Source organism: Dama dama, chromosome 9, assembly GCF_033118175.1.
Source record: "Dama dama isolate Ldn47 chromosome 9, ASM3311817v1, whole genome shotgun sequence".
NCBI lineage: Eukaryota > Metazoa > Chordata > Mammalia > Artiodactyla > Cervidae > Dama > Dama dama.
This window is the reverse complement of record NC_083689.1, coordinates 46,551,302-46,611,402: the sequence shown is the minus strand read 5'-3', so window position 1 is coordinate 46,611,402 and position 60,101 is coordinate 46,551,302. Positions and strand designations below refer to the sequence as shown.

The 60,101-nt window shown below is 56.3% G+C and overlaps 4 protein-coding genes, 1 long non-coding RNA gene and 2 other non-coding genes across 13 annotated transcripts; 3 read left to right on the top strand and 4 right to left on the bottom strand.

The window, feature by feature from the left end:
• Positions 1-2,576: 2,576 nt before the first annotated feature.
• Positions 2,577-21,651, bottom strand: DAZAP1 (DAZ associated protein 1). Of its 4 annotated transcripts, XM_061151236.1 has the most exons (13): positions 21,497-21,651; positions 15,145-15,185; positions 14,498-14,664; positions 14,153-14,218; positions 12,723-12,833; positions 11,885-11,933; positions 8,872-8,954; positions 6,576-6,729; positions 5,731-5,760; positions 5,484-5,624; positions 4,706-4,882; positions 4,030-4,118; positions 3,353-3,490 (listed from the first exon to the last, which is right to left on the bottom strand). In XM_061151236.1, the coding sequence occupies exons 1-12, from the start codon at positions 21,523-21,525 to the stop codon at positions 4,030-4,032; spliced, it is 1,137 nt and encodes a 378-aa protein (XP_061007219.1). In that variant the 5' UTR covers positions 21,526-21,651; the 3' UTR covers positions 3,353-3,490. The 4 variants fall into 4 exon arrangements, with proteins under 4 accessions (XP_061007217.1, XP_061007218.1, XP_061007220.1 ...); XM_061151234.1 differs by lacking the exon at positions 4,030-4,118 and having other exon boundaries at positions 2,577-3,490; XM_061151235.1 differs by lacking the exon at positions 4,030-4,118 and having other exon boundaries at positions 2,577-3,490; positions 12,723-12,830.
• Positions 21,652-21,973: 322 nt separating this feature from the next.
• Positions 21,974-25,321, top strand: LOC133061388 (uncharacterized). The gene is made up of 3 exons (XR_009693979.1): positions 21,974-22,222; positions 23,590-23,684; positions 24,746-25,321. It is a non-coding gene; the product is annotated as an uncharacterized LOC133061388 (long non-coding RNA).
• A 3,287-nt stretch (positions 25,322-28,608) lies between these two features.
• On the top strand, positions 28,609-31,664 carry GAMT (guanidinoacetate N-methyltransferase). The gene is made up of 6 exons (XM_061151232.1): positions 28,609-28,857; positions 29,855-30,000; positions 30,119-30,182; positions 30,463-30,530; positions 30,734-30,844; positions 31,318-31,664. The coding sequence occupies exons 1-6, from the start codon at positions 28,677-28,679 to the stop codon at positions 31,456-31,458; spliced, it is 711 nt and encodes a 236-aa protein (XP_061007215.1). The 5' UTR covers positions 28,609-28,676; the 3' UTR covers positions 31,459-31,664.
• Positions 31,665-32,081: 417 nt separating this feature from the next.
• Positions 32,082-38,338, bottom strand: NDUFS7 (NADH:ubiquinone oxidoreductase core subunit S7). 3 transcript variants are annotated; one of them, XM_061151230.1, is made up of 9 exons: positions 38,232-38,338; positions 37,978-38,077; positions 36,282-36,315; positions 35,314-35,382; positions 34,837-34,954; positions 33,424-33,603; positions 33,292-33,338; positions 32,744-32,832; positions 32,082-32,245 (listed from the first exon to the last, which is right to left on the bottom strand). In XM_061151230.1, the coding sequence occupies exons 2-9, from the start codon at positions 37,991-37,993 to the stop codon at positions 32,148-32,150; spliced, it is 651 nt and encodes a 216-aa protein (XP_061007213.1). In that variant the 5' UTR covers positions 37,994-38,077; positions 38,232-38,338; the 3' UTR covers positions 32,082-32,147. The 3 variants fall into 3 exon arrangements, with proteins under 3 accessions (XP_061007213.1, XP_061007212.1, XP_061007214.1); XM_061151229.1 differs by lacking the exons at positions 37,978-38,077; positions 38,232-38,338 and adding an exon at positions 37,788-37,966; XM_061151231.1 differs by lacking the exons at positions 37,978-38,077; positions 38,232-38,338 and adding an exon at positions 36,443-36,566.
• On the bottom strand, positions 38,257-38,330 carry TRNAN-GUU (transfer RNA asparagine (anticodon GUU)). Its single transcript has one exon. It is a non-coding gene; the product is annotated as a tRNA-Asn (tRNA).
• Positions 38,339-38,462: 124 nt separating the features above from the next.
• On the top strand, positions 38,463-38,535 carry TRNAF-GAA (transfer RNA phenylalanine (anticodon GAA)). Its single transcript has one exon. It is a non-coding gene; the product is annotated as a tRNA-Phe (tRNA).
• Positions 38,536-41,414: 2,879 nt separating this feature from the next.
• Positions 41,415-59,028, bottom strand: PWWP3A (PWWP domain containing 3A, DNA repair factor). 2 transcript variants are annotated; one of them, XM_061151227.1, is made up of 14 exons: positions 58,962-59,028; positions 57,782-57,910; positions 57,128-57,213; positions 55,994-56,064; positions 53,731-54,423; positions 52,746-52,847; positions 50,976-51,046; positions 49,590-49,666; positions 49,061-49,121; positions 47,695-47,770; positions 47,358-47,408; positions 46,463-46,899; positions 45,317-45,405; positions 41,415-42,783 (listed from the first exon to the last, which is right to left on the bottom strand). In XM_061151227.1, exons 2-14 carry the CDS (start codon positions 57,836-57,838, stop codon positions 42,729-42,731), a joined length of 1,926 nt encoding a protein of 641 aa, XP_061007210.1. In that variant the 5' UTR covers positions 57,839-57,910; positions 58,962-59,028; the 3' UTR covers positions 41,415-42,728. The 2 variants fall into 2 exon arrangements, with proteins under 2 accessions (XP_061007210.1, XP_061007211.1); XM_061151228.1 differs by lacking the exon at positions 58,962-59,028 and adding an exon at positions 58,833-58,961.
• Positions 59,029-60,101: the final 1,073 nt, after the last annotated feature.

Genomic DNA, 60,101 nt, shown 5'->3' with positions numbered 1-60,101 from the left:
CATAAAGAAGGCTGAGCGCCAGAGAATTAATGCTTTCGAATTGTGGTGCTGGAGAACACTCTTGCTGCTGCTGCTGCTAAGTCGCTTCAGTCGTCTCCGACTCTGTGTGACGCCATAAACGGCAGCCCACCAGGCTCCCCCGTCCCTGGGATTCTCCAGGCAAGAACACTAGAGTGGGTTTCCATTTCCTCCTCCAATGCAAGAAAGTGAAAAGTGAAAATGAAGTCGCTCAGTCGTGTCCGACTCTTAGCGACCCCATGGACTACAGGCTACCAAGGCTCCTCGGTCCATGCGATTTTCCAGGCAAGAGTACTGGAGTGGGGTGCCATTGCCTTTTCCAAGAACACTCTTGAGAATCCCTTGAACAGCAAGATCAAACCAGTCAATCCTAAAGAAATCAACTCTGAATATGCATTGGAAGGACTGATGCTGAAGCTGAAACTCCAGTACTTTGGCTATCTGATGCGAAGAGCCCACTCATTGGAAAAGCATCAGGATCCTGGGAAAGATTGCGGGCAGGAGAAGCAGGCAACAGAGGAGGAGATGATTGGATAGTACCACCGACTTGATGGACATGGATTTGAACAAACTTGGAAGATAGTGAAGGACAGGGAAGCCAGGCGTGCTGCAGTCTATGGGGTTGCAGAGTGGGACACTATTGAGTGACTGAACAACAGTTGCCCTCCACTGCCGGAACCCCCAGGCTGGAGCTGACTGCCTAGTGTATGGGAGCCCCTTCTTCAACTGGGGCACGTGTGACTCGTCACTGCCCATTTTGAAAACTCATATTGGTGCTGCATAACCTCTATAATAAAACCCATATTTAAAAGTGTTTACGGAGTGCCTGTTTGCAGGAGGCGCTGTCTGGGGTTCTGGCTGGCTCCACAGGGAGCACGGATGAGGCAGACCTGTAAGAGACAAGGTCATACAGATATCTGAGCCAAGAGGGTGGGACACTGGCTTTGCACAGATGGTTAGAAATGGCATCCCTGATTAGAACCTGCAAGCCTTTAACAGACAGAATTATATAAAGTGTTAGGTTTGCAACACATAGAGGGGTGATATATCTAACAATACCGAGAACAGGACAAGAGACGAACTATATAGGGGTTCAGTTCAGTTCAGTCACTCAGTCGTGTCCGACTCTTTGTGACCCCATGAACCACAACATGCCAGGCATACTTTGTCAATATTCAGTGGAACAGTGTCCATCCGAAGGTGATTCTGGTACGTTAAGATGTGTGTTATCAGCAATTCCACTCCTGGGTGCACAGGAGTGCACCTGAGGAACTGAAAGCAGGGACTCAAACAGATTTGCACATGCCTGTTCACAGCAGCATGATTGACAAGAGGTGGAAACAACTGGTGCCCATCCATGGATGATGGATAAACAATGTGGTTCGTCCACACAGCCTTGAAAAGGAAGGACATTTTGACACCTGCTACAATGTGGATGGACCTGGAAGACATCAGTGTGAGAACCCAAACACAGGACAAATACTGCATAACTTCACTCAGAAGAGGTCCCTAGAGGACTCAGACCCATAGACAGAAAGTAGATCGTGGGGGGCTGGGGCTGGAGGAGGGTGAGATTTCAGTTTGGGAAGATGAGAAAGTTCTAGAGATTATGGTGGGGATGGCTGCACAACAGTGTGACTGTGTGCTTAATGCCACTGAGCTGTGTGTACTTAGAAATGGTTAAAAATGACCAATCTTAAATTTTGTCATGATCAGCAACCAAACAGGTGCATATGGTACTCTAAAAATCTTAAAACTACAATGAAAAAAAATCATTGAAAGAATTAAAAATCATTGAAAGCATTTTAAAAAATCATTGAAAGAATTACACTAGAAAATATTCATTTAATGCAAGCAAGCAGTAGTCTGAGGACTAAAAGAGATGTGACATGTAGAAGGGACAGGAAGAGGGGCATTTTGGGTCTAGGGGAGAAGGTGCCTTTCTCCCCGGCTCTCTGAGCTGGTCTGTTGGTTAGGGCAGGGCTTTCTGGCTATTTGAGTTCATTGCATTATCTCCAGTCCAGCACACTGGAGCCATCTAGGACATTTTCAAATAACTTTTTCCCTAAAATCTTGCTTGTGATTTTTACAGTGAAGTGACAGCCCCATCCTTTCACATGGCAGGGGGAACTCTGCAGGTGGGAGCTCATCCCACTCCACTTCCCTGCCCCCAGGTTCCTGGCCCACCACCACAACCTTCAGCTCCACAAGCTGCACCCCACAGGCCCCAAACTGGGAGTCCCACCACCCCTGCCCACAGCCAATGCCTGGAAAGGTGAGCAGCCTGCCTGAAGCCACAGTCCAGGTGTCACTTCTGCAGGGGTGCAAGGGACCTGGCAAGCCCCACCCAGATCTGTCTAAACTCCTCTTCCTCGGCACCCAGCAAGTGGCTCAGTGGACCCCAGCGCCCAAGGCCCCTCACAGGGTGTCTGCAGCTCTGAGCAGGCCCCCAACCCCAGGCTCCAGACCTCAAGACCCCCATACCTGCTGAGGAGGACCCGGCTCCCCGCATGGGAAGGGGCTACTCCCAGCAGAGGGAAAGACAGACACAACGTGGGTTTCTAGTCCAAACGCACTTTCTTTATTCAAACTGGTCAGCGCGGATGCCCTGAAGCCCCGAGCACGGGAGATGGGCCAGCCTGGCCCCCTGGTTCTGGATGGCGGGCGGACACAGGCGGGAGTGGCCCCACAACGCACCTGCAGATACGGCCAGGCACGCCAGTCGACAAAAGCAGAGAAGAAAACAAAAAACAAAACACACTCAGTAGATTTCTTCTTTATGCTCCCAGAGTTTCTGGACCAAGTCCCAACCCTCAAAGCCAGGAGTGAGGGACTAAAAACGCCCCTCACCTCCACCAGTGCCGACGGAAACCCTGTTTTAAATTAAAAAATAAGCGAGTATACATCGTAGAAAATTTCTCTTAAAAATCTCACAATTTGTAAATGTATATTTTTTTCTTTAACATAAAAGTTTACAATATACGGTAAAATAAAGGCTCAGGAAAATAATTTCCAAAAAAAAAAAAGGAAGAAAAAGAAACCTGAAGTTTTGAATTAAAGCTGAAGAATTTTTTTTAAACCCTGTTGTTGAACCAGTGACTTTTTTTTTTATTGTGCTGATGGGTTAGAGAAAGAAATATATTTAAAAACCTCAGTCCAGGTACCCACAGCCACCGCCAAAAGCCTCCCCCCCTCCCCCCACGGTCGAGTCGGTATTTCCACCAAGTTTGTGATTGTCACGAGTTCACAAGTTTGAATCCTGGTCTCAGCCGCCTGCCGTTCGCAAGGAGGGGCCGCGGCTAGCGTCGGTAGGGATGGAATCCTTGTACGTTGTGGTTCTGACCGCGTCCAAAGCCACTTCCGCCAGCGGGGGGACCCCCTGAGCCAGGCACCGAGGGGCCCCCGTAGGAGGGGGGCTGCTGGCTGGGGTCTGAGAAGCCCTGTCCGAAGCTGGCCAAGTCCTGTCCGTAACCTGCGGGGAAGAGCCCGGTGAGCTGGGGTGGGACCCGGGCAGCCATCTTCACAGAAAGGAGAGTAACTCCGAGACCCCTTCCCCCACTTCCTGCCCTGTCTCGGGGCTGGGGGCCTGCGGCGCACCCTCGCGATTGGCGAGGCCTTCGAGCTTGGAAACACAGACACCTGGCCAGACCTGGGGGACCACGGGCTCCTACAAAGTTTGTTCTCCAGTGGAATTCAGGGTGGACGTGGCAGATTCCAGGATTTGAAGAAACGTTACAGATCAGGCTGAGCTGCAGAGCTTGGACCCCAACAGTGCTGCCCCTCCTTTGAGCAGGGCCAACCCGCCCCACAAGGCCCCCTGGGTCGGTGGTGCCGACCGTGGGGGCAGAGCTCCAGGGCCAGTGGGGTGGTGACCAGTTGAGATCCTCACCCTGGCAAGGGCCCGTCCCCGAGGGCACCGCCGAGTCCACCCCCGCCCAGAACGGCAGAGGAGGTGCCGTCCGTGGCCCGGGCGCAGGCAGTGGGGACCATGGAGGAGGAGGCACCACCTACCTAGGCCACATCACTGCTCAGCCTGACCAAAAGAGTGTAAACAAAGTGTGGGCCGAAGCCTGGCGGCTCTGGAGAAGAGGTGCCCAGGCCTGGCGAGAGATGAGACCAGGGTGACTGCCCCGGGCGGCCTTGGCAGAGGAGCAGGGGGTGGGGGGGCACATGCTTGCTCAGTCGTTCGTACACCCCCCCCAGGGGTCAGCAACACTGCACCCACCACCGCGGTGATCTGCTCTGGGTGAGGCGAGAACCCACATGACCACAGCCGGGCAAGGCCCCGAAGGCACAAGAGCCCGAGATGTGGGGGTGCTGGGGGGGCATCTGTTCAGCACAAGAGAGCCCCATGCCACCCCACCCCCATTCGAGTTGCTCTCACGGGCCGCAGACCCTGGTCTCCAACACCTACTTGGTGAGCACCCCTTGGTGAAGCTGGATGCCCACTGACGCCGCATGGCCCCCAAGCCCACCCTGCGCATGGCAGATCCAGACACCCACGGCGCAGGCCCGCTGGGGCCCCCACCCCCACAGGCCCCGACACAGGTGCCGAGCCACAAATGCTCCTCCACACCAGCACCCTGGCCAAGAGCCCACCTCAGGCCTGCTCAAGTTTGGGCCCTGCAAGCAATCCCACAGCCCTGTGGTACCCACCCCCCAGGTGGATGGGGAGCAAGGCACTCACCATACTGGCTGTACGGGAAGTCAGGCTGGGCGGTCGGTGGTTTGCTCATGTCCGGGGCGGCCTGAGATGGAGGTGGCGGGAAGGCCAGAGGTGCGGCCCCGGGAGTGGCCGGTGGTGGGGGAACCCCCGGAGGGGCAAACTGATCTGGTGGGGGAGGTGGAGGTCCGTAGCCGAAACCTGTGGACAGACAGGAGACAGACACAGACGCGGTGCTCACACTCTTCAGCCGCCAGAACCACATGCATCCACTGCAGCTGCCCAGCCTGCAGCCCAGGGAATGACCCTACTCGGCAGACAGCGACCAGCCAGTGGCCTGGCAGAGTGAGTGGGGCCGCATTCCAAGCCCAGGGTCCCAGGAGGATGGGAAGTGTGGGTGTCCATGAACAAAGACCTGCTCTTTCCTATTAGAAATGAAAGTGACCTAGGGCTGGACGGGAGTGGGAGCCTGACTTGGTTGTCGGGTGGCTCCCATGCCATGGCAGGGCTACAAAACTGCAGTGTCTTGGGTCCCTGGTCACAGATGGCCACTCAGCCCAGGGTCGGAGCGGGACGGAAGGGGGAGGACTGCTCCTGCCAGCTGAACGACATGCCCCAGCAACCCCACCTGCCGGCCCAATGGGGTCAATGGGGACACTCCTCTTTTGGTGGACACAGGTTGCTGGGGACAAAGAATCCAGCCGAGTGGACAAGGTGAGTCCAGCCCTCACCTGAGGTGTGGGGAGCAGGCTCTCTGTGCTGATATGCCCCAGGCCCACCCCCACGGGCCCGAGGCACTTACTGAACTGTGGGGGCGCGCCGTAGCCCTGGGGGAAGCCCTGGGGAGGCGGGAAGCCTCCAGGAGGGGTAGACACAATGTAGGAGGTAAAGGGTGGGGGCGGTGGGGGGGCTCCTCTTCCTGCGGGGGGCGGTCCATAGCCACCTGGAACACAGCATACAGGTGAGGCAGAGAAGCCCTCTTTCCCGCCTGCCCTGCCCCACCCTGCTCAAATCCTGCTCTTCTAGGTTTTCTTCCAACAGGGACTTACCGATCGCCTGTCCTGCCGGCACCCACATTCCTGCAGGGAGACAGGGGGGGTGGGGTGTGCCACATCAGCACCAGGTATGGATTGGGAGACCCTGCCCCCCCAAGGGACCCAATTTCCTGACACATCTCAGGTGCAGGGGGAAGACGTCAGAGCAGCTCCAGGGACACCCAATGGGGAAGCTGTCAGCCAGGAGAGTGGGGACTCGGGGTGTCCTCCGGCCAAGTGCTGGTTCTTTCCCTGCGATGGGCGTGAGAGCATCCGGTCTCACTAGCTGGTTTCCTATAGCTGTGGCTCATTTTGCAATAAACAACACTTTTAAAGCCAGCTCTGAAGAGACCAGGGTGAAGCTTGGAGCCAGGCAGAAACAGCTCTACAGCTCAGGATACTGGTGTTCTTCCTTGGACGCCGGCCCTTCTCTAGGTTTCTAAAGGGCATGGAGGCTCCTGGCCATCCTAAGTGGTCTGTAAAAGGTCCACCCATGCTACATGGCAAGCCCAAAGCCAGGGGAGCTGGAACAGACCCAAAGGGCCCATAACGCAGGGCTCATGTTTCCTCCCTGCTTCTCTGAGGATACAAGTGGAGCTCTGAAGACAGTCTGTCCCACCCACGTCCACTCCAGCCTCAGTGCTTGCCCTGGGGGCAAAGCTGGCTGCTGGGCATGACCCCTGACCTCCCCTGAAGGTACTGCCCCAGCAGCCCTGGCGCCTGGGGGTGGCAGAGGGGACAGACCCACTCGGCCCCGGGCGAGGATGCTCCCCCATTCTGGCTCCCGTATCCCACATGGCCCACCCAGGTGCCAGAGCTGCAGGAAGCTCCTGGGGCTGGCAGGCAGGCAGCACCCTTACCTTGTGGGCCATATCCCTGCTGCCACGTAGGCGGGGGCTGGCCTGCCCAGCCATTGGCGGCATTGGGCACGACCCGGCTGCCCCACTGGCTGGCACCTGGCTGTCCCGGCGCTTGGCTCTTGCTGTCCCGAGGTTCGGCCCGTTTAACTTCCACCTGGACAAACCAAGCTCTGATTTAGGGAGACGTCAGGGGTCTCAAGCCCCCTTCCCTTCAGACACACCCTCAGGTAACTTACGACTACACTTAGCATCTTATTATGACTTAAAACTAAATACTTAACTATAAACCTTATTTAGACTAGTAACTTTTTTCTTAAAAATTTTTAATTTTTTTGGCTAAAAAAATGTTTCTCAGGTACAACAGATCCAACTATAAAACATGTAAGGCCCCACCCACTGCAGACAGGGCTGAGGACCAAGAGTCTGCAGGGTTCTGTGTATGACAAGGGGTCTTTGGGTCAAGGTAAGGGACAGTGTAGGCCCAGGGACACAGAGGCCAGGCTCCTCCCCACAAGCACAGCCCTCCTCCTGGCCGCTCCGGCGGGAAGGCCCTCTCCAGAGCCCCCACCTGCCTGCGCTTCCAGCTCATACCTGAGAAACACAGTTGGTTTACTTAGGTTTTGTATTTAAAATGTCTAATGGAAGATAAAAGACTTACCTTCCCCAGGCTAACGCTTAAAGAATCTCAATTAACTCAAAATAATGTCAGAGGGGATGGATGTGATAAGAGAATCTTACATTACATCTAACAAAAAAGTAAACAAACATGCAATAAAATGGACATTTGAATCAGTAAGCAATCTTCATACTGTGTTAGGTCAGCAGCCCAGGAGCCTTCCCTTTTGGAGGTGCCAGGAGCCACTGCATGCGGAAGGCGGGCGGAGGACCAGGTGCCCGCCCTGTAAGGCTGCATGCCCCCCTTACACAGCCTTTTCAGTCTGCGCCCACAGACAGCAGACCCCCAACTCCAGGGCTCCATCAGCACTCAAGAATCCCCAGGTGCTCTTGTTTGTAGGATAAATTTTAATGAGAAAGAGACAATGAATTCACTGGAGTCGTCCTTGGGGTCTCGGAGTCTGACAAACATTGTGTATTCAGAACCCCGTCAGCTTGGCCTAACCCTTTCTCTAAGAGGACAAGGAGAGCACAGAGGCACAAAGACCCCGCCTTCCGATGCCCCAAGGACACTCCACAGAGGGGAACAAAACCCCTGCTAGCTCGGGGCGGTGTGACAGCAGGACATTTCAAAGAACTCAAATTAATGAGTCTTCACACTTTCCTTAAGGGAATATGGTTCCTGCTTACAAAGCAAAGCAGCCCTTGTGATTAAAAAAAAAAAAAATCTGCTCTTCCTGGCCTGTACTCAGGTTTTAATTACAAGTGGGCCCCTGCCCTTTGAGACAGGGCTGAGGCTGGACTCTGCCCCTGGGAGCAGACCCCGCCCTGAGGAGGTCCTCACTGCTCCCCAGCTGTAACCATCACAGGACCTTGAGCAGGGTACACAGGCACCTCGGAACCTGCGTTCATGACAGCACGCACCCCGGAGATCTACATGCCAACCCTAAACTAGCCATTGATAAGCGCCTAGAACAGCCTGTGTCTTCTGCAAAGCAGGCTCAGGTGGAGCTGACCCAGCTGCCCATCTGTGATGCGAGGGACAGAGGGGCCACCCTGGGCCATGTTCCCTCTGTGTCTCAGCTGATGGGGTAGCCGGGGCTCTGGCAGAGGGGACTGGGCTTGCCTCAGGGACGAGGAGCCGGGGGCCTGGGGGATGGGGAGAGGAGGGGTCAGGCCACTTTCTGAGTTTCCCTCCGAGGCAGCAACACAGTATGAAGATGAAACAACCAGAGGTCACTTGACTGCATGGAGTTAAGAACTACCAGGAGCATGTGGTCGGACCGAGTTCACAGTAAGTGACCCAATTTGGAAACCAATCCTTCAGGATGTTTACGTTGCCTTCAGTTTTACACGGAACCAGTTCTCAAAGGTTCGCGGCCCGGCACGTTCCGGGCCGGCATGGGACAGTCAGGGAGGGGACACACATCTGAAGGAGAGGTCACTGAAACCAAGCCTGAGGCAACCCGCGACTTCACTGGACGCAGCCCGCCCACCCCCCCTCCGGCCATCCCAAGGGGCTCTAGAGCCAGGGGCTCCTGAACCAGGTCCGACCCACAGAAGGGTCCCAAGACCACTCGCCCGGCCCTTCTCCTGCCAAGGGATCTCCTCTCCAGTGAAATCCCTAGGTTGCCTAAGACTTGGTTTGGTCTTAAGGTAAAATAAAACTACAACTACACACTTTTTTGCCCATGATGTCGTGAAAATGCATGTTGACAGCCTGGTCCACTGATTGTTCGTCCTCGAAAGTAATAAATCCAAAACCTAGCCAACGACGAAGAGTGAATCAAGGTAGCAGGGTGTTGTGACACAAAACAGGATGATGAACAGTATTAGGGACGGGCCGAGGGATCGACCAAGGGTTTCAGCGAAGCTGGTGTGTGAGGCTGCGGGGCAAGAGCTGATCTCAGCCCAGACGCTGGGGCCAGTTATAAATCAAAGACGACCTTGGGACCCCTGGGCGCATCTTAGCCACCATCTGGACAGTGGGGTGGTGAGGGCCCAGCGGGCAGGCAGCCCCAAATGTGTTATGGGTGCACTTGTGCTTTTCTGAAACCCAGGGTCCTCCCCCTCGGCTGGCAATCGCTCGGCAGCTAGTGCTGACAGCAGCCGTACACTGCTCTAGCGTTAACGGAGGCACGTCTCTACCACAGTGAGAGCCTCGCCAAGCTTGCCCAACACTGTTGGGTAAGCCCGAGGAGTCCTGCCCAAGTACCATACGTATGCACACAGTGTCTATATCTGTACATATCTACGGACTAAATACACAGAGATACAGGCCACAAGGGGTTCCAGCAGCTCAAACACTGCTGTCAGCAGCAAGAGCAAGAGGCACCATGTCATCAAAAGGACAATTTTAACGGGAAAGACAATTTAGTGCTTCCCAAACACAAGAGAGTGCAGTATAAACGAAGTTTGCTGGTCTGGTGGGCGGGCCGCCTGGCTAGCCTGCGTTTCCAGCCCTCGGGCTGCTGTTCGTCCCCGGGGGCCCGTCTGCGCTGAGCACTAAGACCACTCATGGCAGCAACTGCCAGAAAACCCCGCAGAACAAAGGACAGGCCAGGGAAGGGCCGAGCAGGGTCAGAAGAGGGGCGCAGGGGAGGGACGAGGATGCAGGGGAGGAGCGGGGCTCAGAGCTTCCAGGGATGTGGACACAGGATGGGGCAGCCCTGGGATCCTGGCCTCTCAAGCTGAACAAAGAGGGATGTGGGTCCACGGTCGCAGGGACCGTGGGGAAAGACTCCTGGCAGAACCGAGGTGGGAAGAGGACAAAGACGGGGAAAAATAGCAGCTTAGCTCAGAAGTGTGGGCGCCAGCCTTGTGGGGTGGGCCAGCTTTCTAGCACATACGTGTGTCCAAGCATAACACACGCACACAGCCTGAGCCCGCACACCACATGAGAAGAAACAAGAGACAGACCAGAGAAGACAGGCCAGGCAATGGGGATGTGGGGGGTGGAGGGGCAGCGTGAGGGAGCAGAGGCAGAGCCGGGTACATGGGGATCGAGCCCTGGGAGGGGCACGGATGCTCAGATGGACTGTGCGACAGGGAGGGAAGGGGAACAGGGGCTGCACGGAAGGCTCAGGAAGAGAAACTGGGGACAAGCTATCTGGGGCACCTGCTGACCAACTGCTGCTCCTGGTGTGGTGCCCACCCTCCGCCCACCTAGCGCTGGGGGACCCACGGGGACTCGCCAAGGCCCACGGCTAAGGATGGCAGGACCCACACAGAACGCGGATACGCGGGTCAAGCCTGGAGTGCCCTCCTGCCAACCCCTCCTGCCCAGACCCCGCCCAGGCAGCCCGGCGCACCCCGGGGCCCAGGCCAAGGATGGCAGGCAGCCCTGCAGGGGATCTAAGAGCAGCCTCAGGACCCCATGTCCCAAGATGCCCCCGAATCGGAGGCAAGTGGTGGAGCACAACATGGGTGATGAGCGGCATGTGAGAAAGTGAACGTTTTCTCCAAGTGCAGGAGGGTCTGAAGCCACAGGGCTCGCGGTCCTTAGAGTGCAAGAGGCGGTGAGTCGTGGGGAGGGACCCCGGGGCGGGCCCTCTAGGGATGCGTCTGTCTGTCAAGAGGCGACATCACCGCTGAGGAAGCGGAACAGAAACACACTGAAACTTCGTTTACACCCCACTGGAGCAAAGCCCGCTCCCTCCTCTGACTGCGGGACTGGCCTGTACCTGTGTGATATAATTTAGCACCTGGAGAAGAGAAATCTAAAGAGATATCGTTAATCACAAATAATTCACAGAGAGAAAAGGAGAAACAACTTACTTAACATTACTGTACTTTTCTATGAAAACACTTAAGTGCATCACTAAGCAAGTACGTCTATGTAAAGTTAAGACTAAGACTTAACAGCTTAATCAACATGAGGTGAAAGTACGTTACTTAACCATGGAGGGAGAGGAGGGTGAGGTTCAAATGGCAAACTATTCTCCAGCATGGCGGGCGCATGCTGCGGGCGCGCGGCTGGTGCAGTGCCTCCAGGGGCTGGGCAGGGGCCGCGGACTGGACGCACTGGCTCACGAGGCCGGTCCAAAAGCGGTTCAGGAACCAAAACACAGAGGCGGGGACAAATAGCAGCAGCCAAAAAAAAAAAAAGGGAAAAGAAAAAAAAACCAAAGGGCTCACAAATTGGGTGCCCAGTGTCCCAGCCTTGCAAACCAATGTGGCCGTGCAGGTGTGGGCGGCTGGGGCAGCTTCACGCCCTCCTGCCTGTCCCATAGACTTCAGGAAAAAGAACAGGAAAACAAGAAAAAAGCATGGGACGCACCAAAGAAACTCCACGTTCAAGCTGAGCTGGGGGAGACCTAGCCTGACAACATGAAATGAAACCCCCGACTTCACTGAGTGAACTTCAAATAGGAGATGATCATAATTGAGGAAGTTCACCATTTAACAAAACTACTCATCTTTCAGGACACGCTTAAAAACAGAAACCATGCTGAAATTCATGTCAAGTTGGAAAAACTTCGAAAGAATGAGCTTAAAAAACAAAACAAAAATGAAAGGACCCCAAGACTGTACCGCCTGACCTTTGGAAGCAGACAGGCCGGGGCTGCGTGGGAAGGACTACGCTAGTCTCGAGTCGCCCTGTGCTGAGGCCAGGCTCGCTACAACCACCACCTAAGTGTGAAATAGTTTGCCATCTGAGGGGGAAGGATAAGGACAAACTCGATCTCTTTTACCTCGAGGCCTCTGCTTTTCCGCATCGTAGATCATGACCACTTCTGTGACCTGTAACAGAGACAGGCGTCTGAGGGCCCTGGTCGGCAGGCAGCATGTCTGCCCACAGCCAGGAGGTCCCAAGACAAAAGGCCCGCTTCCTGGGGTGTGAGACCCTCGGGGCCGCGAGCAGGCCGAGGGGTGCTCATAGGTGGGGCAGGACCAGTGGTGGGTCACCAGGGGCCCAGGGCTCCATGTGCCAGGACCTCCCACTCAGGGTCAGTGCCCCTGGCCTGGCTGGGCCCGCATGTTCCCCACACTCCCGCATCATGCACTGCAGCATGAGTTCCTTGCCAGGCCCTGTGCACACAAAGGCACCCCCCCAGACAAGCACACTGCAGCCAGAGAACACGTGCTGAGTGGAAGCTGGAGGTGACCTCGTGCCTCTGCTTAGGACAAAGGATAGCCTCCCTTCCTGACACCTGCAGGCCCCCAAGGTTCTGCCTGCCTCCTGTCTGCCTTATTAGAATTCAGTTCCTATATAAGCCCCCGTGAAGTTCTGAAAGATTTTAGTCTCTTCTGGAAAACAATCCCCTCACACCCTGTCCTGGGGCGGGTGTGTGTGTGAGCAGGGAATGGGACCCAACCATGTCCAGCACTTCTCCAGACGCGGTCAAGTGCTCGCAACTGCGGGGTTACAACCAGCCGAGGGCCTCCTAGGAGGGGAGCCGGCCCCGTCTGCAGCAAGCACTCCCACTCCTGACTGGCCATGTGGGGTGCTCTGAGCCGTCTTGCCTCCCCAGGACACAGGGCTCTGCCACTCCCGCCCCGATCGTGGCTGTGGGCAGGGCGAAGACTCACCACTCCAAATTTCTTGAAGTATTCCCTGAGCTCTGTCTCACCACAATTGTGAGGAATTCCTCCGACAAATATCTTATTTGATTTACTGTTATCGCTTCTGGGTCCTTTCTGCTATTTCAACAAAGAGAAAATGGTTAGTCCACGTGGGGAACCCCCCAAACACACCCTGCTATACAGAGCACAGTCCCTGAAAGCAGACCAGACACCAGAGGGGGACCAAAGAGTCCAGGAAAGCCTCACAGGCCAACAGGGCCCAGGGGCCCAAGTGCCCCAAAGAGAGTGTCTCTAGCTTGGAGAATGAGCAGCGGGGCCTGCACCAACCCCACTGGTGACCAAAGGTTGGTGGGAAGTTCCTAAACTGAGGACAGTCGCCACCTTCTTCACCTTCAGGGCCAGATCCCGCCCTCTGAGAACAACCCCTGAAGCTGCCTCCCCCAGGCACCACAGCTGAGAACTCAGCAACTACGTTGCTGGGGGGCCGTGGGCAGGGGTGCTGGTGGTGGGGACACGAGCAGAGGTGGGCAGGCGCGCACACACGCGCGCGCATGCATGCACGCGCACACACCGACCTCCACAGCCACAGGCTCTGCATCTGGGATTCGACCAACCACGGATCAAAAACACTTGGAGAAAAAGAAGTCCAAAGTTTCAAAAGCAAACCTTGAATTTGCCACACGCCAGCCAGCAATTTACACTGTATCAGGCAACCCGAGTCAACTAGAGTCGATTTAAGGTGCACAGAGGATGTGCGCCGTCATAACCATTTTATAGAACTTGAGCGCCTACAGATTTTGGTCCCCTTGGGCGTCCTGGCCTCAGTGCCCACACAGCACACAGAGGCACGGCTGTGCAGAATACTGAAGGACCTGGGCAGTGTTTCTACCCAGGTGTTCGCTGCACCACTGTTTCTGTGTTTGATGTTTCCTAGCAGACTCAAAAACACACACACCTGGTCTGAGGCCCTGTCTACCATCACAGCTGGGAATCCTGCCAGAAATGAAGGTTCCCATGAAGGTCCTAGCCCTCAACAGCACCAGTCCACCATATCTGGTAGGGCTCTCCTTGAGAACGGAACACTCTGGTGACAGCTGGCCAGGCCCTGGGGGGCACAGGAGGCTCACAGGGTCCCCGAGGTGCGTTTTAAAATAGACAGGCCTCAGCCCTGGAGGGGAGCAGTCAGCAGAGTGCTGAGTGGGGGCAGTGGGAGCAGTCGGTGTGGATGAACACAAGGTTCCTGACAACAAACAGCCAAGAGCCATGGATTCTTAGGTAGACTAATAAGATACTTCTTGGCTACAAGATGAAAAGCTCCCAGCACTGAATTAATCCAAGTGCTCAGGCTCAGCGCCACACGGGAAGGCCTGCTGTCGCTCAGTCTGACTGAGCAAGGGCCCCAGGGAAGCATGCAGGAGGGGGCCCCGGCCCCTTACCCAGCCTTCCTTCGGCCGCGTCCTCTCCGGCTGCATCCCCCGAGGCGTGCATGGCTTTGGGTCAATCTGTCGAAAGTTTCAAAGGACCAGCTATTAACAGGAGGCTCGTTTCCCAACAAGAGGGGGTGTCGGCAGTAAAGTCAGGGGTACAGGCCCATCAGGTCGCCCGGGCCACATCCTGGCCCAGCATCCAGTCTAAGCGCAGAGCTGTAACTTTTTTTTTTGGAGCTGCAACTCTTGTAACCCAACCCCAGGGGAAAGCCATCCTTGGCACCCACGCAGTGCTGGGGCACAGGGGCACCAAGCAGGAAGGCGGCAGGTGCCTCCTCAGGGCCGGGCACTCACGTTTCGGCCATCGAGGGTGTGTGGTCTGCTGGCCAGCACCGTGCCCACGCAGTTTGGATCTTTGAATTTGACAAAGCCAAAGCCTCGAGACTGGTTGGTCGTCTTGTCTTTCATGATCACGCAGTCCACGACCTCTCCATACTGGGAAAAGTAGCTGCGCAGCGTCTCTGCTCAGAGGTCAGGACACACACAGCCAGGCGTCAGGCAGGTCACAGGCTACTAGCCTGGCAGCCTGACCTGGAGAGTGTGCAGCCAGTAACCTTTACACTGGTTGACTTGCTGACGTGGGGGCGGTGGATAGGGAAAGGGGGAAGGACAGGTGCCAAGGAAGGGAATATGCACCACATCTCCCCGGGAAGGAGAATGAGCTGCCAAAGGAGGGACACCTGCAAGGCCTAAGGCCGAACACAGCGACCACCACAAACACCTAACTCTGCTGGCTCCACCTTCAGCCTCTGCCTTCAAAGCCAGTCTCCACCCTCCCTGACCAGAAGAATCAGCACAAGATCAAGTTCCAAAGCGCTGCCCCAGTCTACTCCCAATCAAGTGCCCCCCCGCAACCCAGAGAGTAAGTCAGTCAAGAATTGAAAAGCTAATTCTCACAACTTGAAGACAAGGTCACAAGCCCACAGCCCATCTGCACTTACCTTGGGTGGTGCTCCAGTCAAGACCGCCCACGAAGAGCTTCCTGCAATTCAACAAGAAAACATTCAGGGTCAGGAGGGTTCTGTGCAGGATGTTCTTAGCAGCCCAGTGGTTAGGACTCCGCACTCTTATTGCCAAGGCCTGGGTTCAATCCCTGGTCAGGGCACCAAGACCCCACAAGGTGCATGGCACAGCCAACGGCCACAGAGGGATCTGCCTGCGGGGCTGCCCATATCGGGCTCACCCTAGGGTGGTCACCTGGGGGCATGGCCATGGTATGGCATGAAAAATGCCACCGGAATTTGCCCAAACGGCCGGAGTATGAGTCACAACATCCAGAGCTGCACACAAATTTTGACCTCAACCATAGTAAGAGACTGCCACCTCCAACCCTGCCAGTGCGGGAGTGGGATCACGCAGCCCCTTCCCAACTGCTCTGCAAACACCGAACACTTCAAGGTCCACATCTGAGACCCCATATGGCAAACTCAAGGGGCAGCAGAGGTGGGGCTTTAGGAGAAAGCGGGGGTACCCAGTACATGGGCATGAGTAAGAAGCACCACCAATCGCTGGGGAGGCCCCTGGAGCTCGGACTCAGCCGAGTGGCTTAGGCTGTACTTTCAAGCCAGAGCCCTACTATGTGAGAGGAAAATACTGGTGGCCTCCCTGAAGCCACCGTTCCCAGAGCCTCCCTGCCTGGTGTCTACACACCTCAGGTTGGGTCCAGAACCCGGGAGCCCACCAGTGCGTGCCACGCTTAGGCTGGCTGAAAGGAGAGATGCCCTGGGCTGTGGGCTCCAACTGGGGCAGGTGTGACCAGTAGGCAAGGCAGGGCACTCTCCATCCTGCCTGTTGCCCCAGAAAAAGGAGTGAAACTGGCACTCTCAGAGTGGCACCTAGGCGCTATCTGGTCCACAGCCAATCCCCCCTTGGATCACAGCCTGGAGACAAAACAGCCCCTTGAGGCTGGCTGCACTGAGCCCCCAGAACCAGCAGCTGGGGCATAGGGACAGACCCACCAGGGCAGTGGCTTCAGCTGTACTCAGGGGTCCCTCCCACTGCAGCTTTCTCCCTGGGGGAGAGAGGCTCAGGGTAGAAGAAACAATTTTCCCACCCCACTCGGGGTGGTAGCCCCTCACGCCCATATACATTCAGGGCACATTCCTGGATTGAGGCCAGGGGGCTCACACCCAGCCTCCTGACCATTCTGTCCGTCTCCTACACACCCCTGGGAGGTCAGGCAGGCTCCTCCTGCTCCCTAAGACCCTGGGGAGCATAAGTCCCATCTGTGCCCCCCTACCCCAGCGCCTGACACCAAGGCGGGCAAATGACAGAAGGACTTGAGCTGGCCCAGGCCTGTGTGGGCCACCTCTCTGCTCAGGCCTTTGGCATAGGCACAAATGGGCCTGCTGTGGAAAAGCAGCTTGGAGAGTAAAAAAAATCTTGAGCATCCTCAGAACACTCAGGACAAACCCCAACTGAGAGGAATACCTGCCTGCTTAGCCTGCATCTGACCAAGATGGGAAGGCCTCAGTGGTGTCCCTCCGAGCCACCCAACCCCCCGCTGCTGCAGAGGGTGGAACTGGTCTGACCAGTCCAGGCTCCAGCCCGTGTTTAAATTTCAAAATCAGACATTAGTGGAAAAGGACGAGAAAGGCCATCCTCTGTGCAGCTGACAACACTGGAACTCGCACTGCGAGTTGGTCAGGGAGCCAACATGGACATTGGGGCTTTCTGATGCTATCACCTCACTGGGTTTGGAAAACAGGACACAGTGGAGTGTCCGCAGAGGCACGCTGGCCCACCAGAGGAGGGCGGGAGACTGCACTTCTGTTCCTGTCACTGCTCTGCGGGCCCCAAGTTACAGAAACTAGGAGGTGAAAACTGAGGAAGTGCCAGGGCTTGGTTGGCACAGGGCACAACGTTGGGGACGAACTGCAGAGCCCAGGCCCAGCACTGTGTTGGGGCTTCATCTATTTTCTCTCCTGTTGCTCCCCGTCTGCAGACAGGAGGTCCTAGGAGATCTCACTGGTCCGTGGTGGCGGGGGCGGTCTCAGGGGCACTGAGCAGGATGAGCCGGACACACCTGCGTGGGAACCAGCCTGTGCCCACCCTCCAGCCCAGACTTGCTTGGCACCAGGTGACCTGAGGCCTTGGTGGGCGTTTACACGCAATTCAGCAGGTGAAAGGATCAGCTAACCCTGTGTGGCTCCCCCTCCAACGTTGCCCTACTCTGAAGAGTGTCATTCATCCCTCAGCTGCAGTTGAAGCTGGGGGCCCCCACAGACCCTGCACCCCACTCCTCCACCCCTGGGACTGGAGACAGGTAGTCTGTGATAAGTGCAGGCTCCTGGGCCTGTACCCCAATGGCAGAGGGGTGACCGGGTGGCAGGCTCTGGGCAGCATGCCCCGTCTTCTGCCTGCTGACCTGAAACCTGGTCCTGGATGGCTCCTGAGGGCAACCATGTGCCACTTATGCCAGAAAGTCAGCCTTCAGGGGCTTCCTCAACCGGGTTGCCTATAGCAGGCGCCATCCGGTGGACGGCAGGCACCACCAGAAGGAGGGCAGGGGGCTGAGGCCAGGTCCATCACGTGAACTGGCAGGCCCTCTCTTCCTCTACAGCCTGTGTTCACGCCTTCCTGCAGCCAGGGGGCCATCCCACTTTGGGCCCTCTGTGACAGACTGGATGCCCGAAAACAAGGGGTGATGCGGGGATCTCGCCCCACAGTCTGGGCTTTCCTTTACCTGCAGGTGAGATCACCTCTCATGGACTATGGGGACTGCACACACGAGACCCTAGCCTGGCCTTCACTGGGTGCCCTGAGACAGGACCAGTGTGTTCTCCCCGGCCAGAGCGCTGCCCCCAGCTGACAGTGACCTCTCACCAAAACCTGGTCACAGCACCACCCCCCAAGAGGAAGCACTGCAGGAGCATCAGGGGTGCAAGGTGCAGCAGGCCAGCTCACCAGGAGTGCAGGCTCTCCACTCTAGCTCAGCTATGCCAGGAGTGACCTTGGCCAGGTTCCCTGACCCTCCTAAGCCTCAGTCTGCTCTACCAAGGAGGCTCTGCCCCAATGTCTGGAACCAGACAGGGATCAAGTGGAACAGCCCCCAATCCTCACAACCAACCGTGCAGGTGGTCCAAGCAGCTCTGGACCCATGTCCTAGCCCCCAGGAGCAGGCGGCCTGGACACATTGGGAACCACGTCTCAAAAAGCACTCTCTTTCAAACAGGAGACCTCAACAGGACAGTCCTGCCCGCCAGGGGCATCAGGCCAGGGATGTTGTTCCACCCCGCAGTGCCCAGGACAGGTCCAGAACGCGAGACACCTCCTTCCCACCACAAGACGACCCCCCACCAATGGGTGCTCACTCCCTTAGGCCTTGGCAAGCCGGCCTGGCATGCTCCAGGTCCACACTCTGTGACCCAGCCAGAGCTCCACACCAACCTCTCCACAGAGAGCTGGCCCACGGAACCGTCGGCTCGCCTTTGGAGCCCTTGGAGCTAAGTCACCTGAGCCCTACATGGCCTGCACCCCCACCCACCTCCCGCCTTTGACTACCCGCCCCCCAACTTGCCCAGGTCTCTCTCCCAGAGACCCACACCCAGTGCTGCTCCCCCCACAGGTCCCCATAAAACCCTCTCCTCAGACACATCGGGGTCCTTCCTCACCAGCCCACAGGCTGCCAGCAGAACTGCATCCACCAGATGAAAGCCCCACTCACTCCTCTTTGTCTCCACAACCTGTCAGCTCCGGGAACCTCAGTCAGAAGACCCTCCTTCAAGTTGACTCTCCAAGGCCATAGCAGAGACCAGGCTACTGCACCGACGGCTCCCTGTGAGGCCACATGTAACAGTGGCCACTCCCCCTGGCCCTTTGCCCTGAGACCTGCCCTGGTTCTACTCTGGCCACCAGGCCATTGTGACAACCAGGATGCTGGAAGCCCAGCCCATCACGTCCAGATGCAGGGAAGGTCTGCCTTCAGAGACTCCAGTGCAGAAGCGCAGTTCTCCAGTGGGGTGGCACCCACGCATCACACACTTCCTGAGGATGTGGGTCCCCATCCAAGAGGGGAGCCGCCCCATGGCCTGTCAACCTTCCCCCCAAGAGCCACTCGGGAGGGGCTGACTGGACACCACAGTGAAGGCAGTCAGAGAGGACGGAGGGTGCCACCAGTGACCAATCAGACCGTTATATCCCCGCAACATAGGCGATTGCTTCCTCTGAGCACCATGTGGCAACCACCCTGAGTGGGCAACTGTGGTCCCCCCCACACACAAGAGGGCCCATGGTCAGGGAGCCAGCGAGGTCACAAGTACTGCACTGCAACAGCCAACAGAACAAGGAAGTTAAGGTGGACCTGCACTCCCCATAGTTGCCAGAAACAAGGCTCCCAAAGGAAACAAACTGAGCGATGCTGTGGGGCAAAGCGATGACCAGTTCCTGGGACACCCGAGATCTACAGCTTTAGAAGTCAGGTGGCCTGGTTGGATTCGCTGGGGTGCCGGGGCAGGGAAGACAGCCAGGCAGGTCCCTGATCCCATCCTGGTTCTGCTACCAACTCTGCGGCCTCTCCAGGTTGCCTGTGGGTCTGGGGTGGGTCTACAGTACAGAGGGTGGGACCTTCCAGAACCAGTGGGGATCCTGGCTCTGCCCTCACCCAGGGGCTGGTATAAGCTGTAGAGGGAAACTGCCAGGGAGCCCAGCCTTACTATCTCCTCAAGAACAAGAGGCAGGTCTCCTAGATCTGGAGGCTCCCTCCCCTCCAGGTCTAAGGAAGTCAGGAAAAAATCCGTTTGGCTGAGGGAGACTGCTGGCCCCCCTCAAGTCCGGCCCTTTGGGCTACAACTTTCATTCTGCCCACAGGCTAGTTTCCCATCGGAAGTGCTGCAACTTTTCATTTACCCTACACACAACTCAGACTGCCAGGGCCTGCACCTCTCTCCCAAACAGACCAGGCTAGAAGCTAAGTGCCTTCTTTCTGGTGCTCTAAGAGCCGTGGGGACTCTGGATCCGGGACCCCACAAACACATTTTCTGTCTTCTGGTGTAACCTGCTGCCAAAGCCTGGCCAGCCACCCAACGGCAAACAATGACTTACTCACCAAATCAAGCGTTTTGTAAACACCGCATCTGTTCAAAGCGAAAGGCACTCAGAAATGTACACAAGGCCACGGAAACCCAGCCCAGGCTGTTTTGCCATCTTCGCAAAAAGGATTTAACTGTAAAATTATGCTGATGCTGTAGGAGCCAGCCTCTGCAAAGAAAACTAGACCAAACCCCTCGACTAGGGCAGAAATGGATTTTCTGGTTCCTCTGGGAGCGCTTCCCTGCTCTCCCGCTCCTTTAGCATTAGGCAAGGCTATAATTAAAAGGGAAAACTTAGCTATAACAAACCTCCTCTCACTAATAGCTGCACCAAGGAGAAGAAAGACCTCAGAAGCACCACCGCCAGTCCACCGCCCAAGTTTCCAGGTCTCTATCTCAAACACACCCATGGGGCTTAGATGGGGGCTGAGCAGGAAGGGGCCCGAGCAACATGAAAACAACAGTTGCAGACACCCGATCAGGTGGCGCGGAGGCGCCGAGATGGTGGACGCTTCAGGGTGCTCGGCAAGCAGACCGGGGACCGGCCCCCATGACCTTGGCCCTCGGGCCCTCGGTTTGCAAACCTTCACTTGGTAGTGGAGTGGATGGTGGAGGGGCCGCCGCTGTGAGTCCTGGGTGGGGAAAGCTGGGCGGCGGCAGCACTGGAACCCCCCGCGACCGGGCCGCCACGTGCGCTGAGCCGCCAAGTTCGCTCACGGGCTGGGGCGCCCTGGACCCCCCAGGTTCCTGTTCGAGGTCCCCGAGGAAAAACACGAGCGCGGGGAAGCTTCTGCCCCCCGCCAGTGGGAAGTACAAGCGCGGGGGCAGACAGGATGCCCCGGACCCCCTAGGTTTCCGACCGAGGGGCCCCGACGGTAAACTCTGGCTAGGCGGCGGGGTCTCCCTCAAGCATTAAACAGTGGGGACCCCCAAGAACCCCCAGGTCAGGTTCGGGGTTCCTGGTCAGGAAGCAGCAGGGCGCCTGGACCTCCAAGACTCCTCGGATTCTCCGGTTGAACCTCGGGGTCTCCGACCACGAGGCGGCGGGGAGACCCGACCCATAGGACTCCCTGGACCCCGGTTCCTGCTCGAGGTCCCAGGCCACGAGGCAGCGGGGCTCCCGGAACCCCAGGGACCCCCGGCCCGTCGCGCCCCCGGACCCCCGGCCGCCGGCTCGGCGCGGCCCCGCGGCGTGACCTTGACGGGCCGGGCCGGTCTGGGCGGGGGCCGGCCGAGGCGGCGGCGCGGGCCGGCGCGTCCTCACCCGATCTCGTCGGCGCCCGAGTTGTTCATGGCGGCGGCGGCGGCGCTCGGAGTCCGGGCCCCCTGGCTCGCTCCCGCCTCCGGAAGGTCACTGGCCCCGGCGCCCTCCCCACAGCCGCGGCCCGGATCTGCGCAACGGCGGCGGCCGCGCTGCCTCCTCCCCTCAGCGCCAACGGTCACCGCGCGCCCCCGCGCCCGCGCCGCCGCCCTGCGCACGCCCGAGCGCGCTCCCGCACGGGGCCTCCGGGGGCGGGGCCAGGGGTGCGCCCGTGTGCGTGCGTGCGTGCGTGCGGCGGGACCCGCGCCGCCGCCGTTCGGCCGCCGCGCTTCGGCCTTCTTCCTCAGCGGCTGCGAGCGTCGCCGCGGGGCATGATGGGAAGTGGAGTCCCGCGCGCCGGCTCCGACCCCGCCCCGCGGAGGGGGCGCGCGGGCCAAGCTGCGTGCGTGCGCGTGCTGAGAGCGTGTGTGCATGCGCGGCGGCTCGGGGCGCGTGCGCGACCGGGAGCTCCGGGCTAGGCACTGCGGGACGCAGGCGCGGCTGCGGCTTCCTTGTTCGGTCTCGAGTGGGGGCCGGCGGACGCGGGTGGAGTTAGCTCCGGGTGTTGGCCACGCTCTCACGTCGCCAGACCGCAGGAGACGGGGGCCCTACGTTCAGCTCCCTCACCTCAGCTGCTCCAGCTGCCCCAGAAGATACCGACGGTCAGAGAGGCTGAATCACCGGCCCAAGGTCACTCACTCAGGGGAAAAACTAGAATCAAACCCAACAGTTGGCTGTAGATCCAATGATTATGAAAACACATTGAGCCCCTGCCATGTGCCAAGGATGGTCCTGCCAAGGGGTGGGTTTCATCCAGGGTGATTCAGCCTCCTCTGGGGACACTGAGCCATGTCTGGAGATCCAGTTTTGGTTATCACCACTGGCTGTGGGTGCTACTGGCACCTAGTGGGTGGAGGCTTGGGGTGCTGCTAAATACCCTACAATGGGCAGGAGAGTCCCCCAACAAAGAATAATCTGCCCACCGCGTCAACAAGGGAGGTGGAGCAACCCATAAACCATGATATGATAAAAACTGACCTGTATGCTGTTGTCAGATGGTGGTTCCTGCTGCCTAGTGACTTTTCACTCACTTTTTCAGCCTCTTGGTAGCCTAACAATATAACTGATTCACCATAAAATCAAATGAACTGTGAGGAATGAAGGAACCAGGTGTCAGGCCAAGAGTATAACATAAAACATTTATAATACACCTCACTTAGGTCACTTTACAATTTGCTAAGCACGTTGGCATCATCGATTCCACGGGAGGAGGGTAACTTATCAGTCCCCATTTGCAGGTGAGAAACAGAGGCCCAGCGGAGGGGGAAAGCAGTGAGCTCAGGTAGCATCAGGGAGGTGTTCTGTCCTTCCCCTGGGACTTTGCAAAGCTTTTCAGGTCAGAAGAAACCTGTAACACTTGGCAGGAGTGGGAGGAGCATGGCCCAAGTGGGAAAACAGATAGACATGCCCTAATGCACACACCCCACTATTAGAAGATCAGAAAATGGGAAACAACCCGTGTGTCCATCCGGGCTTCCTTGGTGACTCAGCTGGTAAAGAATCCGCCTGCAATGTGGGAGACCTGGGTTCAATCCCTGGGTTGGGAAGATCCCCTGGCAAAGGGAAAGGCTACCCACTCCAGTATTCTGGTCTGAAGAATTCCATGGACTGTATAGTCCATGGGGTTGCAAAGAGTCGGGCACGAATGAGCAACTTTCACTTCACTTCACCTGTCCGTCCATTGTTGACTGGATAAATAAACCACAAGGGCGTGAATGAAATGCACAGGATGTGGTCAAATGAAGGAAGGCAGACATAAATCGCTTAAAATAATGTACTTTTAGGGACTTCCCTGGCAGCCCAATTGTTAAGACAACACCCCTCCATTGCAGGGGGCAGGGGTTCAATCCCTAGTTGGGGAACTAAGATCCTCCATGCAGCAAAATAAATATATAAAAAAAAATAAAAACACAGACATTTACTCAAGATAAAACAAGCAGCCATGTACCTGTCACTGAAACCAACACATTTTAGCATTTTTGTAACTTTTGCTTCAGATCTTTTTGAAGAGATGAACTTGACGGCTTGCTTTTCCCTCCTCCCGGTTCACTTCCTTCTTCCCACCCAAGGGCGAACAGTGAATCAAAAACAGGTATGTGCACACTTTCCTGAATGTAACTCCTAACATGGGTTGGTTTAGGCATACCCAATACACAGAATATAGGTTTTGCCCTTTTCTCAATTGCAGTAAAATATACCAGCTGCCATTGTAACCATGTATCAGTACAGAGCTCAGTGGCATTAAGCACATTCACACTGTCATGCAGCCCCTCCCCCAATCATCTCCCGACTTTCTCATCTTCCCAAACTGAAACTCTGTCCCCATGAAACACTGACTTCCCATCCCCTCCCCCAGTCCCTGGCCCCACTATCTACTTCCTGTCTCTGGATCTGACACTTCTAGGGACCTCCTGTGAGTGAAATCAAACAGTGTGTATCCTTCTGTGTCTAGCTTCTCTCACTGAGCATCATGTCTTCAAGGTCCATCCATGTGGCAGCGAGTGGCAGCACTTCATCCCTTTTCATGGCTGAGTGATAGTCCCCCGTGTGTGGAAGGACCACATACTGTTTATTCATCACCCACTGACAGACACTTGGGTAATTTCTACCCTTTGGTTATTGTGCATAACACTGTTATGAACATGGATGTACAAATGCCGTTTTGTGTGTCCTAAGTCACTCAGTTGTGTCTGACTCTGTGCAAGACCCCATGGACTATAGCGCACCAGCCTCCTCTGTTCATGAGATTCTCCAGGCAAGAATGCTGGAGTGGGTTGCCATGTCCTCCTCCAGGGAATCTACCCAACTCAGGGATCAAACCCACGTCTCTTATGTCTCCTGCATTGGCAAGTGGGTTCTTTAGCACTAGTGCCACCTGGGAAGTCCACTGGACCCTTTTAATTTAAAAACTATATGTAACATTGTGTACAGAGAAAACATATGGCATTGACATTGCCTGGTAGAGGAGAGACCTGGACAGGGGGCAGGGATCATGGGGATTTTGTTTTGTCATAGCTGCCAGGTGACATGCACTTATTATTTATTTCTGGTCCATCTCTCAATATGCTTTGAGCTCTGGGTGGGGCCAGGGCAGGACCCCCGGGGTGAGGAACTTGATATGTGCTGAATAACTGGGTGACTTTCATTTTCCAGGAAGGAGCTGCGGGCTGCTCTGGAAGGGGGCTTGGAAGCTTTCTGTTCAGGACCACACAGTAAATGTTTTCGGCTCTGAAGGTCCGTGGCAATGACTCTGTGCTGTTATAATCGGAAAGCACCAGAGTTTATATGGAAACGAATAGCTGTGACTATCAACTTTATTTACAGCCACACCAATGTGACTGTCATATAATTTCCATGTGTCTCAAAATACTTTGATTTTCATTCAACCATTTAAAGATGTAAAAAAAAAATTCTTAGCTCACGTACATCCTTGCCTGCTTAGTCACTCAGTTGTATTCGACTCTTTATGATCCCATGGACTGTACCCCACCAGGCTCCTCTGTCCATGGGATTTCCCAGGCAAGACTACTGGAGTGGGTTGCCATTCCCTTCTCTAGAGGATCTTCCCCATCAGGGATCAAACCTGCATCTCCTGTGTCTCCTGCATTGGCAGGCAGATTCTTTATCTACTGACGCTATAACAAAACCACAGAAAGGGGATGTGACCCGCAGGCCAGAGTTTGCCAACTGTATAACATTGGACTGTTTTGTTCAACTGTGTCACCTTTCTAATCAGAAAATAAATATTTTCCTTCTTTTAAAACATCTTTGAAGACTGCAGTCTGGAGTCAGGTACACACCTGTTCCCATCCTCTCTGCCACTGATTCACTGTGTGTCCTTGAGAAAGTCACCTTCTTTCTCTGAGTCCAAGTCTGTGAAATGCAGATACTAGGGCACGCACGCTAGGCTCTCTTGAGAAAAGTGAACACAAGGAACCACCATGTGTCGTTTATTTGAAGACATCAGCGGGGCAAGAGTAGTCACTCCACTGAGAGAAGAGGACACCAGCCACTGAGGCTGGAACAGAGACCCCTGGGCTGAGTTGCCAGCCAGGTTGTGCTATGCTCTCAGCCACTCTTGGGGATGGAGTCCCGGCTGTTTGCCGGCAACTACTGGGAAGTGGCAGCCTGACCAGACCCGGGAGGTTCCATGTCTCCTGACAGCAAAGCTGCAGGTGACAGTGCTGACTCCCTCCTCTGCCCATGGCTTCCTCGTAGCGTCTGAGTGGGCAGCAGCTTCTGAGAGTGACCCCTACCTCATAGGCTCCTGGGGTCCCTACCCTTGTGCACCTGGCTTCTAACCAATAGGACATGACCAGGGCATGAGGATGTCCTATGACCAGACTGTAAACGGTTCTGACTTCCGTCTTGCTGGAAGCCAAGGTGAAAATTCAGGAAGACCCACGTGGCCAGGAACTGAATGCAGCCAACTTCCGGTGAGCAACCCTGGAAGTGGACCCGTCCCCAGCTGGGGTTTCAGATGAGTCCCCCAGCCCTGGGCAGCATCTCAGTTGCAGCCATGCCACAGGCTGTGAAGCAGAGGACCTGCTAAGCTGCACCTGAATCTGACCCACAGAAAGATGCTAAACTGGGTTGTTTTAAGCGGCTACATTTGGGGCAGTCTGTTATATAGCAATAGCAATGAGGGCTTCTCTGGAGGCTCAGCAGTAAAGAACACACCTGCCAATGCCGGAGACGTGGGTTCGATCCCTGGGTCTGGACGATCCCTTGGGGGATGGAAATGGAAACCCACTCCAGTGTTCTTGCCTGGAGAATTTCATGGATAGAGGAGCCTGGCGGGCTACAGTCCATGGGGTCACAGAGAGTCAGACATGACTTTGTGACTGAACAACAACAATAGCTAATGAATACAGCCTGCCTTCCCCTGTCTCTGGCTGGGCATTCTGGGGCATTGCTTGAATTGGGTGACATTAGTGAGTGCCTCCTGTGTACATGGGTGGCTCAAGGATACTGGGGTGCATGCCTGCAAAGCCCCCACCACAGTGCCCAGCACAGCCGTAACTAGACAACATGAACTCACGTGAGACAAAAAGCAGTGTGAGCCAAGCCCTGGTGCCTGGTGCCTGGGACATCTATTCACTGTGCCTCTTCCTGAGAGTCTCTTCCATCCAGACCATATGAGAACCAATGTACCCCCAAGATTTAATCAAGCACTTTCTGTGTACCAGGTGGGTCAGACAGACAATAACACCTTAAAGAAATACCTTCAGTGAGTAAAATACCAAAGAGAGGTACCAGAGATAAAACAGCTTCAAATGGGCTGTACTCAGCCTGGAAGGAGGGTGCCTCCCAGAGGAGGTGTGGCTGCAGCCATGAAGCAGAAAGAGAAGACAACCAGGCCAGGAGAGTAGAGAAGCTGTTCAGGCAGGGGAGAGGGTGTGTGCAAAGGACTGGGGGCAGGAAGGACACAGGAGCGCTGCAGGGGGTGGGCAGGGCCTGTGGGGAGGAGTCTGGAGCCAGGTCAGGGCTGTTAGCAGCCATCCAGAGGCGGACACAGAAGGGCGTGGCTTGTTGTTGTTCATTCGCTGTCAAGTCCAACTCTCTGTGACCCCGTGGATTGCATCACACCAGGCTCCCTGTCCAACACTATTTCCCACAGTTTGCTCAGATTCATGTCCATTGAGTCGATGATGTTATCTAACAGTCTCATTCTCTGTCACTCTCTTCTCCTCTTGCCTTCAATCTTTCCCAGCATCAGGATTTTTTCCAATGAGTCAGCTCTTTGGTGGCCAAAGTATTGGAGCTTCAACATTAGCCCTTTCAATGAATATTCAGGATTGATTTCCTTTAGGATTGGCTGGTTTGATCTTCTTGCAATTCAAAGGGCCCTCAAGAGACTTCTCCAGCACTACAGTTCAAAAGCATCAGTTCTTCCGCCCTCAGCCTTCTTTATGGTTCAGCTCTCACAACTGTACGTGACTACTGGGAAAACCATAGCTTTGGCTGTATGGATCTTTGTTCAGACCTCAGCCTCTTTGGGCCTCAGTTTTCCCACATGTTCACTGGGATGTGCAAAAGGTTTGGCAGGGATGGAGTGTTCCAGATTCACACCCAGGGGCCCCTGGTGTGCAGACAGACAGGAAAAGGAAGAGCCTGGAGGACATCCCAGCTCCACTTGGGGCCGGGTCCCAGCATGGCAGGCAGAGGACACAGATGACTCCCAGGCTGCCCTGGGGCGAGACAGCAGGGGTGGGCTGTCCTGCCTACTGTCCTGGGGAGGAGGATCTGGCAACTGCTGACTGCTGGGGTGGGTGTTTCAGTCCCAGCGCTAGAGGCCTCTGTGCCCTGAGCTGCTCATTAGGCCTCTGGGGTCTCAGGTGGCATGGGGGGGGGGGATGATCTGAGCTCAGGAGGGGTGGTCAGGGTTTGTTCTGGGTCCCTGCACCCGTGCACTCACAGCCGTGAGGTTGCCAGCTTTGCCTGTGGAGCATTAGTTTCTCCACCTGTAAAATGAGGAGGGATAAGGGAACTCCCTGGTAGTCCAGGGGTTGGGACTTGGTGGCACTTTCACTGTGCATCCAAGTTTCAATCCTTGGTCAGGGAAATAAGATCCCATAAGCCATGTGGCACGCCCAAAACTAAAAATTAAATAAATAAGATAAAAATGACGAGGATAAAAGAAGCCACTGCAACACTTCTGAAGGACGAGTAATTGTGAACACTTTAAAGCACTTCCAACCCTGCCTGGAAAATCCTTAGACCTTCACACTCCAGCAAGGAGGGGGATGTTGATGCAGTCGGTGGTGACAGATGAGGAAACTGAGGCAGGAAAGCGACAGGGTGAGGACCCCAAGGGCTCCAGTGCCTGGTCTACCCGCCAGGCGCTGGAGACTTAGCGTGGAGGGACCGTCGAGGGGATCCGGGACCCACCGAGGGCCGCCTTTTCCACCACAGCCGCTAGAGGCCGCTCGTGCCGCCGCGCAATGAGCTCGCGCCATGTGCCCTGGGCCGTTCATCCCGCCCACCACCCGCCCCGCCCCGCCCCGCCCCCTGCCCAGAAGGCCCTGCAGGGACGCGGCCCTGCCCCTCCGGAGCTTGCAGGGTGTGCGGTCTATCCCGCAGCATGAGCGCCCCCGCCGCGACCCCTATCTTCGCGCCCGGCGAGAACTGCAGCCCTGCCTGGCGGGCTGCGCCCGCGGCCTACGATGCGTCGGACACGCACCTGCAGATCCTGGGCAAGCCGGTGATGGAGCGCTGGGAGACCCCCTACATGCACGCGCTGGCGGCTGCCGCCGCCTCCAGAGGTAGCCCGGTCCGGCGAGCGGGGCCGACCGAGGCCAGCCCGCTCTCCGGCGACGCGGCGGAGTCTCTGTGCTCCTTCTTTCCTCGCCTGGAATGTAGGGCCGCTCGCTAGGGCAGCGGGGTTGTCCTGGGGGCGCTGCGGGCGCCTTGAGTACCAGGAAAGCCCTCCCCAGGAGCACTGACGCCCCGACTCGGGGATGGGGGTGAATCGGGGGATGGGTCCTCAGATGCGGAACTCAGCCTCCGGTCCCCCCCACCCCCACCCCGCGCGAGGTCGAGGACGGGGAATGGCAGCCTGGCGAGGTGCTGCCCAAGCCCACGTGGGGACTTGGAGTCTGCCTAGGAGTCGCGGGAGGCCCGCCTCAGCTAAGAATAGCTACGGGAAAGCTGAGGCCGGGAGACAGCTGTCGAAGGTGGCCCTGCACCAGGTGTCAGAGCCCATGGGGTGCTCAGGGATCCCCACGACCCCAGAGGCTGTGCATGCCACCTCTGGGCCTCTGTGTCCCCATCTACCAAATGGGCACAGCCAGTGTCCCTGCTTAGTTAGGGTGTTTCTCTGCCTCCGTCTTTGACCCAAAGGGGATCAATCCCCGCCCTCCTGTTCCAGGCCTGGGCCTTGAATCCTGGTTCTTCCTTGTCCTTTGTTGACTTCACTGTTGCGGGGCTGGGGGACTGACCAAATTGGCAGATAAGCACCCTCAGTGTAAACAGCCTGGGCCAGGGCTCAAAGTCCAGGGTCTGTGCTGCCTCCTGGCCTGGCCAGCCCAGTGGCCATTGTCCGGGGCCTCCCTGGCAGGCCACCCTCCCTGGCTGCTGGCCCAGGCCCACGCTGTTCCCTCTCAGAGCTGCTGTGTTCTGTCCCACCTCTGCTCTGCTGTGCCGCCCGGTCCTTGTGGCAAATGTTTCTCCCCGTCAAAGCCCTGCCCCCGTGCCCCCTCCTCCAGGTGGCCTCATCAGCCCCACCCAGCGGGTTAACACCTGGGCTCTCTGTCTGCCTAGGGGGCCGGGTGCTAGAAGTGGGCTTCGGCATGGCCATCGCAGCCACAAAGGTGCAGGAGGCTCCCATCGAGGAGCACTGGATCATTGAGTGCAACGAGGGCGTCTTCCAGCGGCTCCAGGATTGGGCCCTGCAGCAGCCACATAAGGTGCCTGTCTCTGCCCTTGGTCCCTGTCTTCAGGGTGAAGGCCTTGCCCCTTCCCTCCTAACAGATGGGAGTTCTGGGCCCCCTCTGACCTAGCCTTCTTTTTCTCCTCTGCCCCAAGGTGGTTCCCTTGAAAGGCCTGTGGGAGGAGGTGGCACCCACCCTGCCAGACAGTCACTTTGATGGTGAGGGGCTCTGGGAGCTGGGGGGAGGGGGGGGCTCTGCTGGGTCTGCCAGCCCCTCTGCCTGCTTATGAAGCCTCGACGTTTCACTGGGGTGCAGAGCCAAGAGGCAGGCACGGACGGATGCACGTCCAGGAGCCTGGCACGCAGGTGTGCATATACCTCCAGAAGGACGGAAGAGACATAATGCGTACAAGTGGCTGTGGCACTTCGGGCTGCCTACTGGCAGCCCTGCCCGGTGAGGCTACCCCCCCAACCATGTGACTTCCATCCTCCCACACAGGGATCCTGTACGATACGTACCCGCTGTCGGAGGAGACCTGGCACACTCACCAGTTCAACTTCATTCGGGTAGGGCCACTGATGGTGGAATGTGGGCTACCAGCCCCAGGATGGAGGGCCAGCCCCGTGGGGGGCACCTGCTGTCCATGCAGGGGTCACCTCTCCTTCCACTATTCCCCTGACCTGCCAGGAGGTGGGAGGTCCGCTGGGAACACCTCTGCCCACCCTCACATCCCTTCCTGACCACTGTTCACCCTCACCCCAACTCCCAGGACCATGCCTTCCGCCTGCTGAAGCCAGGGGGTGTCCTCACCTACTGTAACCTCACCTCCTGGGGGGAGCTGATGAAGACCAAGTATTCGGACATCACCACCATGTTTGAGGTGCCCCACCCCCATCCCGGGCAGTGACTCTGGGTGGGGAAGCAGCTGTGATCTGGGGAGAGTCCCTGGCTTCCGCCGGCCCTAGGGGCTGATCTCGGTGGACTCAGCGCCCACTTGTACATCAGGAGAGGTCAGTCTCTCCAGACTGACATCTGGTGGCTCCCCCAGGCCCTGGGGATACAGGGATGCAGCCCAGAGTCCCCGCACCCCTCCCTCTGCCCTCCTGCACCCAGGCTTCTCTTTATTCGTCTGGCCACCTTTGTCTTGGGCCTTTGCCCACTTGGTTTCCTCTATCTGCGAAGACGAACTAGGCGATACACCCTAACAGCCTGGAAGTGGTGTTTGAACACCGGGAGACACCCACACCCAGGCCTCCGACCCCGCCTAGGCCCCAGGGTACCTGGCAGAGGGGCGGTCAGCAGAGGTCACCACTGCCCCCCACTCCCCGTGACCTGGCGCCTCCCTCTGGCCAGGAGACCCAGGTGCCGGCCCTGCTGGAGGCGGGCTTCCGGCGGGATAACATCCGCACGCAGGTCTTGGAGCTGGTCCCGCCAGCCGACTGCCGCTACTACTCCTTCCCGCGGATGATCACGCCCCTGGTCACCAAGCACTGAGCCCAAGGGCCTGCTGCCCACGCCGCCTGGGGGACCTGGGTTTCGGGAACCCCTACCCCTACTCAGTGCCTTTGTGACCGGAATTGAGGGCTCCAGCCCTCAGCCCTGGTCCAGACCCACGCCAGCTTCCCTGTCCCTCTCTGCCAGAGGACCTGGGGATGAAATAAACGCTAATGCTGGTCTGGCCCATCAGCAGTGGGACACAAGTGTGTGTTTGCTTTTACTTTTCCTGCCTCTCTAAAGAATGGTAAAAGGAAAGAAATCTGCTACAAGGGCTTTTAGGAGCCGGTGGCCATTCCCCACTAGTTTCCCGATCTCCCGTCCCGCCCTTGGCAGACATTGACAATCAATCACCGATGGCCCGTCCCGCCCTCCCGCTGGTGGGCACCTGAGGTCCTCAGAAGAGGCGGAACTAGGTCAGGGCCACACAGGGTGGCAGCCCCAAGATCCAGACCCTCTGGTCCCACCCAGTCAGGCTGCACCCCAACTCTCCCATCATCCTGTTTCCTCTGACTCGAGGCCCTCCCGGGGCCTCAGCTTCCCCCTACACGAGAACAAGGCCCCGCCCTCCCCGCAGGCCCCCCCCAGCCCCGCCCACAGAGCACGCTGGGCGGGAGCGCAGGGAAGGTTGATCGGGTTTATTGACCGCCTCTTGGGGGGACGATGCACAGGGCGGCCGGGCGCCAGCACTACCTGCGGTACCAGATCCGCAACCTCTTTTCCCGTTTGATCTTCTTCTGCAGCTGCAGAATGCCGTAGAGCAGGGCCTCGGCCGTAGGCGGGCAGCCTAGAGGGGAGCGGTGCGAGTGGTGCCTCAAACTCCTGACCCCTTCAACCAACACCAGTTGGGATGGGCCTGGGGGTGGGCAGGTGGGCGGGGCCACCCTCGGGGTCCAGGCCCCCCAGACGGAATGAACCCAGGACTGACTTCCAGGCCAAGACACGGGTGGGGGAAGGCCCGGAGGGCCCCGCCCAGGTGATCTGCCCTGTCCACGGCCCTCACCCCCAGGTTACCTGGCTCGGGACCCAGGAGACAAGTGTGGGCGGCCTGCTGACACCCAGGCCACACTGCCCCGCCCCCCAGGGCCCTTTCAAAGAGGTGGGGGCAGACTGGAGCGAGCTGAATCCGGGTAAAGTCAAAGACCTACAGCTGGGAAGACCTTCCACGGACGACGGGGAAAAGGCTGGGGTGCCACTCTTCTGGGACCCTAGGTCTGCTCATGCTTCACAGGGTGAGCCCTCTCAATGGGGGAGACGGGGTTCTGTGCGCCCCGTGGGGTCTCACCTGGGACATAGATGTCCACTGGAACGATGCGGTCGCAGCCCCGCACCACTGAGTAGGAATAGTGGTAGTAGCCACCTCCGTTGGCGCAGCTGGGGGAGGGGAGCGGGGCTGTGAGGGCCTTTCCCACCAACCTGGCCACCTCTCTCCCCCCTCCCAGCCCCCAGCCCACACCTCTTCCATAGATACAATGGGTGCACAACACTAAATGCGCCAAAACCCACGGAACAGTACATTTTGAAAGGGAGAATTTTATAGTATGTCAATTCCACCTCCACCAAGAAATTAGATGACTACACAGCCTGGAGAAATAGGAGCTGGCCAGTTGGGGAGAAGGCTGCAGCCCCCCAGAGCAGGATGTACCTCCCACAGTCCTACCGTGGACACAGACAGGAACTGGACAGGCTGTGGGGTGGGGGCATGGCTGTCACAGGGCAGAAGGGGACATTCTGGGCGACCCCCGTCAGAAGGCAGCACAGAAAGGAGACAGGAGAGAGGCCAGTGTGTCACCGGCCTGTCTGTCATCCGACCCTGCCCTGCTGGGCACTCACCTCCCCATGGATACGACGTAGCGGGGCTCTGGCATCTGGTCATAGACCTGGAAGAGACAGGAGTCTGTGTGCGGCTCAAGGCTGGGGGGGTGGGGGATGGGGAGTAAGGGTGAGCCTTGGGGCTGGGCCCACCTTGCGGAGCGCAGGGGCCATCTTGTTGGTGAGCGTCCCAGCAACGATCATCACATCGGACTGGCGCGGGCTGGCACGGAAGACCACGCCAAAGCGGTCCATGTCATAGCGGGGTGCCGCCATGTGCATCATCTCCACGGCACAGCAGGCCAGGCCGAAGGTCATGGGCCACATAGAGCTCTGCAGGGCAGGGTGGGTAGCCAGTGAGTAGACTGAGGGGCCCACCATGTTTAAAGAAATTGGGCGCTTTCACAAAGAAAAATCCAAATGCCTAGCCTTTCTTCAAAGATGACACCTTAGCCCACAGTGACTACATGACCTCCAAACCCCAAGGCATTCTGGATGCTGGTCACCAGCCTGAGCATGCTGCCCCAGCCCAGGACTGCCTGCCAGGAGGGGAAAGTGAGTTTGGCCAGTGGGTCCATGCTTCCCAGCAGCCACATTACCAAAAAGAAAAACAAACAGAAAAGCCCTAAAACCAAGTGCAAATAGTTTTAATGATACAGTGCACACAACCCCAGTTTCCCCTAAATCTGGCCTCCAATATGGCACATGCTGCTCTGAGCACCCAGTGATTATACCTGGCACAGATTTAGAGCTTGCGATTAAGCCCCTGCAGGGCCTTGTTCCCAACAGTGCCTGAACTCAAAGGACCAATTCCTCCAGGAAGGCCTCCTGGATGCATCCTGACTTCCCTCCAACTTGTGGTGTCTGATTCCCACCACCCCCGGCCCCCCACCACCCTAGCTGTTCTCTCTGCTTGTCTGCGTCCATTCTGGGATCTGGCCAAGGTCCCTGCTGCCCTGCAGATGTGCTAATTCAGGTGACAGGGCTTAGGCCACCAGAGGGCAAGGGCAGCCCAACATGGCAGGGCATCCGAGCGGTGCCCACAGTGGCCGACTCCACAGTGCCTGGCCACAGTGACATGGCCACCCTGGAGCTGCGGGTCTGGAGGGGCGCTCACTGCAGCCCTGCTGGTCACACATGGACATTTTACAGCACCATCAATGGGGGCCTGTTCCCCAGCGGGGCGCCCTAGGGGCACTGAAAGGAGCCCCTGTCCTAGGGCAGAGGACACGTGTCCTGAGGGAGACACAGATGAGCACAAGGATAGCAGACTGTCCCAAGGCCAACACGGGGGGTGGGGTGGAAGTTAGGATATCTGCTGGGAAGGAGCTACTGTTTTCATCACCCATTTCCAGTTAAAAACATGGGTTTTACATTAAAAGAGAAAAAAGAGGAACAGAAGACAGAAGGACAGGAAGGAGGTGGATCATCCTCTCTGGGAGGTGGCAGGGGGAAGGGCAGAAATCCTGAGAATTAGAGCCTCAGGTCTTCACACAGAGGGGCCCGGCCCGCTCTGTGGACACTTGGCAGCAGGGGCCTGAGGGGCGGAGACAGGGAGGGGCTCACCCGGCGTGCCCAGTTGATGAGGTCGTCCAGCTTGGCCACCACATACTCGCCCCGGCTGCTGGGAAGTGCGGCAGGTTTGGGGACCATGGCTCTGGCCTGGGATACGGCAGGCTGGGTGCTGGACACAGACACATGGCATGGGGAGGCGTCAGCCAGGCAGGCGCCCCCTCTGCCCCCACCTGCTGCCCCGGCCTGGGGCAGGACATGCCTCATTGCAGTCCCAGTGGGACCTTGTCCTCTCAAGGACTTGGTCTCCTCAACTGGAAAACAGGTTTGGCTGACACTCTGTCAGGAAGCTCCTGGTCTGGACATGTGCAGCCATCAGTCTGGATGTGCAGGAGGGGGCTGGGCAGGACTCTGAGGGCAGGGATCCCTGGTATGGCCCCACTGGGTGGTGGGAGGGCCCCAGGGTTACCACAGGCCACTGCTGTGCAGGCAGGGGTGGGGGGGGCTAGCTCCCAGGAAGGCCGGCCTTACCTGCTCGGGCTGTCAGCGGCCATGCTCGAATGGATCCCACGCACCTGCAGAGCAGCACCCATGCCAGAGCTGTCAAGAGACGGACCACACATGACAGGGAGCCCGGGGCGCCTGCTGACAGGGTCACCCCGGGACCAGCATGGGGGGACTGACCAGGGGCCAAATATAGCTTTCCGCCTGTTTTTGTAAATTAAGTTTTACTGACACACAGCCATGCCCGTTCACTTTCTTGGTGGCTATGGCTGTTTTTAAAGAGCCAGAGTCGAAAATGTCCACTATTTGGCCCTTTGCAGAAACAAATCTGCTGATCCCTGATCCAGAGAGTACCTGCTCTGTATCTGAAATTTTCCTTGTTTTCCCACTTTCCCTTTGCTTTGCATTATCTATTTTATTCCCAGGGGAAAAGCCTATCAAAATAAAATCAGCCCAAATCCACAGCGTCCTCAGAGCCCCCAACTCCCCTCCATTAAGAAGACCCTCCCCTGGGGTTTGGGGGAGAATGGGCACATGTATATATATGACTGAGCCTCTTCACTGTTCACTGGAACTATCACAACATTGTTAATCAGCTGCAACCCAAGACAAAATGTTTTTGGTATTAAAAAAAAAACAGAAGACCCTCCCCTGAGATCTGCTGTGTCCCTGAAAGCTCGGAGCTGGGGCTGGATTTCTGGGCTTTGTTTGCACCAAGGCCCTGGCAGCCACCTGCCTTCCCGTCCCAAGGAGGTCTGCACAGGGCTGCTGCCTGAGCAAATGTACCAGAAGCCTTCCAGTGCCAGGTAATGGCTGAGCTGAGGGCACGAGAGCAGGGAGACATGGGTCTGGAGGCCAGACGGCCCCCAACCTGGTGCTGCTGGAGGACCCCCCCAAGTCTGAGGCACCCTATTGGCCCCACTTAAGCCCCTCCCGGCCAGGGCCTCACTGCTATGGGTAGAGGGTCAGGATCAGAGTCGGAGGCAAGCACTCACCGCACAGCAAGGATCGGGCGGAGCAGGCGGGGAGCTGCAGAGAGAACCACAGGGTGGAGGCAGTGAGTGGGCAGTGAGCTGAGACAGCATCAGAGGCCACACCGGCCGGGAGTGTCCAGCCAGGCAATTGCCTGCCAGAACTTAGCACCCCCCTCTCTCACCCTCAGTCTATCTAGACTCCATTTAACAAATGTTTGGTACAGAGCGATCTTTCAGGGGACTTCCCTGGTGGTCGAGGAGTCAGGACTCCGTGCTTCCACTGCAAGGGGCCCGAGTTTGATCCCTGGTCAGGGAACTAAGATTCTGCAAGCTGTGAGGTATAGCCAAAAAAAAAAAAAAGCCATCTTTCAGAATATGAAGCAGACAAGAGACAGTGTCCAGTGTCATTCCCCTGTTTCCAATGACACAGTCCACACTGGAGGCCAGTGCTCCTTTCCTCAGGCACATCAGTGTCCCACCTGCCTCAGGGCCTTGCACTTGCCATGCTCTCTGCCTGGAGCACCCGGCCCTTCTTGTGGGACGGGTTTCAGCTCAACTGCCTGGGTCTACACTAGCTTCCTAGGTCCTCCTGATCCTGCCACATCCGCATGTTCTTGTGTGGTGCCTGCCTGCCCCAGATGTGAGGGCCTCCCTGGCTTCCCTTAGTGTCTGTCATGGCCTTGACTCAGACAGACAGATGTGTGTCAAGTCAACATATCCACAGACTTCAGCGAGGCTCCAGGCCCTGGGCTGGGAGTTTCGGAGTGCAAGAGTCTGGGTAACTCCTGACTCCTGTGTGAGCTGCCTCTCTCTCAGCCTCAGCCCCCCAACCTGACCTTAGGGCTTTGGATAAATTCACAGCACAGTAAATGGCTTTCACCTCCAAGCTGAGGGAATTCCAACCTCTGGTCCAGACTTAGCAAGAGGCTGCTGGTAAGGATTCAGAAGGCCGGTGAACTTGCACGGGAAGGAAAAAATACCCATTTTATGGTCACCTGCGTCTTACTAAAAATTTGGCCTTTCCTTAAAATCTGAGTAGAGCAAAAACTACAGCATTATTAGCAGGATGCAGGCATTTCACCAACAGAAATGACAATGATTTCTTAACTACGCCACAGGGACTGCTGCCAACCATGTGTAAAGGAACGTGCCCACTCCATTCCTTCAAGGACACAGCAGTTGGCAGAACCGCCGCCACTAGACCCTGGCCTTCCAGGCATGACTAATGAAGCACCCGGACTGCGAACAGATTCCTGGTTTCCAGACAGTATCTTGACAGCTGTCAGGATACCCATTGTCCTTTACAATCCTTTACAAACCCACTTTCCTTTATGTGCTTATTCGCTAATCGGAGGAGGAAAGGGCCCTGGAGCACACAGGGTTAGGACGCCTGCTCAGCCGGTGACCGACCCCTTCCCAGAGTGGCAGGCTGCCCTGAGTCGCGTTCTGGCCCTGCCAGGGCGCGTGACCTCCAGGGGTCCCAGCCTCTCTGGGCCTCACTTTTCTCCCTGTCAGGGCTGTACCCACCGGCGCCGCCTCTTCCCGGGAATTTCAGAGGCAGCATCCTGGACGAAATGTGGGCCCGTTCTGCCCCAGCCTGGAATTCCTCCCAAAGATGGCAGCCTGTATCACACTCGGCCTCCGCTTGCCCGAGAGGCTGGGGGTAAAGTCTCCCGGAGCGACCCAAGCCCCGACCCCGCCGCCCCAACCCGCTCACCCGCCAGCGCCGCCATCTTGGCCTCGGCCTTCAGACAACCTCTACGGTCCGTCCTCTGTAGCGCTCCGGATGCCCCGGGCCGTCGCCCAAAGCGGCTCGGCTGGTGCGGAAAAACCGGAACTCGGGTTGGGACGTTCCGCCTCTGTGGACGCCCCACCGCCGAGCGATTGCGGACACCCCACGCGGAAATAGAACACAGAGGTGCGCGCGGAGAGTCTTGGCAAAAGGAAGAGGGTAGCCCACTCTCTTCTTACCCGGGGAAGCAAAAAGTGTAAGCTGCGTCCCTGGGTGGGCTCGAACCACCAACCTTTCGGTTAACAGCCGAACGCGCTAACCGATTGCGCCACAGAGACATCGTTGCGACTGAGTTGCAGGCGCGCCCCTACGAGGCATGCGCGGCCCGCATGGGCGGCCCGAGCTACGTCTGCGCGCGAGCCGCACAGAGCGGGGCGGAGTCGGGAGATGAGAACAACACCTGCTATCTAGCCGAAATAGCTCAGTTGGGAGAGCGTTAGACTGAAGATCTAAAGGTCCCTGGTTCGATCCCGGGTTTCGGCAAAAGTTTTGGCGCTGCTAGCATCAGCCTTCTCTGACTCAGAGCTGATCCAGCTGCTCCCAGCTCGTTTACCAAGAATGTGTGGATGTTGACATTGGCTTATGCCAACGCGGGAGGGCTTGAATGGAAAAAGGCCTCAAATCCGCCCCACCCCGCCCCGTCCCGCCAATCTCCAAAACTGTGATTCCAGCCCCAAAGCACCCCCCACTCCTATCTCGATTTCCACTGTATTTTAAGTGGTAGGATTAGAACGAATGCTAATTGTAAAAGAAACACTGCTGAACACCAAGAGCGGCAAAAAGGAGTTTGCAAAAACATCTTTGTCTCCGATGTGTGTGTTTTTAAAGTTAAGTATATTTGGCTTCATTGAGTCTGTTGCTGCACAAGCTTTTCTGTTTTCGCAGAGCGGGACAGTAGTTGTGTCGCAGGGGCTTAGCTGCTCCGACGCCTGTGGGATCTTCCTGATCAGGGATCCAACCCGTGACTCCTGCATTGGCAGGCAGACTCTATCTATCTCTGGACTGACATAATTTTGACAATCCTGTGGGGCACCTGTTCTACCCATTTTATGTATAGGGAAATTGACGCTCAAACGGGGGAACTCAGGTGAGCAGCAGGACCCCTCCTGACGGGCGTGGAACAGCCCAGGGGTGTCGGGGAGCCTGGCGATCAAGGTCCGGGCAGGGGCAAGTGGCCTCTGGCCACTCTCACCATCCATCTCCAGCAAATGCAGGAGTAAAGAGCAGGTGGGGCCGAGGGGAACCCTACAAGTCCTCAGTTCCCACGACTGGCCAGGCTGTGGAGCTGGATTTTTGTTTTTTAAATTTAAATAAACCCAAATAATTAATTAAAAAAAGAAGAAGAAGAAGAAGAAGAAGAAGACCCAGCACAGCCAAAAATAAATAAAAAATTTTAAGGTGGTGGGGGGGGGGGGGGGCGGGGAGGCTTCTCTGGTGGCTCATTGGTAAAGAATCCGCCTGTCAATGCAGGTGTTACAGGTTCAATCCCTGGTCCAGGAAGATCCTACATGCCCTGGAGCAACTAAGCCCTTGTGCTACAGCTATTGAGCCTGTGTTCTAGCACCGGAGAGCCACAACTACTGACCCAGGGGGCCCTAGAGCCTGTGCTCAGCAGCAAGAGAAGTCCTTGCAGTGATAAGACCACACATTGCAATTAGAGAGTGGTCCCTGCTCCCGAAACTACAGAAAAGCACACACAGCAAAGGAGACCCAGCACAGCCATAAATAAATAAACTGTTGATCAGAGAAAAGTTGTGAACATAGTACGGAGCTTGCTATGCTCAACACCCAGTGTCCCCTATTGCTAACATCTTACACTCACGTTCACGATTCAGGAACCAATGTGGATACATCGCCAACATGATCATGTCACAGCTTTTTCAGGCTCCTGTTTTCTCATGTCCTAGTCCTGGGAGCCAGGCACCTGGGAGCCGAGCCCCTAGCTCCACCCAAGCCTTCAGATGGTGCAGCCCCAGCCGGAGACCTCCTGAGACCACAGAGTGGCGCACAGGAGAATGTAGCTTCTAGCCAGCAGGCGGGGCTGGTTTCACTGCTGATGCAGGGCTGGATAACTCAGGCGCTGGATGGGGAGGGAAGAGCCTGGATCAGGAGCCTGGGGCGTCCAGGGAGAACCTTCAAAAGGGCCCCACCAGAAGCAGGTCTGATGGGGTAGGGAGTAAACAGAGGGCAGGCAGGGAGGAGGGAGGAAGAAGAGGGGGAGCAGGGCTAGAGGAGGAGCAGGGAGGAAGGCAGAGGGGCCAGAGGTGGAGGGAAGCTGCAGGGCGGGGGAGGAGGGCAAGCAGGGGCTGGGGGAGGGGGTGCCCTGACAGGAAAGCCAGGAGGGAGAAGCCCTGCCTCAGGGGTGAGAGGCCCTGACCACACTGCCCAGACATGCATAGCCGACTTGAGATTCTCAGCATGCACGCCTGTGCCCAGCATTCCTCGTTTTAATCAATTTCCCGAATAAATGATGATGGGCTTGAAGAGGTGCCCAAGTGAACGCAGGGAACTCCCCTCCAGAAACCAGTTTTGTTGAAATGTGCTGCTCCGTCCATTGGGGGTCTGATCACCCCTCACGCCATCCGGGCTGGAGCCAGACAGGTGAAGTGAATGTAGGAAGAGCGTACGGATGAGGTCTGGGGTCTGGGTGGAAGGAGGGTCAGAGAGGGCAGACCGGGAGTGTGACCAGGTGGGAGATGACCAGACCCGGGGGCAGCAAGGTGGCCGTGCAGAGGCGCAGGCAGCTGTCTCTAGCTGGCTGGAGCCCAGGATGGCTGAGGGAGGACTGCAGGTGAGGGGGTGCAGGGTATCTGGGGCTTTGGAGGACAGGGATGCAGGAGGCCACAGGCCAGCTGGTGGGGGCCCCTGCCTGCACTCCTGTGCTGGGTGTCTTCTTGATGCTTCAGAAGCAGTCAGTGTGATGACTTCCGTGGGGAGCTGGGGCCACCTGACAGGCACTTCTGAACATCCTTCACCTGGTGAGCCAGTTGGGTCAGCTGGCTCCAGCTTCCTCACCGCTGCCCAATGCCACCTGGGGGCTTCAGCAGGTCCCACCCACCACCGCCTGCCCTGGTGGATGCAGGACAAAGCTTGAAGACAGACATGCTCAGGATCCACAGAGCAGAAGACACGGTGAGAGCTGAGGCGCCAGGTAACGAGGGGGTGGGAGGGCGGAAGCCCCCAGCACCTTTGCTCAGCACGGAACAGTGAATCTATAGACACCTGCTCTACTCGGCCTGGTGTGGGAACCCCCTCCCCAGTGGGGTACAGGCCTCCAGAAGCAGTTGTTGGGGACAGTGTGGCTGCCTGACTGCCTGCACATGGTGGACTGCAGGCGGGTCCCAGAAAAGAATAAGCAGGGCTGCAAAATGGCCTTTAATTCCAGTCTCAATAGTTCAGTTCCACAAGCAAAGCTCAAAAGCAGAGCTCAGAACACAGATATATAAAAATAACCGACGGTAACGGAATAGTTCATGTGGTCCCCTGCCCACAAGAGCGTACTGCTCTCACCCTGACCCGCTTCAAGAAGGCTCAGTGTCAAAGGACCTTCCAAAAGCGGGTGAGTCCTTCCAAGCCAGCCCAGCCAGGACACCCCTGGGGTGTCCTTGGAGGGTGGCTCAGCCGGACCTCGGGCCAGCGGCTGCACCTCTGCTCAGGGTCATGCAAAACCAGCAGAGAGGTCACATGCCGGTGCCCGGTGCCTGCAGTGATGGCTGTACCTGCTTCCTCCTGGACCACCCCACTCCGGCCAGTGCCTACTCCTTCACCCCTCCACTCCCCCAACCCCCACAACCACCCTTCCCCACTGGCCGGGCTCAGACTTTGTGGTGCAGCCATCACAGTGGGGACCTGGCTGTCTCCTTCTACAAGCAGCTCCGCATCAGCTTAGAATAAATAATCTGCGGTGTACAGAATTTCTGTGACCGCACTGAGGACCCAGCCTTCAGGCAACTGTCTCCAAAGTGGGGGCCCCTAGCCTGGGACCCTCGGGCGGCAGGGCACCTGTCCATGCTCTGGCTTTAGGACAAAGGGATGGTTTCCGCAGGTGCCAGGCCATGACCCCACAGCCCAGGCCAAACACAGAGTGACCTTGGCCAGGCCGGATGGGAGCGATGACCACTAGGGATTGTCACACTGGCCCAGAAGTGGGCTGGGTGGAGAAACCCGCAGAGGGACCAAGGAGAAAGTGGCCGGAGAGGTTCAAGGTCTGCCTCTCACCTGCCCGAGTGCCAGCAGAGGGGAGAGTGCGGACAGCAGCAGGTCTCTGGTCTGCCTCTCACAAACACTGGGTTTTCTCAAAAACACAGAACAGAGGCACAGCAAACTCAGGAGCCAGTGTGAGAGGAACCGCACAGAGGAGGGAAACAAACGGAGAAACACACTGACGTGCCGGGAGCAGCACACTTGTATGTCTTTAAAACTCCTGTTGAATGTCAGATACAATGTTTTTTAACATAAAAAACAAATGTGCACCTTCTATAAACCTACATGGTACAGTCACAGGTAACGACGTGAAGTTAAAAAAAAAAATAATAATAATGCATTTCTGTTCTTTAAAAGTCTGTTGGGAAGTATACCTTCCACAAGAGCCAGGAAAATAGAACCCACAGACAGAAGGAGGCAAACGGCCGGCCCAGCCCCCAGAGCGCAGGCATGCAGCACTGCCACCACCTGCTTCAGCATCGCCGATTCCGTTCTTCTAGGAGCTGGTTATCAAATATTTCTTTTTCCCTGCAAAAACAAAAGAAGATCACTTCATTTTACTCAGTAATTGTGTTTTAATAAACGTCAACAGTCTCCCAAGGCAACAGAAATAAAAGCAGAAAATAAACAAATGGGACCTAATCAAACTTACAGGCTTTTGCATGGTAAAGGAAACCATCAGCTTATAGACTGGGAGAAAATATTTGTACATGATGTGACTGCCTAGGGCTTCATCTCCAAAATACCCAAACAGGTCATACCACTCCATAACCAAAAAACATACAAACAACCCATACCACTTCATAACCAGAAGACAAATGACCCAATTGAAAAATGGAGAGGACTTATACAGACATTTCTCCAAAGAAGACAGATGGCCAAGAGGCAGATGACAAGATGCTCACATCACTCATTATTAGAGAAATGCAAATCAAAACTTCAATGAGGTCTCACTTCACACTGGTCAGAATGGCCACTGTTAAAAAGTCCACAAATAACAGATGCTGGAGACAGTGTGGAGAAAAGGGAACCCCCTCCACTGTTTGTGGGAATATAAATTGGTGCAGCCACTGTGGAGAACAGGATGGAGGCTCCCCTCAAAATTATCAGAGTTGCCGTATGATCCAGCAATCCCACTCTTGGACAAATATCCAGATAAAACTATACTTCGAAAAGATAAATGCACCCCAATGTTCACAGCAGCACCACTGACAGCAGCTAACGTGTGAAAGCAACTTAAACGTCCATCACCAGATGACTGGATAAAGGTGTGTACACACACACAATGGACTACTCCTCAGCCACGAAAAAGAATAAAACTATGTCGTTTGTAGCAACATGGATGCAACTAGAGATTATTATACTAAGTGAAATATTTCTAGTTTTTTTTTTGCCACACAGCATGCTGTGCCAGATCTTAGTTGCCAGCTACAGATGGAACCTGATCCCAGCAGAGAGAGTATGGTGTCCCAACCGCCAGGGAAATTTCCATGCTAAATGAAGTAAATCAGATGGAGAAAGACAAATACTGTGTGATATCACTTTATGTGTGGAATCTAAAATATGACACAAAAGAACTTCTTTACAAAACACAGTTCACAGACATAGACAACAAACTTACGCTTATCACAGGGGAAGGGTTGGGGAAAGGATCAATTGGGAGTTAAAGATTAACAGATGCAGAGTGCTATGTATAAAATAAACGGCAAAGATTAACTATAAAGCACAGGGAACTACACTCAATATCTTCTAACAAACTGTCCTGAAAAGAACCTGAAAGAAGAAAAGATATACACACAAACATACATATATAACTGAATTGCTGTTTCCCTGAAAATAACTTAATATTGTAAATCAACTACAGGTCTGTTAAAAACGAACAACGCAAAAAAAAACCAAAAACGAACAACCCCCACCATCCCTTAAACAAGAAATGAGTGTTTAGTGGGGACACAGTTTCAGTTTGGGGAGAGTGTCCTGGAGATGGCGCGGATGCTACAAGACAATGTGAATGAGCTTAATGCTACTAGGATGTATGCTTAAAGGTAGGGAAGGTGGTGAATATTATGTATATTTCACCACCATGGAAAAAAAATAAACTACAAAGAAAAGAAAATGAAGTATCAAGTCATCTTTAAGTGACTATCTATTAAAAAAAATTACATTATCAGGTAGTTGACTGGCCACTCCTCTCAGGCTAAACAAGAAATGGGACCCTGAGGGGGATGCCCTTGAGAGAAATGGGACACAGCAGCCTAAGGACCCCACAAGGAGACCTGACCTTGTCTCTGTGTCGAGGTTCAATGGCCTGTGCATAAGAACCTAAATGCAATTATGAAGACGGGGGAGGTGGGTGCATTGGGATGGACAACTAAAACCCAGCCCAATGGAACCCTGGCCGCCCAGGTTCAGCCGCTTGGACCATGTCCCTGAAGCAGCAGAGAGTGACTGGTGCAGTGCACAGCCCCCCACCGCCCCGGGACGTGTGCAGTTGCTTGGGTTGTAGAGACAGGATGCCCTCTGACTGGTGCCCGAGCATGAGGCAAGCGCTGGCTGGGGAGGGGCCACTTGGATCTCAGTCTCCGGGAGCACCTTCTCTTTATGCAGTTACAGGGGTGGCCAGCTGATCGCCGAGACCAGGGACAGACTCCACTGTGAGCGCCTGCTCAGCCCTGGCCCAAGACCCTAGTTGAGTCTTCAGCCTGTCAGGGCCACGCGGCCGGCCTGCTCCCAGCCAGCCTGGCAGCCAGCCCAGAGCCGGGATTAGGGGCTGGGAGGCCAGCCCAGGGCGGCTCACCATGGATGTAGAGGAACATCTTGATCATTGCATTCTTCCTGCCAGCCAGGGACGGCAGGTGGCAGCTGCCGCTTAATCTCACAGTTTCCTCAAACAGCCGTGGTAGCGAGGTGACGGGGGAGGACAAGGGGGAGGTGGACGTCAGCACTGAGGATGAGTTCGGACAAGGTGGGCCAGCTCTGCCCACTCGGACCAGCGGCCCCAAGGCCCAGCCACCCGCAGGCAGAGACAGAGCCCCCGGGACACAGTGCGTGGCCCACCTACCGGGAGCTCAGTGCCGGTCCTCGGATGTACTTCTCCTCGGCCGTCTTGTAGTCCACCGCGTCTACCGCTGAGATCGCGCAGATGATGGCCTGCAAAAAGGCAGTGCAGGTCAGGCTTGGGCCATGCATGGCCACTCACACCAGGCTTAGAGAAGACCACAAAGGTAGACAGTCCAGTCGCCAGGGCCCTCCCAGAGCTGGGCTCTCCCGGCGCTAGGCTCACACACGTGTACACCCTCTGCAAAATCTCTGCTCCCAGTGAAGCTCCCAAATGAAATCAACAAGATGAGAGTTCATGGCACTCAAAGCAAAGAAAAGCAGGACCCAGGATGTCCCTGACGCCAAGTGGTTAGGATTCGGTGCTCTCACTGCCAAGGCCCAGGTTCAATCCCTGGTCAGGAACTAAGATACCACAAGCAAAATAAGCAGTGCCCTCCCCCAGCTCCCAAAAAAGGCAGGCCGCCAAAGAGCAACTGTAAAAGTCTGAGTTAACTGAGACAAACAAAAAAACGCAAAGTGGTAAATTGAATACACATTAGATGTCTGGAATCACAGGATCACTGTTAGCTCCTCCAGGTCAAAGAGTATTGCAATTACTTCAAAATTCTTAGAAAGTCCTTCTCATTCCAACCAGGGTCCCTCACCTGGGCATGGCTGACATGGGGCTGTCGTCCTGGGCTATAGGGAGTGGAGCAGCGTCCGGTTCCGTGCCAGGAGCACCCGACTTGTGACAACCTGAGACGCCCCCAGTGCCCCTGGGGGCACAGTCACCCTTCCTACACTCACATTAAAGTATGTTAAAAAAAAATAAATAAAGTATGTCCAGAAGAAGGGGCTGGAGGAGCATATGGAGCAAGGCCACTGCTGCAGATGGGAATGGACACGTGGGGGTTCACAGCGCTGCTTTATTTTTTAACACACTCTAAATTCTCTGCACTTATAAAGCTCAGTGTTCCTGAGCCTTCTGATACAGTCCCACACGTTCTGTTCCCATATGGCAGTGCCCTCTCTGAACTGAGGCTCAGGTGGCACCAGGTTCAGGGAAGATTCCTGGAGAACGACACCAGGCCCCTCCACCCTCCTGCACGCCCTGGGAGACTTTCCCCACATACACACCCCGCGTGCAGGGCGTCCGCTGGCCACTCACCTCAGGCAGTAGCACGTCCAGGATGAAGCGGATGCCGTCTCCGTGCCCGCGTGCCAGCAGCTGGCACCCTGCCTGCTTGTACACGCCCTGCAGGTACTTGACCACCAGGTCCAACTGCTCCTCGTCCTCCAGGTAGGTTTCCACGCAGGTCATGTACTGGCCAGAGCTCAAGAAGGTCTTCAGCCACCGGGACGGCTTTCTGTTCCTCAGGATGGCCCGCAGGTGGCTCTCAGCACCCCGTGCCTTCACAATGTACTCTACCAGCTTCTGGTTGGCCCGGTCCCGGGCGGCCCGCGAGCGGTCGGGCAGCACCTTCCTGCAGGCTGGCCGCCTGCCCTGTGGGCTCCCAGCCACAGGCTCCTCGGGGTTCCCCCCGCTCAGCTGGGGGAACCTCGTCCCCTGGACGTCCTGCTGGATGGACTTGCGGACGGGTGAGCCTGTGAAGGAAGGGCACAGCCTCCCCTAACTGGGCGCCCTCAGCAGCCCCATGGGCAAGGGCCAGGACACCCAACATGGGCAGGAACCCCCACAGGACCCTTGCTGCCCTTCCCAGCTCTGCCCCCCACCGCCCACCCCACGGAATCAGCATCAGCTCATCTGCACTGCTCCATAAGGACCAGTGCCACTGAAAATGCCCAGGATGAGGTAGAGGAGAGGAGCCACCCAGATGCCCCAGCTCTGCACACTTGGTGAGTGGCCACGAGTACAGACAACAGATGGGGGCCCCTCAGCAGGGGGATCTGTGGGGCCTAGAGACCCGGGGATGGCTGCACAGTCAGCCTCAGGCTCGAGATGCGCTGCCCATTACACACCCTGTCCAGAGATCAGACAGAGAAACTGCCACTTCTCGAGGGCCAGGAAGCAAGTCCTGCTTTGGCGGAGTTGGCAGACTTACTTATGTCAGCTGCGTAGTATTCCAGGAAAGAGCCAGCGAAGGAGCCACAGCCTGCAAGGGCAGGAGGGGAGCCCGTTACACAGCACTGACGGTACCAGGTTGTCTGCCAGGTGTATACCTTGACTGCGACCAGGACCAGGCAGAGCACTCCTACCCCGCCCTGGGCAATGAGCCCCTGTGGATGGAAACCAGCGACATGCAAAGGAAACTGTCCTGTTTGGACCCAGGATGGACCTTAGCTAGGCTTCTCGGAGAGGAGAGGCCCACCTGAGGGCCGGGCTGTGCTCACCCTAGGGGCGTGAAGGGAAGCCCACACCACTACCCCAGTCCCACGCACCGAGCCGGACCCTGTAGTCAGTGATGAGGGAGACACACCAGCCGATGGCCTGGGCGAAGTCCTCCTTTGCCTCATCCTGCAATGAGACCCGGACAGCAGTTGTCAGCAGGAGGCCGCAGGCAGTGCCTCCCTCGTCCTGTGTCCTCAGTCCCTTGGCCAGGAAGGAACCTGAGCGGGGCTCCCGAGGCACGTCTGAGGCCAGGGCTGCTCAGAAAATCGTCACTTGTGGGCCGAGCCCTCAGGGCCAAGAAAGAAACACAGACCTGAGAACAGGAACAGAGAGACCCCACCCCACTGCAGCCGATGGGCCAGCAGACAGAGGGGACATTGGGTGCGTGAGACCAAGCCCACAGAAGAAGCCTCTGCGCCTGCGACTCCAAACACACACTCCTCCCAGAATGCCGGTGGGAGAAGGGTGCTGCTCCCAGGGTGGGAGACCCCTGAGCTGGGAGGACCAGTGAGACCAGCCCAAGACCCACAGGTGTCTGATGGGAGCAGGCAGGCAGCTTGGGGTGAGGAGAGTGCTTGGGCTGTGGCCAGGCTCGTTGACAGGCACTTGGGACAACTGGGGTCTGGCCCCAGGACAGGCAGCCACTCCCATAGCCCGTTTCCAGGAAACAGGAGAATGCCAAGGGATGCCCAGACTACCAGGTCATTTATGGACCACATGCCATCTTTGCAAACCCAGGCGTCCCCCCAGTATTTAATGCACATGATCTCAACCTCAATTCCTGCTCTCCTCCTGCCCCCCACCATTGTTCCTGAGAGCCCAAGGATGGGTTCCACATAGGTGCCGACATTCCAAACAGCCCCCACACACCCCAGGCCCTAGCTCACTGACCACGGCCAAGACGCTGCTTCCTAAGCAGGGAAGCCTCATCCCATACAGAGCCTGAACCCGCTGACTGGGCCAAGCAGACCCTGGCATCAAGGTGGAGCTGACACAAAGCACTATGTCAAATCAGACACAGTGCTCTGCCTGCACCAGCTCCCGCGGCGCAGGCGGGCCAGTCACAGGGCCATGGGGAGGCCTCCTTGAGGAGCACAGTGCACAGAATCACGGCCCCATCTGGGGGCAGCAGCTCATAGCCCTTGGCCTCAGCCTGAGCCCTACCACCTCCCCTCTAGGAGCCACCCTGTCCACCACCAAACAGCCGCCCTGCACGGGGTCAGGGGGAATGGTGGGCAGCCTCTCTGGAGGCTGAGACTTTAGGGAGGTCATCACCCTAAAGTGATGGGAGAGCAGCAGAGCAGCCAGGGCCAAATGCCACTCCCAGGATGGCCACTGTCTGAAGGTACACATGGGGACAGGGTGACCAACCACCAAGCCAACAGCTCAGAGCAGCACAAGGAACCACCCACTCACCAAAAGTGCCTGCTTTTCTTTGCAGTCAAAGTGCTTCAGTCGTCGGAGCAACACGGAGATACTAGGAGCAGAGGGCAGAGGTTAATGGGACTGGTGCCATCTCATGACCCAAAAGCCCCCCTCCTCTGGGAGAGCCCCCGTTCATGGGGGAGGAGGCCCCAGGGAGCCAGGCCTGGGCCCAGGTGTACCTCCAGGGGTCCCTAGGCGCCCCCCTCCTTGGCAGTGGGGTGTTTCTAAGATCAGCTCTGGGCAGATGGTGCTTCTGTCCCATGATAAAGGTCTGTGGGGGTTACCGAATGATCACCCGGCGGGGTGTTGCTCACAGGCCTTCAGGGAGCGAACTGTGCTGTGGTTTGTGGGGGCCCATAGCCGTCCGGCAGGGCTGATTCTGGAAGCCAACAAGCAGTCTGGAAAACCCGACTATCTAGCCAGGTGTCCCAATACAGTCTTTGTGGGGGTGCTCCATCGGGGGTCAACCTCAGGGCCCCCCCAACTGGAGCACTGGGCAGAGCAGATAACGGTGCTTTACCCTCTTCCTCTAGGATTCATGTTCCCTTCAATGAAGAGCACGCTCGCCTTCTTATCTCTCCGCCTGACGCTCTTGACCTGTAGGCAGACCCAAGAACACAAGGCGTCCAGCACCCAGGACCCAGGAGGCTGTGTTTGCATTTTCAACACTTCCGTGCTGGCACCTTGTTGAGTGTGTGACAAGAAAGGTGGCTGGCCCGGGGTGACCAGGGCAGAGCTGACACCAGGAAATGCTCAGCAAGCGCTACCCGGCTCCCAGCACTGTAATAGCTGAGCAGAAGCGGGTAGGGTGGGTTCTGGTCAGTTTTATAAAAGAGGAACCACAGCCGCTGTGAGTGCCCTTCCTCCCGCGGAGTCTCTTCAGGCTCAGGGCGCATTCCTCCTCATTCTGGGGGACAAACAAAACGAGCGTGGGGAGGTCCACAGCCGGGGGGTGGCTGGCCTGACTACCCCATTTCCTGTACTCACTGGGCATTTACAGTGCTGGCCCTGGTTAACCAAAAGCTCCCCCGGGAACTGGTAAACAGGGAGGTGCACGGAGAACGCTGCCAACCGCAAGGGGACACGGCACCTCCGGCAAGCAAGCACTGGAGGGAGGTGAGTGGCCCCGATGGTCAAGTCCCAACTGCCAAGGAGCTGCAGGGGAGCCAGGTTCACCTGCACGGCCAAGCTTTTTCCACAGACACCACGCAGGTTTAATCTTGTCCTTCTCAAGACCTCTAGTCACGTGCCTGGAGGCCATGCTGACCGCGTGAGCCGAGACTCACCGCAGCAGAGAAAGCTGCTCCACAGGGCAGAGACCTTCCTATTCACTGCCTCTTCCCCAAATTAAAGACCTATAGCTAGAACCCTGAGAATCCTATCCCTGCTGGAAGAGGACACAGGATAAATTCAGGCGGAAATAGAAGGGGCAAAGGCAGGTGGGTGGTGCCCCTGGCTCAAAAATTCTCCACCTGACCCACTGTGAGCACCCTTCGGGCACTTGGAGGAAGTACGACCATGTTTAAGGGTGTCCATCCCACTGAGGGTACAGCCAGAACCTCAAACACTTGCAATTACACATGTGGTGGACCCCTACTCTAACTTACAAACTGAAAAACTCAAATATACAATATTTAAAATGAGCAAATAGTGGGCATTTTTTCAGAGCCAGACTTTCTAAAGCTGCCTGGTGAAAACCTGACCTACAAGGTTCATTCTCAGCAGCACCGGAAGGCTGAGACCCCTTGCTTAGGTGAACTCGTCTCTACACTGTTGCTCATGGACCCACCGTTTCACCAGCAAAAACAGTGAAAACCCCATCCAGGCCCAGTGTCTACAATGGGGCACCCTGGGCTGCACGCTAGGGAACCAACTGACCGAGCGGGAAGCAGAAAGGTGTTCTTACCACGGCCGGCCAGAAGGGGTATTTTTGGTATTTATGCCAGACTAGCATCCCTACTTCAAATGAACGTGGTTCTAAAATTTAAAGGAAAGAAAAAAACAAAAGAGAGACATGTTAGATCCATATCGAACACCAGACAAAGCTGCTTGAGAAAACAAAACCACAGAGATGCTGCTCAAGCCCAGTGTTAACATGGTTCTTGTGACAGACCCAAGAGTCGGGAGGGGAGGGTGTACTCCTAACCCTGGAACCTAAGTGCTGGCCACCAGCGGCTGGGGTGCACATGGATTTCCTGGTGGGGACCATGCGTGTACAAGCAGGGGCGCAATGCCACCTCTGCCACTTTTCTGAGTCTCAGATTACTCCAGGGCAAAGCACTTTTTAAACATAGCACATAAACAGAAAGGAGACCATGGCACACAGTGAGGACCCCACAAGGGGAGTAAATTTCTGAGAAGCTCATCTGAGAAACTGGAGGGCTTTAAAAAGTGGGGGGAAAAAAAAAAGAAGAAGTATTTAAATAATCATAAGGTAACTACAAATGATTTCTAAACAAAATTTAACTATATCCTCAACCAAAAAAAAAAAAACAAACCCAGAACAAGTAAATAACTCAATGTTAAAAAACCAGGGAACAAAAGCAAGCAGGGAACAGAGGCTGCTTGCAGATCCCAGAGTGAGGCTCATGGCCAAGCTGCAGCATGAGACAATAGGAAGAGCTTCGCGGGACAGGGGGCCGTGATGGAGGAAGGGGAGACGCCTGGGGCACAAGTGGAGAGCTGGTCACCCTCGGGAGGAGCACAGGGCCACCCAGGACAACAGTCACAAGTGCAGTCAACCCAAACACCAGCAACCAAAACCCAATGGAAAATAAAAGCAGGAGAAAGGAGCTGACTCTAGGGCCTCTGGGGGCTGAATGACCCCCAGGCAGACAGACACGCCCTCTGCAGGAAGGTATGGCGCCCCTTTTTGTGCCCGCAGGAACTGACCCCAGTGATGTTCGGAGAGCCCACACACTGCAGAACCCCAGGCTGGATGCATCCAGACCCCCAACAGCGGGGTAGGGCTTGGTGAGTGACCCCTTCCCCCCACAACTGTCCCTCTCAGTAAAGGATAACCAGCCACCATGAGAACAATCGGAAGAGCCCGTGGGAAATACCCAAGAAAGCGGGTCAACCTTCCAGCCAGGCAGGAAGGGCCCCCAGACCACCCCGTGCAGCTCCGGCCACAGTCTCTGAATGTACAAATATCTCAGGCTAAAAAAATTAAAAAACAAAACAAAACTAGACTACATTAAGATGAATGGTTAATGGGTAAGTGGAAAACTGAAGCCAGTCCTCAACTGTTTAGTTCAAGGCAACTAACCTTCCCATGGTTGGCTTGGATGCTTGGGCCTGTGTCCGACCCCTGCCTGTGAGGACAGGGCAGCTAACCTGTGCACTGCTCAGCGCTGGGGCGGGGGTCCTGTGTACACCTGGGGGGTGCCCACCCTGCTGTGGGGACACTGTTTTGGAGGGCTGAGAGGCAGCGCCAGGCCACACCCAACGGTGGCGACAGAGCCTATCTGTTCACTTGGCCGCCCTCCGCCATTCCCTCAGAATGGCGTCCTGGGAGCCTCCCCCAACCCCCACACGTGTTTGTCCTTGAGAGACGGGAGCCAGGGCTCCCTCTCTGTGAGGTCTGGGTTCAAGACAAAAGCCAAACAGCGAAGAGACCTTCCCCAGGACACGGGGACGTCAGGGACCTCACCCCAGGAAGGTGCCAGTCACTCACCGTGATACAGCAGGATTCTCGGGGGCTCCTCGTCATCCTCGTCCTCCTCCAGGAGAGAATTCACAGTGCTCGGCTCCATAAACTCTTCCGACAATGGCCGGGCTACCAACAAGGATAGATCAGACCTTACCAGTCACAGTACTGGGGACTTACCCAGGGAACACCACCCCCTGATCCCTGAACATCAGCTCAGAGAGCAAAGCCACCGCAAAGTGGACTTGCCCTCAGCCTCGCTCGGTGAAGGCATGTTCAACAGAGGCGACAGGGCAGGAGTGGCCGCAAGTGCGCGGAGGGCAGATGAACGAACCAGGGGCCTGTCCCTCCCTAGGGTGCACTCGGCCATATGGGTGGATGCGGCTCTGGGGCTGGCCCCCTTCAAAGTAGTAGTCCCTGCTTCACTGCCACTGCTGGGGAGGGGGCCCCTTGAAAGGGGAAGAAGAAAGGCAGACACCCGGAGAGAGTGTGGGCAGACAGAGCGAGGTACCTAGCCATGCAGAAATGAAGATCTCCAAATTAGCATTTCAAAACTAAGTGGGATGCTAAGGCATCTGAACAGAGAAAACCATAGCGCATGGCTGCAGCCACACAAAAACACATGCATGCGGGAATCCTGAAAAAGTCAGGGGCCTTTAAGTGAGTTAATCACTTCTGAGATTCCTGCCAGTTTAACGGGAATGCACTAGGGCTTCTGCAATGGGAGGAGAAAGGAGTTAATCCTCCGAGAGCAGACACGGCGGTAGGCGGTACTGCGGCCACCGTATGCCCCTCCAGTCCCTCCGCCGCCAAACAAAAATAAAAACACAAGTGTGGGAGGCAGCTGAAGTGCTTAAGAGCGTGGTGAAGAGACAGAGAGAGAGGCTCCAGGAAACTTCTACTCAGGATCTGTTCTGGTAATGATCTCATTAAGATCTGGGGCCTGGCTCTGGATCACCCAAAGGAGAACCCACTGCCAACCTCTCCCAACTCACCCTCTCAGGGCCTTTACCTTCCTCCAGTGGCCGGGTGTCTCCCGCCTCCTCTGCGGGGCCGAGCTGAGCAGGGCTGTGGGGACCCATGTGAGCCCTCGGCTTCTGGCCACCATCCAGGCCCAGGCGCTCGGCAGGACAGCCATCCTGTGGACTCGGGTCCCTGCCTCCAGGAGGCGAGCACAGGGCTGCCAGGCCGGCGCCTGTCTCACCATCTTCCTGGCTGGCTCCCTCTGAGGATGGAGCCGCTCTCTGACCTGAGCAGGGTCCCTGTGCCGGATTCCTCCCCTGTTTACTGGGGGGCGTCATCCAATCTGCCCGCTGTTTTCTGGATGCCCCCCTGTCCTGAGTGCCACCGCTGGCTGAACACACAGCCGGGGCATCCAGGCCTCCGCTTCTCCTGAGCACCTCCTTGGGGTCCACTCTGCACTCCAGATCCTCCTCACCAGCTGGGAGGCTGGACAGCCTCTGGGACACGTGTTCCCTCCTTGTGGGCCCCGGACTGCCCACCGTGTCTTCGAGGAATGATGGGGAAAGGCTAGGCTTGTGAGGCCAGGGGGCTGGTTCCACGGGCTTCACTCTCGGAGGCCAAGGAGTCGTTCCTTCCCTGGAAGAGCTCCCTTGTCTTTCGTTCAAGACATCCAGAGCCACGCGGAGTGACCGCCGGTAGGCCAGCTCCTCCAGGGGCGCAGCGGGAGCCCCGTCCTGCGAGGCTGTGGGACAGAGGAAGAGGAACAAAGCCTGGTGATGAGTTGGTCCCGGGATCCAGTGCCCGGCAACACCCTGCCAGCTGTGGTGTGTCGCCAAAGCTGATCCTCACACCTGAAGAGGGGCTGATGATTCTCACCGGCATCTTCCCCAGAATAAGGACTTGGGCATCAAACCACAGCTGCTGGTTCAGGGCTGCAAGGCTTCCTTTCCCCAGAAAGCACGCGACTGAGCCTGCCCTGCCTGGGCTGGTATACTCCTCGAGATTACAAAACAATACCGCCCACAAAATGTATTCAAATATTTCTCAAATCCTCTCTCAGCCTTACAATTTCAATTCAGTCAGGGTCAATAAATAAAGGACACTGCTGGCAGGGTATTCTCGGGTGGGGGCGGCGGGGGTGGGGGTGGGTAAGAACAGCTGCCTAAAAGCCTCTTTGTGGGCCAGCAAATTGTCCACACTTCCCTGCAAGGGCATTTCAAAGCCAATGGACGGCATCGCAGGTGCAGAGATTCCAGCCTGACCTCCCCACCACCACAGTTTATTCATTCATTCCCATGCGCGGCTCTGGCGCCCTTTATTTGAACAAGATGACGAACGCAATATCAGAACTCAGCAGGCATAAATAACACCTCCTTCGGCACAGGACTCTGCCCTGTTTAATATTAAAAGCGCCCACAAACACCAGCCCCCCAACACAATCTGCACGAACAATCAGCGCGGCCGAAAGGTGGTAGTGGATGCGCCTGAGCTGGGCACCCTGCTCTGAGCCAAAGCCATTCCCCAAAAATGCAGGAAAACAGACCCTATTTCCCAGTCGCTGCTGGGAAATCCTGGGCAATCTTTTCACAAGACAGCAAATTCTCTGCACGTGGAATAAGCTCTTAGGTGGGCACCCAGTTGGTCTGGGAGGGGGCAGTGCACCAGGGGTTAAGCTCAGCCAGACTCCAGCCAGGTCTGTCTCACCTATGACACTGACCCTCGAAGAGATGGGAGTCAGGGCTCCACTTCCAGCCTGCCTCGCCCTGCCCTTGCCCTTGCCCCCATAGCCCTGCAGACACTAATGGCCAAAAGTCTGGTGGCAGTGACACACTTTTTTTCTCCCCTGGGCTTGGGTGATAGAATGTAAATATACACCCAACTGCTTCTTAACCCTTGGGTGAAGGCCAGACCAGCAACAGAACCGTTTTACAGTCTTACTACAGATAAGCGGGGGGGGGGGGGGGAAACATACAGAAAGAGGAGAAGCCTCTTGCCCTTTCTTGGGGGAGGCGCACCCCTTCTGAGTGTGCTGCAGGCCATGGACGGAGCCAGCGGGCCCTGATGCTGCTGTCACTGGCCATTGCGGGGGTGTGGGGGGGGGGGCAAGGACAGGACGGGCTCGAGGGGCAGATTCTAGAAGGTTAGAGACAGCAGACAGACACAGCTCCTCTAGTTCAGGGAAATCACGTTTCCTTGCAGGAAGGGGAGACGGGGAATGGGGTCGCTCTGCATCCAGAAGGCCAAGTCTGTTTTCTCCCAGAATGCCCCGTGCTCTTGCCAGACCTCACTGGGACGGAAAAACACGCTCTCACCTAACGAAGAGGCGATGTCTTCGATGTGCACCTTTCTCAGGACCTTGGCTTCCGCGCTCTTCACCTTAATCCTGCGGGGACAGGGACGCCTGTTATGCGCCACCAGCAATGCCACCGAGACCTTCGCAAACGTGTTTTGCTTTAGACGACAAAAGAATCAGATTCGTTTTCTTCTTTTGCACCCTTCCACTCAAACCAGGAGTCACTGCCAACCAGGAATTCAAGCGCCTGAGGTTAGAGGCAGCGAGGACCCTTGTGAATGTGGCTTTTTTTTTCCCTTTCCCCTTTTAAGACAGAAAAAGGTTGGCTGGATTTAAGAGTAAAAATGAATTCAAATTGTGACTTTTATGAGGTACATCCCACTTTCAACTGCACAAATAACTCCTTTGTTAGATTTCCAGAGTGGATGATAATGTCACTAAAAGCTGTTTACAGCCCAGCAGGTGTGTTTTAGTTTAAAAGGATGCGCTTCCCTTTTAAACTCAAGTATTCAATTACTTTCCCAGCCTCAGGGAAAGTGTGAGCTGCGGACTAAGCAGGCTTAGGATCGGCTCTAAAGAAAGAAGGATGAGGACCCGGCAACGCAGGAGCAGGGGCTGACCCTATTTCACTCTCTAGTTAGAATCGGGAATTCGCCCATCAGAAACGCGCAACCTGGGCCATTTTAATTGTCCCCAGTCATCTGTGTCCTTCCACCATGGGATATAACGTGCTACCCTGCACCCCCCATGCATCTGTCTTCTGAATGCTAAACAACACTTTCTTATTACAAGCACAGGCTCAAACATCAAATATCCCAGAACACAGGGGGCTGTCACACATTTCTGAAAGAAAGGCACACAAACGTATCTGTAGGAAGGAAACAGGCCTACCTGAACCCCAACGAGAGTCTACCAGCATATAATTTACACCCATCCCATTTTTGTACTGATCTCCCTGGACATCAATACCACATAGAGATTCTTCAATTTCCAAACGTACATAAAATAAAATTGGTTGTTTTCCTCTTCGGGTTACTGTGACCACATTGATAAGCAAAGAGGTGAGAAGACTTAAGAGCAGACTTCACTTTTTTGGGGAGGGAGTGGTATCACAAATCCCATGCAGGGGGACTACAAAAACACAACACTTAACTTTTTGTCTAGGGAGAGTATCTGAACGTTTAGAAAAAATCCCTTTTTCCTCTTATTTTTGGCTGACTTTTCAGTTCCGGCCAGGACCTATGTTAAAAAAAAAAAAAAAAACCTTGTTACAAGCCACAAAACACAGCTGACCCTGGCAAGCAGTAGCGACATATAAACATAAATGCAGTGGATGATTCTTAAAGAATATAAGATAGGACTGCAGAGACAGGGAAACTGAGGCACGAGGGACAGCAGCAGACCGAGACCAGAAGCAGGGTCTTGCCTCAAGATCTGGCCCTCTTCCCACCACACTGCTGGAAAGCGTCCCCGAGACAGTCCTGTTATTTACTATCAGGGCTGCTTGCCAAAAATTTCCTTGAGTTACAGCCTTACATGCCTTTCTATAGCTGACACTGCTAAAATTCTTTTTTTTTAAAGTGTGAGGGGAAAAAAAAAAAAGACACTTCCAGAAGTGTAACCTTGTAAGCACTCGACCAAAACCCCATCAGACCAGGAGCAAGGACCAGTGCCAACAGATCTGAGCACCAACTGTTCAAACTCAATTATTTTGCTGAAGCGACTCCTAGGTATCTCCTGATAAAGATTTTACTTGTCACCCGAAAGTCATTTCTAATTCCTGAAATTACAGAGTAATGGCTGTCACCTTTGCGGGCCATAATCGCTTTTTCCATCTGCAGAGGACATACTTGGCATCCGTCATGATTTAAACTCATGTGGCAAGTGGTAATGATTTGGCACAAACAAAGTACTTGAAGGTCTGACGCGATGTGCCCTGCAACAAAATTTGCACGGCGGTTTATAACATCATTTGCTTCCCCCTTCGACGCAGCCACAACCTTTAAGAGTGAAGGTGAGCAGGGCTGATCCTCAAGTAGATGGTTCAATTCCATCATCCTGTACCGAGGGGCTCCGTACCAAAAAGAAATGACTGGCATTGATTCCTGGGGAGGCGCCTGGATTATTTTTACAAATAAAATTCAGCCAAATTCCCTCCCAAAGGTTCCGCCTAGATTATTTTTAAAAGGCTCCTAAATAAATCGTCCCCGTGCTGAGGGCCTGCCTCTGACCTCGGCACAAGAGGCGTTTTAAACGGCCAAAGCTTACAACCCTCCCGTGTTTGGGGAGCTAACAATGGACCCCAGCGCAAAAAAATAAAATCGGAGGAAAATGACTGCTCTTAAAGGACGAGGACAGCTGCGGGCCATTCATTACATCAACCAGGAAGCTTTATCTGGCTGCTGACAGAAAAGAGGAGCTGGGGGGTGAGGGTGGGGGTTCGTTTGGGCAAAGTTGGGGGGGGGTTCACCACAGCAGGAGGCTGTGGGTCCATTAGCAGGGGAGGAGGATTCAAGCAAGAGAGGTTGGGATTCAGACAGCAAGGAGGCGATTCAGAGAGAGGAAGCCAGGTTCACGAAGCGAAGTGGGGGTGCAGACAGCAGAGGCTGGGTTCAGGGCAGGGAGGAGGGGGCTCAAGAAGCAAAGGAGAGGCTTCAAGGCGCAGAGGAAGGGGTTCAGGCAGAGGAGGAGTTCACCGAGCAAAGGTTCAGAGAGCACAGAGGTTCAATGAACAGAAATGGGAGATCCGCGGCAGGGCGGATCACCGCCCCGGGGAGCCTCTTTCGGGGTTCGCCCCTCCCCCCAGGCCCAGCCCCGCCGCCACGGCCGGCCCGAGGGGCGCAGCCTGCCGGGCTCACCAGGCCCTCGGCCTCCCCAGCGCGGCGTCCCCGAGCCCGGTGCTGGGGGCAAGGAAGCCGCGGCGGCCTAACGGCGGTGGCACCCGTACCGCCCAAGGCGCCGCCGCCCGCGCCCGCGCTCCCGCTCACCGCCTCCGCCGCCGCCGCCGCCGCCGCTCCCGCGGGCAGGGGGCGGGGCCAATCTGGCGTCGGCGCCAAGCCCCACCCCCGCCGCCGACCAGTGAGACGCCTGCGTTCGCGTCGTGGCCCCGCCCCTTCCGCCCCGCAAGGCGCAGAATGACGAGCGGGCGCGCGGGCGCGAGGCTGACTGACGGGCGCGGGCCGCGATGGTTGGCGCTGGGTGGGCGGCGATGGCGGCGGCCTCCATCTTCCCGGCCCAGGCCCCGCCGCCTTCCGCCTGCGCCGGTCGGGTCCGCGCGGCCCTCGAGGCCCCTCCTGCCGAGGCCCTGGAGGAACCATTGAGAGCCTTCCAGAACTTTCCAAGGCCGGAGGTGCCTGACGTGAGGCGCCACGGCGGTTCCGACCAGCGTCCACCAGACGAGGGGTCGTGCATTTTCGCAAATGACCCACTCGTGTGGGCGGTGACCCGGGAAGCAGCTACCACGCTCGGGCCCTCCTTCCCGCCGTTGGGTCAATGTGAAGACACTGTGCGGTCAGATGTGCGACTTAGCGACCCCACAAATGGCCCCCGCCCCCACCTCAGCTCCAAGTGTGTCTGTCCCGTCAAAGGCAGAAGTTGGGCTTCTGGGTGGCCCGTTCGGGAGCCTGTGCTGCTTGGCCCGCCTCGTTCTGGGAAGTTTTGTGTCAAACGTGGTGGGTCCCTGGGGCTGCGGACACTTGTGCAGCCCACGCAGGGACAGGTGGCCGCTTGGCCCGTCCCGCGGGGATCAGAGTCCAGGTTAACGAGGTCGGGGTGACCAGTGGGGTCCCTTCATGGCCTTCTTACCCGAATTAATGGAAATATCGTGGGAGGGGGCAGGTGTCTCAGTCCTTCAGCGATTTGGATGCTCCGATTCCATCGTTTTAGATAATACCAGATTTGCGGACTTCGCTCGTCGTCCAGTGGCTAATACTGAGCTACCAATGCCGGGGGCCAGGGTTCCATCCTTGGTCAGGGAACTAGATCCCACATGCCACAGCTGAGAGTTCACAAAACTAAATGTCCCACATGCTGCAAGGAAGATCCCACGTGGGGACAACTAAGACCCGGCCCAGCCAAATAAAGATGTTTTAGAAAAGAAAATACAGATCCCGTCCTGATACAGGCTC

Bases quoted from the DNA above. Each gene is read 5' to 3' on its own strand.
- DAZAP1 (XM_061151234.1), bottom strand. From the start codon at position 21,525: ATGAACAACTCGGGCGCCGACGAGATCGG. The intron at 14,665-15,144 runs GTAAGTGCAGAT...ACCTCTGAGCAG, and splicing joins TGACTGGAGCACCACCCAAG to AGACGCTGCGCAGCTACTTT. The intron at 5,625-5,730 runs GTAAGTCCCTGT...GCTGTGTTCCAG, and splicing joins GCCGGCAGGACAGGCGATCG to GTGGCTATGGACCGCCCCCC.
- GAMT (XM_061151232.1), top strand. From the start codon at position 28,677: ATGAGCGCCCCCGCCGCGACCCCTATCTTCGCGCCCGGCGAGAACTGC. The intron at 28,858-29,854 runs GTAGCCCGGTCC...CTGTCTGCCTAG, and splicing joins GGCTGCCGCCGCCTCCAGAG to GGGGCCGGGTGCTAGAAGTG. The intron at 30,183-30,462 runs GTGAGGGGCTCT...CCTCCCACACAG, and splicing joins GCCAGACAGTCACTTTGATG to GGATCCTGTACGATACGTAC.
- NDUFS7 (XM_061151229.1), bottom strand. From the start codon at position 37,824: ATGCTGCCTCTGAAATTCCCGGGAAGAGGCGGCGCCG. The intron at 35,383-36,281 runs GTGAGTGCTTGC...GTCTCTTGACAG, and splicing joins CGCCCGATCCTTGCTGTGCG to CTCTGGCATGGGTGCTGCTC. The intron at 32,246-32,743 runs GTGAGACCCCAC...GCTCCCCTCTAG, and splicing joins AGTGGACATCTATGTCCCAG to GCTGCCCGCCTACGGCCGAG.
- PWWP3A (XM_061151227.1), bottom strand. From the start codon at position 57,838: ATGACGGATGCCAAGTATGTCCTCTGCAGATGGAAAAAGCGATTATGG. The intron at 56,065-57,127 runs GTTAAGTGTTGT...CTGTCCCCGCAG, and splicing joins ATACTCTCCCTAGACAAAAA to GATTAAGGTGAAGAGCGCGG. The intron at 49,667-50,975 runs GTAAGAACACCT...GTCTGCCTACAG, and splicing joins ACCCCTTCTGGCCGGCCGTG to GTCAAGAGCGTCAGGCGGAG.